Consider the following 72,089-nt stretch of genomic DNA (forward strand, 5'->3'; position numbering starts at 1 on the left):
AAGGCATGGAGAATTTCATAGAGAAACTTTATATTAATCCAGCCAGCAGAGCATTTTTTGGGGAAAGTTGTATTCATTTTTAAACATCGTCAGTGGATTTGTGTGATAATAATTTTTAGTCGTGTAGTAAATCCATTCGCAGATAATGTTAGTGTTAAAGAGAGATTCAATTAAACCCAGGATGAATCTCTCCCTCAGATAACAGCGCTAAAGTGTAGCCGCCTCAACCGCCGTCTGAGCTGTTACGAAATTCGAGGTATAGACTAATCACACTGTTCACAAGGTTGCTGAAAGCTCACAGACAGCCCACCACTGGGTTCGCCCTTTGTGGGACTCACTGAGAAGTCGCAGCCTCTTAAGTTTCCCTAGAACATGTTTCCTACTGCGCTACTGATGTTGTTCACTTACTTGCAAATCAATTTTTTACTTTCAGAGAACATGTTTCCTACTGCGCTACTGATGTTCACTTACTTGCAAATCAATTTTTTGCCTTTCAGCAACCCTAAGGGCAGTGCGTCTTATCAAGACAGTGTCGCCTCAAATGTTGCAGGAACGAAAACAATGACCCTGTTGGTCACCTTCTCTTTAAAAGTACCATAAACGAGGGGTTTGTTCGAAAGTATTTTGATTGCTCCGAACATCAAATTAATTTGCAAATGGACGCATTTCGCCAATCTTGTACAAAGCGATATCTAAGGAGGACATGAAGGTGACCGAAACTTGATGTTCATCTATCTTCGGAGTCCCAATAAAGGTGAAACCGGCCGTGCACTTTCGAGGTGTTCTAAACAGACTTAGGATAAGACCCTGCAGTCGCAATGAAAAACACACTTATCGATCTTTAAGTCGTCATGACAACGTATCGGTATGTGCAGACAATCCGATTGTACCGAATTGGGGAGATTTAAGCATAAGTAAAGTAGGGTTTTTCTCGTAGTTCACATAAAGTTACACCTTACGTGCAGACTTAAGTCCGACTCACTGGCTATGAGACGCATAGAACCCTACTTTCTGCTCACGTTTTTTTTGGTTGGGTAAGCAAAATAACTAATTTGCTTTTGTCTGAGAATAGTATAACTAAGCGTTGACCAGCGATGATTATTTTATAGGAGTTCCCAGAATCCTTTAACGATATTCTCACTCCTGAATGGTTGTTGGTCGGACTATTCAACTCCATTTATTTGCGTAGATTCCCATAGGAGGGTGCAAAATGACTCTAAAGTTAGGGGTGGGGTTTCGTGAAATTTTCTTAGCTTTATCAATCGGTCTCATTAAATTTTATCTCTTGACAAAAGCTGTAACTAGTCCTTTTTGCTGCTCGAACGGGAAGTAAATCTGCCATGAATACTGCGGATTAAAAAAATTGTCCAGAGAAAAACTTTCTCCTGTAAAAGATTTGCCAGAATTATCTTCGAGCACATCCATAGGATTTTATCTAAATTCGTTTTTCTTCAGGTCCCAGGTCAACTGTGGAGTTTTCCAAAGCCTTTTGTGAAAACTCCCAATCGACAAAAAAATCCCATGGGATTTTCTGTTCCATATTGTTCACACTACTGCTATTCACTACCGAGTTTGTCGGACAAAATAATCAATTGGTTATTTCAACCCAGCTGCTTACTTTTACAGAATGAAGATAGACTGGGTTTCATGAAGGCCATCCGGGTACAGCTATTCTTACTACTGAATAAATGCACTGAAAATTATCCATGGATTACGGTGCATTTACCTCATAAGCTAAATGGACCAAGATGTCACACGCGAACGCCTACGGTGGGTCAGTGGGCCGTGGTCCTGCCTGCTTGGAGACGCAGCAGTTCAAACAGTTCCGACGACTCGCTCCAAACTTCCATTTACATTATTAACAAGTACACATTGCCAAACATGCAGATCTCATTAGAATTGACGAGCAACGGCTTTCTCCGTACACAACCCATAGATTGGAATGAGTTGGAGCTCATGTGGGTTATTTGTTGGCTGAAAGTGAGTAAAAAATCAAACACACTCTTTGAAAAATAAATTTGGTTTTGCGGGAGACTCAACTGAACCCAGCTGGACTCTCGTTTATGATGTTTTCAAGCAGCTGAATGTGCTACACCAGTCTGCCTCATATTCCAGTTGGTGCGATATTCGAGATGTCATAAACGAGGGAATCAGCTGGGTTCCAGGTTTGTCTCCCATCAAACCGAATTGGTTTGAAATGAGTTTATTCCGCCAATTTCGTGAAATTTCAGTTCAAGTAGAGCATAAGGTTGACATAAACTCGAGGACTGCGCCTAAACGATGAGCCCCAAGAAGGGCGAAACTGGTTGTGGGCAGTACAAATACTTTCGGCAAACTTATGAGTAGTTTATTACGAGTAAAGAACGTTTCATAAGTCATTCAGCAAAAGCACCAAAACCATGGTACTTGTAAAACTCTTTTTTATAAAAGATAAAACAATTCCATCCTTAGGGGAAGATACCTTGTGGAAAACCAGTTTTTATGCCTTGAGATATATTCCAGTAGTACTCTCTTACAAAAGAAGACAATTTGCTTAACCAACTACTCACGACAGATCTCTTATTGGAATTTTTCCAGAAAAGACAACTATTAGGGCTTGAAAATCTGGCCTGATTCCAAGTCACAACATCGTTTTTAAAATACATTGAATATGCACGAGTGGACATAAACGGGTGATAATGGTCAACCGAATCGATCTGTGGATGCAATGAGAAAATATTGGAAACCAGAGAGATTTTGAACACTTGTTATGAACCAAACAAATAATCAGTTTGTTCGTGATCCACGTAGCCAGTACGAGATGGATAGTTTCTTTGTTTGACTCGCAGTCTTCCGTTTTCTGCCACTTGTCTGCCTCTCGAATCGCCCGGTGTGCTCCAACTACTAGATGACTGAGTATGTAGACTAGTTTTCATCAAACCATGTTGATCTCCTTGATAACTGTCATAGGTTTGCCATATCGTTCTTGATTTGTAGAATTGTTTTCGACGTTCCGGTAGGCTAGGATAAATAGAATGCGGCAGACATATTAATAGGATTTACGCCCTCATGGAGTGTGGGATTGAGGCTGTAGGACAACGCTGTGTTATGAAAGCTAAATTGGGCAACATAACGCCAGCTGAGTTATGAAAACAGTTACTCTCTGAACTCTTCACAGAGTTAGCGAAACAAAATGTCTGCTTTGTTGTGACGATCCACCCACCGAAATCAGCTTTCAGCCTCCTGCTTGCTCTATTAGGACGGAGGATACTCGCCTTAACTTTTTATGGTTGAACCACATTGGTATTTTTACTTCAATCTTAGTAAAGTTTTCCAGAACTTGAACAATTTGGGCGACTAAATGAAATCCTTATGAGAGCAACAACCCACTATATATACTTATATATACTTAAATATACATATCCAAAAGATGGTTTTCATCGGGTACAAACTATGGCTGAAATGGATTGGATTGAAATATAGTAGCTTGTTATCACAACTGTTTGCTTGGTAACTTAGTTGCTGAGCCCATAGTAGAGCCCCCGGCTAAATGTTTCGTTTAAATTGAACAACATCCGACGGCCATTTTATATTAAATTCTGACAAAAGACCTGAGGTTGGCATGAGGCGTTATAATTGTTGCGGATACACTTTCATAACTGAAGTCTGACATATGAAGGGAGCTGTGGCATAATTCTCCGTCTTCTGGTTGCAGTCCCCCGTCTGGCGTTACCAGTAGGTTGTTGTAGTCAGACTGTAATTTTGATGATAACTCTGGACAATTGTTCCAATCAATCTTCTTCCCTATTAGGCGCTATCTTCTGGCCACTCATCTAACCTGGTGCTATTATTTTTCGCGCCACATGGCAGTTTCTTCAAGGTATTCGCATCGACAGATTGAAAAGAGCCTCTTTTTCCCTTAATCTCACTGACGATTCATGCAGTGTATCAGCAGATGCTTATGTGAAATAGGCAAAAAGACAAGAAGAGGCATGCTTCTTTTGATTTGGTTTGGTTTTCTGTGAGAAGTGTAGAGCATTGTTTGTGGAAGAAGGACGCTAAGATCCTGTACAAAGGAGATCCACTAAGCCGAATATTTTTTGTGTCCTAACAAAGTTTCATCCAATGCCTGGGGCAATCATCGGGCAGTTGTAGCTGAAAAGTTCAGTTCAGATTACCTCTCTGTTGGCCATCTAACAAGCGAGAGCTTGTACGCAGGGCGTATGCCAACAATCAAACTCAAGCAAAAACGCGAATATATGGAACCGCGGTTTTCCATTGTTATGGCACTAAACAAGTGCAAATAGATCGAACATATCTATCAACCTATAAGGATGAATGAAATCCAGTACCAGCAAACCTTGAGCTGAACAAGAAATCAGCAAAACCAAAAAGAAGTGACATCAGACGCAGTGTGCAAGTTAGCAGAATAGAAATGTGCAGCTCCAAACATCAGAAGTGAACGGGCCAAAATAATGAAATCTCTGTAGACTGAAATCGTGAAATTCAACACATAAGCCCATAAAGCTGGCGACAATTCGAGGCATACAGCAGTTAAATCGAAGGTAGCTAAGTTCTAAAAATAAACAATATACGATCAACCATCGAAATCTAAGGGAGCTGGAGCTGGGCGCAACAATGATCACAAATGGACAAACCCAGATCCAAGTGGAATGATTGTGAACAGCCAGCCAGTTTAGATCTTGAAGCTGCTCTCTGCAAACTACAAAACCACTCGACTAACAAGAAGAAATAATTCCCAATCGTCTACTTATAGTGTCTTCCCGAATGGCAATGAAACGTGCGCAAGTTAATTCAAAGCTCGCTGGACAGATCAAAAACCACATTACCGGCTACCGCCTATCACACAGTTCGCATTTACCTCAGACGTTTAGCGGTCTTCATACACATCACGGCCCAGCCTAGTTGACTTCCGTGATCTTATATATATATTTTAGTCTGTAAATATATTTTGAAGGCCAACTTCTTTCTAGCACGTTTACCTAGCTGTTCCCTGGGGCTAATTTATACGAAAGATATTCCCTTACATTTCCCTCACATTCTTCTATCTTACCTAAGTTAATCTCAATCACCAAGGCACTACGAAATATCACGTACTAAATAGTACCACTGAATGCATGAAATAAAGGCATGCTCAATCAGTGGAGTAACAACAATGATTAGGGAAATGTTGTTTAATTCTGCTGACAAAAGGACGTCTTGGGCAATTACACAGTTTAATGAAACCCATAAAAACTTGCCCCAGAAACTAGTTTTATGAGGAATAAACATATGTGAAAGTCTGAGATGAATATTTTCTAGTGACATTTGTGAAATAAATAGTGGAATCATTTCCTTTGCTTACGAACATACAACTAAACTGCATACTGCAAAATGTTTTTATGAGTTTAACAGTAACAGAAAACATGGTATTTGTTCACAAGTCTAGCGAACAAAATGGCTCAACACGTCATAAAGTTGTTTGGATGAGCCAGAGGTAATCTTTAACAATCTCAAAGAACATATTATATGGCATTATTCGGAGTATAAACTAATGTAAACCAGCTAAATCGAATATAAAAAGAATTGGCTAATTTGGCTCTGAGCTCACCCAGAATGATTGTACTCAGGTGTGGCACAAGCTGTGTTGCTCGTCCTTGAAATGTTTTCATACATATTTTGAGCATAATCAAACGACTGTTGCCCAGAATGTCTGAATAGCTGGGTCGCCGCTGCCCGTCTAGGTTTCGAATGAAAATCGCACCGCGGCGAGTTTTGGCCTCTACCTCCAATTGGTTCCTTGCGGCTCATTGGAAGAGAAGTTCGCGACCCAAAGTTCTCGGAATAATCATCAACTGAATCGGTGCTTAATTTTTGTAATTGTCGATTCCCTGAAATGTCATTATCGGAAACCGCAGAACGGTTGCTCCTGGATTGAACGGACAGATCAGAAAGGGGCTTCAGATTATATAGAGCTTCTTTAGGCAAAAGACTTCTTGGTCCACATGCTTTGGCGTCGACTTGAACTAATCCCATTTCCTTGATCACCACTTGTTTTTCAAGTTCGTCCCTCTCCTTTCTGATTTGTTCAAGTTCATTTCTATTCACAGAAGAAGATTTGCTTTGGTACAGTTTCATCGTAAATGTAACGTAAAAGTAAATTTGATAGATACGTCAACAAATTTCTACCAACTGCGACAGATTACACTACACCTGCCACTCAGACACTGATGGTTGACCACGCTTCATTGTGAAGTTAAAAATGTATTTTTCTTAGCACGACTCACTTTTGCTCTGTCCGAAAGTTCATACGGTAGGCGCTCCCTAATTTTAGCCTTTTAGCCGAAGGAAGGAATTGTGATACTTCATAAAGCTGGCTGCGGAAATGGTTCTGTTTGCGCATCTTCAAGTCAATAGCTGCGGTGGGTTTCGACAGTCGTCTTTAAACACGGTTTGCATTTTTTTACATACTAAAGAATAAGCAGCTCTTTTAAGTATTTCGTCACTTTACTGGAGACTTTTGTCTCTACTGCCAAGCACGTTGGCAGTATTGGCTACATTGAAAGAACACAAAGCCATACACTGGATTTTCGGTAGTCTTGATGACATTTCCTTCCGCCTAACGGTCCCACTCAATTCCAGCTGTGCCGTACCGTAAATAAATGTGCTGTACGATCAATCGGTAATATTCTTTGAGGACCGGACATGTATGATTAAATTCAAGAAAAGTGAAACCGGCAGTATTTGTTGAAGAGTTTTAGCAGCCTTTTAAGCTGTGTGCTACATCAGAGAGGTAAACTTCAGTGGCTTGACTATGGTACTAAATGATACATCTGAACATCGTCCTAACAGAGACGTTCAGCTGAGATTCATTTGATGCCCCGTTTACACCAACTCCAGTTACAGCTGAGTGTCTCACCTAAATGACTTACAATTGGAAATTCGAGGACTACGACCATTTGGCTAAACGACAACTGGGTTGTCGAAGCTTTTCTATAGCCTAACAATTAGTATGTGCCGTCACGAAAGTATCTAGAATGTTGTACTTTGTACTGATGTCGTGTAGACGTCTATGATAAAACGATCAAACATAAGATCCGAATCATACAGAATAACTCAGCATTTATCGTTCCATTAACTAGAATTCAATTTGCTAAATGGTATACATGTTACAGCTTCTAATGTTAAGGAGACTACGGTCTAACAAAGTCAAATGTTACCTGTTTCTAGTCGATAGAGCTTTGATCGCTTTGATTTCTTCGTCGCTTTACTTGGTGTTACCCATAGTGGTTGAGTAACGATTTCATCCCAGAACTGACTAAAAGCCAATCGTTTGTGCGCGTTTGATGCATTGTTGTATTTGGCTTCTTAGAATGAATCAACGGATTTATGTGACCGCTTGAGAATTAGAGGCACTTTGTCGCAGACTCTGTTTTATTGTTTCCCAAGTGTAATTAAGCGGGCCTCAAATCGGGTGGCTACTCCAATTACTTTGCCAAATTTCTCTTGATTCAATCCACTACTGCCGAATTGTCAGCCTGCACTTAGCCTTTCATATAGTCTTCAGATGCGGTAGAAGGATGCACCACACTTTTGCCTAATGCAATGTTTTCATCAAATGTGCTACAGCTTCTTATTCGCAAGATCCAAGAAATGGCTAAAACAATTTGTACTGATGACCCATTGTGAGTTGTGCATGATAGACTGCATCGTCCGCTTCATGTTACTGAAAATAATCAACATTTTTCTCATTGTTGTCATCGAGAGATAAGAGCGTTGGTGGGTCCCAAATTGTAATAACTTTGGTTTGGTTCGTCCTTACAAGTAGTGCATCAGTTTTTCTGCTGGAATATGTTGTGAGTACACGGACCTGAAAACGATTAACTTGAAATAACAGAACTTACAGTGCGTCACATTCGCGGATGCAGCAGCTATAATGTCCTTATTTATAGCATACTTTGATATGATCTTTGTGAGTATCGCAAAGATATTGCGATTTCGTTAGATCATACGCTGGTTAGTCGACGGTTAACTGAATTTTCGTTTTTGAAACTTGTGGAAGGTTTGAAAAGAGAATCTGCCCACAATCAAAAGCGGTATGACAAGTTTACTCAAGGCATCTATCACGGACATGCAATGCCAAATGCAGTTTCACAACAAGCATTTAACCCTATTCACTCTACACTAAACATTTTTATATCGGGGGTTTTCTTATGTTCTTATCACAGATCGCTTAAAGATCGGTCACGACATGTGTTGATAGATGTCCGAAATTTGAGTTACTGCCTCAGGTTAGCTATAATGTGAATGAATAGCTAATCGCAACGGGTTCAATTTCACAAAACGAAAATATAACCCACTGTTTTTATCAATAATTAATCGATTATATTCGTCCGTGTTTAGCCAAATAGTGCCGAAACTCTGCTGTGAAGTTTGACACGAACATTATCTTGCCTGCTGATCTAAATTTTCATCAGAGTCTGTTCATATTTCCCTGTCATCCAGGCATGTCAAAACCAGAAATCCCGGTTTTTGTATAGACTGAAATGCGGACTACTGATGCAGTCTCACACACAGGCTCGGTAACAAAAAAGGTTCGCTTCTATCCCGATAGTTGGACTACTGATGCAATCTCACACACAGGCTCGGTAACATAAAAATATCGCTTCTATCCCAGATGATTTAAAACATGTATTGATCTTCTACTTTGATCTGTCATTCCTTGACCTTATTGAAAAGTCAAAAAGAAGCTTGAAGCTTAGTTTGATGCCGAAGATGACTCGAGTTATGAAATATAGCACATTCAAAAATTCTGCATGTTCATAAGATGCCCACAATAACTCTAAGCTAACAATCCCCATTAAATGCACTTTGTTTTTTAAAAGTTGTTATACACACGTTTTGGCTTAGATGAACACCCCCTGTCCGCTCTTGTGCGCCCTTATGGATACCACACTTTCAGCGAGCCCGTGGGACACTAACCTGCATTGGATCACCGTTAGACGATTGTCAGTCTGTGAACATTTCCCGAGATTTGAAAATACATCTTGCATCCACAAGGCTAAATAAGGCCTCGTAGTTGATGTGACACTTGAGAGTTTGTTCGCAAAACAAATTGGGTGGCTTGGGAGTATAAATTATAGAAAAGCCTCAAAATACGCTTGGTGAGGTGCGCTCAACGGGCCTTGGTTTTGTGGCCCATTTTCTCCTACACAAATTGGACCAGTTATTTAGCAAGATCTTTACTGATTGGATAATATCGATCAGCTGGGCCTGTTTAGCTCGGTTAGTGGATTTGGCGCGTGGAAAGTGCGCTACTCCACTACCCATTTATTCATCAGTTGGTACTCCGTGTGGCCTTTCACAAAGACCAAAGACTGCATTTCATGGTTGGAAATCAGAACGTAAGAAACCATTCAAACCAATGACTGTGCCTTTAGCCGGATGTGGACCACTGGTGACTTTGGAATAAGCAATGAAAATTGCCGAAAATCATAGGAAATAATAAAGATAAACCACTGTGTTGCAATTTTACTCGTCGTAACTCTGATTTATATGAACAAATTTCTTGGAAAATTAGGTTATGCCCCCAGAGTGACACTTATAACACTCTAAGCGGTCTTCCTACGTATGTTTTGGAGTTTTTCATGTGAAAGCTTCTCTTGAATGATTGATATATTGCCAAAATGATGTACCAAAAACAAAATGCTTCTCATAAATGCAAATGCACAACAGAATCCTCTATAAAAATCTAGCCGCAATTTTGTTCATAGTACCTTTGTACTTATACTACACTCGACATTTAAGCATAAATCCCGAAAGCTTTCGTTTAATTGACTTTCCTCGGCTAGCCCTCTTATTCTTTGACGTTTCGCTCTCACACTACGCGTTCTGTAGGTGAGCACCATCCTGTTGAATCCAAATGTTGGGTTACGCTTCTACAAACGTGAGCAGCAGAAGAGTGCTTGACGTATCTATAACCGGCGAAAAGTGATAACTTTCGCCTGAGTTTAGTCAAGAAAAACACAACTCGATGACTTTTTGTACGCCAGATTAACCCAAAAGATCGGCTTAGCCTTTAGTCCAACGCGGCGAGCCCTGAACCAACTGAGACTCCCGGTTTTGAGAAATTTTGTCGGCCAGGTATAAATTGCTTGTGTTCGTAAATGAGAAAGTAAATGCAACATCTTATTCCGGAGACCAGGTTCAGAAAGTCAGTTATATTATGAAATCGTGTTTCCAGGATTTTTGTTGTCACGCTTCAGAATCTGGTATTCTTTCATAATTAGATGCGTTGGATAACGTTGTATGTGAGGCATTTCCCAACTTGCCTTCGTTGTGGTCTTTGCACCGCCAGAGGGTTAATATTTTGCCACGGTTTCTATAGGATAACACTCACAGACCAAGCGCAAGTGCATCATACCGAAGCTTACCCATATTATATCAAAATGACGCATCCCAAAGACCATTCTCGTAAGTACTTAATAGAGCAGTGTTGCAGAAACGAGATTGCTCTTGCACAATAAAGCTTTCTATACAGTGGTGTGTAAAGTGGGAGAGTCTGAATTTACCATGTCAGCTTGTTTTCCGACAACTAATAACGCAACGGTGGCGTTTCTATTGTGTCACCAGACATCCAGGAAAAACCAGTTAGAACAAGATCAGGCCGAGGGGGGATAGACTGTCCTCGGATAATATGCGCTAAACACTGTGTTTTGACGCTCTAGCCACCCCATCAATTTAATTTTGTAAACCATGGTCCAACGATTGTGCATTATACGTCAGTAAACTTCGAAAAAATGACAAGGCAAAAAACAGCAGCACTATGAAGTATGTAGACTATCCGGACTTTCATTAGAATGGGTGTAAACTTCAAAACTCACTCTGTTATGAGTGAGTTATGAGTGTTATGAGTGTGTGATCCACTTCAGACTGGTAAACGAATATGTGCGAAACACAAGCACACTCTAAAGACACATAAAGTAAGCCACCCAAGAAAGTCTCAAAAGGGCTTCTTAGGTGGAGGTTACGACACTGTCCTGTCCTTCACTGTGATCACTGAGTATGACGTATCTTACAACGCTGGCCCAGGGATTCGATGTACTGGTTCTTTTTGTAGTAAGAATTTCTTAAGAATAAAACAAAGTAATATAAAATTACTCACCGCATTTGAATGTATTGACGCTGATTGATCGCATCTATTGTTTGCGTCCTCTCCAGAAAGACAATGTGCTTGTACACCCACATTATTTCAACCAGAATTGTGTCATTCAAGGGATTCACAAAACCGGAACTTTTGTCCAGTACCTATTGAAGTAGACGGGTGAAACCAATAAGGAAATCATGATTTATAAAGCTCTTAAAAAGGTCACTTTTTATTATGCGGCAATTTGCGGTAAGGAAATCTCCTTTGCTTTACAAGTCTGAAGCTTGGTTTCCAGCGAATACTATTTCCCCTACCTACCTGTGTTAGTTTTGGGGGGTTGTACTTGCTTACGCTAAGTGTATCCATGCCGGGCTAACCAGGCAGTAAAAATACTTGGGACAAGCCATTCTTCCATAGAACATGCCGCGAGATGACAGTACAAATGAGCCTGCAAGTTCTTGTGCACTATGACATCTAAACTTCGATACATGAAAAAAGGAAGTAGCTTCTCGTCTTATGAAAACATGGTTGAGTTATAAATGTGTCTATTTATCAAGGAGAACACAAGAACAATGCAATATGGTGCAATATAACGCAATACAGTAATGCGGTAACTGAGTTAGCAGCAATCAGTTCAGTTAATACTGAAATCAAGGACGTGGCGTTCTATGAATATCACTGGCTTGAAAATATTCCTCACCTGCAATAGATTTGGCTTGGTTGTTTTTGGGAATCTGCCGAATATTTTAACTTGAAACCTATTGTAGGTTTCAGTTAAATAGGGAAGCTAGAATGTCTTCTAGCAGCTACGTTTGGTTGGATGCCTGGCGCGATTCTTTTAGGTAAAACCTGTGACTATTGTTCGAATAGCTTTGTATAGGAAAAGACCAAGTTAATAACGAATGAATCTTCAGTTTTGTCGTCGGTATGTTACTATTGAACCTATCTGTTTTTATTTCAGTAGTGCACAATCGAATATGTATTTGAGTCACCTCGTTACCTGTGTTTGACGATCTAAGAAATTATTGGTTTCCATACGGTGAATTTTTAAGACAGATTTTATGTATGTTTTACCTGTGATGTTACCTCTGTGATTCATGTGAGAAAAGTTAAAAAGACGTGTCTTGTGTCTAAAGATAGTCACGTTTTGCCATTGCATGCTTATTTTCCTTTTCAAACAAAAGTTTTTGTTTCCTCCAATCTATCCAGGCTTATCTGTATTTGTTAGTTTTGCGTTATTTGCTTAGCTTATCTATCTAGCATCGGAGGGAGACGGTGCCAGTCATTATGGAAAACGTCATCAAATCGCTTTTATGCAAGTCCTAATAAATTAAGTCCGAACCTGTAGAAACGTTATAAATATTTGTCGTCCCCAGAGGCATGATACTAAGAGTGATACTGGTCAGTCTGAAGAACACAAAGAGCACTTGTAGCATTTTCATAATGCCACAAAAATACAGCGTAACAAAACCCGGAGTCTCTGGAATTTCAAGCCATAAAACCCCAGGAAGAAAATATTCATTTTTACAGCTGGCAAAGAGTGCATTTAGGTTGCTCGTTTGAATGGTCTAGACTGGAAGTTAGACGATCGCAATCAGCACTAACCATTCTTACTTGGTCTTAGATGGAGAGACTTGTACACCCAAATGTGCTTCAAACCTTTACCAGTTCTGGAATGAGTCATAGCAACTGGCAGTTCCTGATAGCTGAAACGACAATTTGCAACTGAGTGTATTTCGCTGAAACGACAGCAATTTAGTGAAGGTAAAATTTCATGTTTCAAACTTGGTGTTCCTTTTGGCTGCAGCGGCCAAAATGTAAGAAATTATCCACTTGGATTATCTGATTAAGACAACTCACGTTTCGGCATGCACGCTTCGGCCTGCAAAGCGGAAAGTCCTTCTCCAAGATTGGGTAAGCTGGAACACCAACTTCCTGCTTGCGGATGATCCGATTGAGATAACAAACAAAGTTGTTTATCTGAACAGCTGCATCATTCCTTGTGGTCTCGTCGTAACCTCAGTTTACCCGTGGTATTTTGTAAGATATCTGGAGGTGACCGCATTTTATTCCCATGTGAGTCGATCTTACACCCATCAAGTAAATGTCATTTTGATCCTAGTTTTTCTCATCAGAACAGTGTGATCACTCACTCAGATCACCAGAACCACAGAACTACTTAATTGTAGTAGCATTCCAACCGTATTTTACTTCTATGGAAAGTTTAAAGTTAAAAGACGGCCTACTGAAATAAGGTGTTACACTCCGACATTTTAGTTACCATGGGCAACCTTTTTCAAGGATCTCATATGCGGTTGGAAATGTTGTGTTTTCTGTAAACCAATCTTGCAATAGCACCACAAATTTGCGAGTTTCAGTCGCATACAGAATTATGCATCTAAATTGAACGGGCCATATAATTTTTCCGGAATATACGCATAGCGTAACCTAGCAACACCTGACTTGCATTCACTGGCAGCTCACTGACCCCGCAAATACGAGCGTCTTTTTGTCTGATGCGCAAGAATATATTGTGATGATGTAGGGACAACTGCGGCTATTCACACATCACACAGCCCTAATAATAACAGTTTGTGACAAAAAGCTAGCTTGTTACACAAAATTATTTTGAGACAGATGCAAAAAACCTTTAGCTTGACTGATCTTTTCTCAACACCTCTTGCTGCCAGACAAACGCGGGCACCTAATATAATTTGTTCATTGCCAGAATGAATGTTTGCAAGATGAAAGCAGCTGCCATCATATAGAGATCCAGGCTGTTTTTGACCGGAATGTTTTCTTTCTGTGAAAAATTACCCGTGCTCGCAAGGCAAATGCCGCACAATGCGTGACTTCGGACAACATGAAACCCAACGGGTTGTCCGTCGTCAAACGCCGATTACCTGTTGAAACGCAGAATTCAGCGCATTTTTACACGTGATCAAAGTCAGCTAACAGACCACATCTTGCTGGATCTCAATCAAGCTGAGGCGAGCGTTCTGTTAATTGCATGACAGCAGCTTGGAAAATTAACGGTGGTTTGAGATCTCGCTCAGTGTGCTAGGCAGACCATTGAGCAAAACAGAGCTGGTACAAATCAGTCGCACAAGCATTTCATACGACAATGGAGCTGGAACAAGCTTTTGTTCTGGCGCTGTCTGTGTAAGATATGTTGGCCCTATGTTGAGGAGTGAAGAGGAGTGTGCTCACAACGCATGAGCATGCACATCGCTTCAGCGCAACTTCCGTTGGAGTACGGCCCGTAACGGATAGATGGTTTTTTGGAATTGTGAAGAGCTGTCAATGAGCTGGCATCGAAGAGTGAAATGGGCGGACAGGCCACTCACTTTCACTGATTTTTCTGTGTGGAGTTATGAAGAATTTAACGAGAAGGCGGAAAGTGGCAGTGGGGGAATTGCTCAAAATCTCAAAATCTCGGAGTACGCTGTACAGAAGCTAATAAGTTGGCACTGAATTAAGAGACTTACTAGACTACCGTCAGTATAATTTGAAGAGGTAACGTTATTTCCCAATTGCTTTTTTACGTCAATAGAGGTATGGTTTCCCTCGCAGGTTATGGTGGTTGCGGGATTTTGTAGGGTACATACTCACATGACTCTCGTTTAACAGTCGTCCTCTTGTCCTACCACAGTCATTTCGGTGAGTCTACACTAAAGAGGGGAGGCACTGAACTCGAGTTTCACTCCTATTAAAGCTCTTCAACATCATCAAACTAAACTGAACTGGACTGTAATCGCCCTATCCCTACAGCACAATTAGCCTTCCGTGCTTTACGTCTTCGTAAAACTTGCCGTGTTTCCTCCTAAGCTGTCTAAATAACACAGGACGGATGGGATTTTCCCGGATTTCCTCAAGTTTTTGAAACCCGAACACAGCTGGAGTGCTACATAGATTGCATCCTGTATCGTTGGCAGAAATCCAGGATGCCGTGGCACAAAGGCCTGGTTGCAGTGATCTGACTTAACTGAGGGGCCCCGCGCATGACGGCAATCCAACCGACGAACAAGCGTAATCACCATATAATTTGTTGGTGTTTAGGCACTTCAGAGGCGTAATTTTGTACGGCGTGCGCCGTTGCCTTTTTGTAAAAAAACAAGACTTCCTGGACTAACATTAGTTTGGACTAGGAATCAGAATGGTCCTGTCCTTTTTGGTCAAGCGCCCACACGCCCTGTTGACAGACCTTTAGATTAGAGAGATTAGAGAGCTGACACTAACTAAATTTTCAAGGCAAAATATTCTAGAAATAAAGCTTCTCGTATGCCAACTTTCTAGCATGAATGAATATAGTTTTTGAATATATTTAATGATGTAACCAAGATGTACCAATTACAGTTGTGTAAACCAAAAGTGAAAATTTTTGTAAATAATGGATAGTGTGATGTCAGAGGACAGCTGGGCCTATTGGGTCCCATTCGGTCATGGCCATTACCGTTTCTTCCACAACTTCCCTCACCCAAGTCTTCCTGGTTTACTAAGTTGTCGATTACCCATCCTTTGCTCAGTATCTAAGCTCCGGTCCAGTAAAATAAAAAGACATCATAAGCGTGAGATACAGCTGGGTTCCCGATTAGTCCCTTGCAAAACCACATTTGTTTGCAAACTAAACCCTTATTAGATTCAAGGGATTTGTTTCCACGCTATTATTTGTAACGTCCCAACTCGGTGCCACACTGGACAACAGGCCGCTCTTGTCCAGATTTTATGCTGTCTTTATTTATGTACTTTGTGTCCTCGAATCGCCCCCAGATGACCCAGCTCAACCATACACTCCAAACCGGTGAGGGCGAACGCAGATTTCTCACACAAGGTTGGTCAGTTGTCCGTTCGACTGCAAATTCCAACGAACGCTGGTTCTCATGAAAATTAGCAGCTCTCATTAGTGCTTAGGAAACTACACCAGCGACAAGCACTAATGTTTTTAACAATGAATAGCAAACAGTCTTCAAAATTCGTCCTTCATTTCATTCACGGAAACGTTATGAACAATGGGTTTACCACCATAAACAACAGCTCATCTTATCCCAATCAACCCAAACTCTGGAAGAACCCAATGAGCTCGGGTGTAAGGTTGACATCTTTCCGCTATCGGCGACGACAAGCGTGCAATTTCATCGCCTCAGTGCATCAAAATACTTGGTCCGGATTTTTGCATCCCGCATTCTTCAAAGAATTAGGAAAGTTGCCTGTGACCAACCTGAGAAGCCTATACAAAAACATCTCGAATTCTGAATCACTGACCCAATTGAGCATTTGAACCGTAATTTTTATACTTTAAAAGATTGCGACAACATCGTGTAAAGACTGCTGGGGCCTTGGTCTAGCACACCTAGACTCCAAGTTGCACACCAAAATTATTCTGCGCAGACTGATCCGTCATTGGTGGCTTGGGTTTGCCAGAATAAAATTGGTCTTACCCTGACCAGGACTGCATCAATCATGGCTTTACCTTTCGACAAGCGACGCAACTAAGCCACGCGTGCCGCGGACATAGATGATCAACATTCTCGATCTCATATATGCTTTTGGCTCCGGCGGTCTTCAGAAACTGTCGCAGCATCTGACAATGAATGGCGTACGTGCCTATGGCAAATTGTCTCTCGAGTTTCCATATCCAGTGGTGAAAGTTTAATGTTCCTTTGTCCTCCTTCCTCTTTAACTTCGTAATCGGTATGCTGCGTGAATCATCTTTGCCTACCTATGACAAAACGAAGATCGAAATATTTCATGGGTTTCACTCACGGCCATTAAGTATGCCAGCAGTACTGCTTCTTTTACGGCAGACCATTTAGAACCACTAACTACTTCAAATAATTTGAATGGTTTTCCTGCATAATTTGATATTCGATTTGCACCTAGAAATCGCGAAGTGCTAGTGCAAGATTTGCTTGTGCTTTCAGTTGACTTTTGACGTGACAGATAAGCCCGTCTGTCTTGGGAGATAAGTCCGAGCAGTGAACAGAGTTAGAGCATTTAGAACAACTGAGCTTCGGTTCATGGTTTCAGCAAAAAGAAATTGAACTTTATTGAATAACATGCTCATCTTAACAATGCGTTGCATTATTGGCTGTTGATCAGGTGGCTGTTGATCTGATCGCCGAGCATGGCAATTGGCTTGCAAACGTTTTGTCACCGTACGAGGACACACTATCAGTGCACGGTTGGGTGGGTACTTCTTCCTTGCCTGCGTGCGTTTATATAGCTTCGGAGGCTATCTGTTATATTCTGACGTGATTGGCTATTTGAAGTGTTACGAATTTAGTTTGCATGTCCATTGCCAAGCTCGACAAACAGATCAACCGCCACCTGATAAACAACCAATAAACTCACCGAACTACCAAGGCTATTTGAAGTGTTACGAATTTAGTTTGCATGTCCATTGCCAAGCTCGACAAACAGATCAACCGCCACCTGATAAACAACCAATAAACTCACCCGAACTACCAATATTTCAACACACTACCAAGGATTTGCACTATACTTTGCCTTGCTAACCAAAGAAAACCCCAAAACCATTGAACAAAATCGACTACTCCACTTAATCTTCAGCGCGTGTACAACCTGATTTAACTAAAGAAGCACACTTTTCCAATAAGTTCCGACATTACCGTGTTGTTTGGCTTCCCTGAATGCATGAATCAAGTGTATTTGCTTAGTCAGTTCTAATGTTCTAAACATGACCGATGAAATGCAATTTTATTATAATTTCAACAGTCGGACATCCTTGACCAATAAAGAGTAGAAGGTCGACGGCATTTGGTTAATTCTAGTAAAATACGGCAGTTTTTCACAACTATTGCCTGCCAGAATAATTCAGCGAGAGCTCCACGTAGGAAAGAGAGACCAACTCACCTATCTACTCAACCAGAAGAGATTGTAATTTTTCTGGGTCACAGAAAGCTATACACGCATCACTAATCCTGTGACGCGATTCTCTCTCATTTGATTTTACATCTAATAATGGGTGAGAGATATCAAGAGTTGTTAAAATCAAGACATAGTAATTAATGCATGCAAAGGCTCAGATGACGTTTTAGTTGGTTCTTCTTATTTGAAGCTCATCGGTATTAGGCTTACTAAACTATACGTCCCTAGTGTTTGGTAGAGGTGGCCAAATTTACACTCGGTTTGGAGAAAAAACACTGTAGACCCAATGTGCTCAAAAATGAGGTCGTAGCTGAAGAGTAAGCTGAACCTCGCAATTGTTTTGAATGAAAATTCGATGCTGATTCCGTACTTCCTTTTACACATATGGTTATTACTTTTTGACGTAGCGTGGAAGCAGTTATTTTCACATCACTGATGAAGTGTGTTTGTGACAGTCGATTTGAATCAAATGGGTGCTACTTAGTCAGGCGCACGTGAATCGCTTAGCGAAATAAATCCAGCTTCTCCATTCAACAGGTTCACAAACCTCCTACTTGAACCTGATACATGTAATTTAATCTCACTAGGTATGGTTATCCAGCTCTCCGAGGGGCAGCTTCCTATAGTCACGAGCGGGCCTTAAAGTATATCTACTTCTACTACTAGCTTCCACTAGCAGTGCAAACCTTACAAGAGCAGACTTCGAGGAAGGGTAAGTAGCATCAAGCTCATACACCCCTTTCACCTGGACTAGGATTTAGTTGATGAAGTCTTTGTACTAGGTATGCAGGTGTTCTGCTGATATGAGCTGTGACCTTCACTGGTGGTTTTGGAATGCGACCTGTGTTGCAGCCGTGTATATAACCTGCTGACTGTGTAGTCCACCTGTGCCCGTAAAAGAAGCCGTCGATTGGCGTATTTTAGACCAGCCAAGACATTTTTTAGACTTGCGAATACAGGGTGGAAAATAAGCGACACACAATTTTCCATTCAATTATGTTGGAAATTCGATGATGAATCCCTTCGATTAATGATTTACATCACTATGTGTGCATCTGTTTTAAGTGAATGAAAGTTTCATTCATGCGATATTTGTGTTTGATTAGTGCGATGTGCTGTTCGCCTCATTTGGCGGTAATAAGACCAAGTCATATTTTGCTACAGAAATTGACTGGTTTCATCATCCTTACACTTCTGTTAGCATGTCTTTCTGGCCAGAAGTACCAACAGACGAATACTCTACATCTGATTAACAGACTGCAGGGCAACGGAGATGCGCATCGAAATGGTCATCTGCATCGGATTTCCTGTAAACAACCAACTCAGTTTTGAGTTCACTATCAAAGCGCAATGAGCTCTGATAATTGTGCAGGCCATCTGGGGTGGTTGGTACTGTTTGGCAGGTAACTTTTTAAAAATTTACTATGATAGCTAGCTGAAGGCACCAGGGATTAGATACTCATTGTTCCCTTGACTGCCTCAGATGCCATCATGGGCCAGAAATCCCCCTTCATTATTAAATGGAGCTACATGCTTAGAATTGCAGGGTTTGTCAACTGACGCGCTTAGCATGGTATTAAATCTCTGTCTTATTTTGAATGGGGCCAAAGTATAAAACTCTGGATGAAACCTTCGGGAGGAGGGGCAGCTGATAATCTACCTCATGCAGGAAAGTCCCTCCAAATGAGATTACGTATTCATCAGGACGAATGAATCTCACACATTTGATAATGGATCCAGGATCTAGAACCTGAGATCGCTTATCCACCTAGTTGATCCTTCGAGACTTTTGGTTGTAGTTTTAAACCTTTCTACTATCTGATATAATTCGTCTAACAGAATTTATTCTAAAAATATCGATTTCAAACTTACTCGTTGGTGTTTTTGACGCTGTTGATCTGTAAATCATGTCGTAACAAATCAATTCGTTTTTTACCGTAGTTTTTATCACTTCTGAAGTGTTTCTTGGGGGATAACGGTTGGTACCTACAGTGAGCATGGTAGATTTGTGTTCGTTCCTCATTATTGGGTGAACGCTCTTCTAAATGGTTGGATGCCTCATCAGTGTTCCTACTACTGTAATTACTACACTGCAACCGTTGGACCAAAAGTTTGTGGACGCGTAACGCATCCAGACAGTCTCTGTGTGGTCTTCTACTCGCACACTGTTAATTATTTTGTATAAGTTACACACTCAGTACTAACTGGCTATAAATGTTAAAAAGTGCTGAAAGATCCAATTGTTCCACTCAACATTGACACCTGAGTGACACAATCTTGGCTCATTAACATTCCACCGGGTTTCGAATACAGTTAGCACAGAATTGTGTACGTTGTGACAAGATGGCTGAGTTCTATGGACAGTTCACGGTCCGCTGAACATCGGCTTACGCAGATGCATGAGTTCAGTAGATTTCGCTGTAGCCTACACTTAGTGGGATAAAAAACCCATTAGTAATCTCCATTTTTTTAAGTAAAGATAACTCCAGGTCACAAAACCTCATCTCAGATCGTTCTTGGCGTATCGATTCGATCTCCAAAATGAATTAGGACTGAAATAAACCTACCTCAATTTCAAATAAAAAAGTATCCGAAAAAGTAAGGTGACTGAAAGGCCCATGGTGTCAGTTAACATGACCGGACGCGCTCCTTGTACGCAGCTTTAGAGACCTAATCTGGGCAGGCGGTTGGTTTTTGGTACATCTGGTAGTTGCATAAATAAATTGTACAGAAGCTCATCATTAAAAACCAGACAGATTACCATACCGATCCATAGGCAACACACTTTCAGTGGATCAAAATAGTGGCACAAACTTTGTATACAGCCGACAGCAGTATCTACGCCTTTAGGCCCGGACAAAGGTGGCAGCAAGTGTCAAAGACAGTCGGTTAAAAGTGAAAAGGAGTTGTCAGCGTTGGTCAATTGTTCCATTTTTCATGGAAAACAGCCCATAGTAGATAGCACTCACCGATAGCTGGATAGTGAAGTGAGAAGTCACACATGGTACTTCATTCACCAGGCCAATAGACAAGATGCTTCTGTTCCACCGGAGTGTACCCACTTTGAATGTTCTATTCCATCAAGAGAACAAGCACAACTCAGCTGGTTTCTAACAGGCTAAACTACTGAACAATGATTTGGGCTATTCGACAATCCACCATGTGCAAAAAATAACCAAAGCTATATGAGAAATTGTGGCAGGTGCAACATTGAATAAACCATGGGTCTCATTTTTGTCCACTTCCGTACAGACACATTATTTTACCGCCTAAGAGGCAGAGCTAAACGTAAGACGTTTGTATTTTGACTCGTTAGTCGTCGAACAAGTAGTCTTAGATGAAGAACTGAGTCAGCTTCGCTCGTTCAGGGCGCCTTATTTACAGCCACTGTAATTTTGATTTTGGTGCATTTATGTAAGACGTCGAAACTCAAGGGCATAGACCAGCCTAAATGACCGAACAAACAAACACATATTTTGGAGGACTAATGACTGAGGAAATGTTTTCGCTTTTTGCTATGAGTTATCTGAGTGTAGCTGTGATATATATATGGGACCAAAAGGCCTACGTGCCACCCTTCGTCCCAAAATATAAGCGACGAAACGTCTATCCACATTCCACGGAGTGTTAAGTGTAGACAGTGCGTGTGACGTCTCCTCGGTTTGTTCGAGGCTTTTACGCGTGATCAGATATGTATCACTATCGAGACGTGACTGTGCGTCCAATGACTAAAATGCATAAAGCTTGAAAACATAAACAGGGAAAACTAGTTAGTGGATATATAGTACCAAATATAATCAGACAGTCTTCATGTTATGCCTGATTGTTCTCGTTACGACGTCCAGTGCGTGGTCTTTCGTACACGTAGTAAGCGAGTGATGAACGCGAACTTTAGTACCTTTCTAAAGTCAGGTTCAGGCGAAATTCATAAGACTTTTCCGCTGAATTACAATGTCACACAATAAAGTATAGAGTAGTAAAGTTACTCCACATTACTGACCGAATAACCCATTTATGAAAAAATATCCGAATGAGTTATTTGGGTTTTAGCGCATAAGATTCATTCAACCTGTTATTTTTCCTGCACACTCTCTAGACTGGTCAAAAAAACATCAGGAAATAGCTACCAAGTATTCAGATCTCTATGAGTACCGTAGTTACTCCCAAAATTCCAGACAATGAAACGAACATATAGGGGAAGAAAGTCCAAGACTGACCGACTCCCTAGCCTGGTTGAGCTCTCCTAACACAGCATTCACAACCCGATATCGTTAGGAACAAATTTAACCCAGAATATATAAGGTTGAGATTTGTACCTACAGGAGCTGCGAAGCGTGATCGTTTTACAAACGAAGAGTTTACGGCGCACTGTAAATCATCCCGACTAACTAACGTATAGTCTGACCTGTCCAATAAGCTGATGGCAATCGTAAGACAGCTTTGTGACCTTTCGCTGTATCCCTTTCATGTAGTGAAATGCATATTTAAATATGTACGTTCATAAATCTGTAAAGAGGCAGTGAAATGGAACATGAGTACTTTTGTTTGTTTATATCTTATAATGGCCTGGAAATCCGACAGATGTTCGACTCAGTGTTTAACTGAGATTAGTTCAGGTAGTGTATTATCACAGGCAGGTAGGTAAACAAGCACTATTTCTATTGCACCCTGATTGTTTTGTAGGTTAAATCTATTTATGTTTGAAACACGGCTGCACAGGACTTGATAAGTGACATAGCAGATGATTAGCAAGAAATGTTTTGTGGTTTTGATGAACCAGATCTACACAAGACACTCTTCTGTCGATCACAAACCTATTTGGTCAATCGTTCAGCTCACAAAACTGTCAAGTATGATTGTGTTCATTAGTGAAACGTGCGACTTCAGTGATATGGTTACTTAATTTTATGCATATGAAGAACGATGTTGCATTTGCAGACATTTGCAGAAAAACATTTAAAAAATCTGCTGAGATGCGCGGTTTTACTTCAACAAACAAAACTATAAAAATAATATTTTCGACGTCCAGTAGGTGCCACTGAACCTCAGACTCCCATCTGATTTCTCACTCGTCCGTCGAATTAAACTTAGAATGAAGGCTTTTCATGTGCGTTAAAATCAAACTATTCATCCTTGTCAAGAGCTAGTACAGAAATCAAACCCGAGGGAGCGCTGGAGAATTTTCGCTGATAGATACCTTTGGCTTTTAACGTTCAAACTTTTCTTTAGGAACAGTAAAAATTATGACGCTTGACAAGACAACAAATCCTCTTCTCTCAAGGGTAATATTCTTTACGGGATGGCATATTTATGGGACAGAGAGGAAACAAAACAAGCAGCACTTTTTTCAAAGCAGATTATTCAATTCGAATCAATTTATTCTTGAAAAACCACTAGCCCTTAGGAAGAGATCACCTAAAATCACTGTTCAGAATATTTACAGTGCACAGAAAGCAATAAATTTATGGTTCCGAAAACAGCTCACCAATTTTCTAAGACAAAAAAAAACTTTTCAAATTGTAGACGAAAACAGAGCCAACATTTCCAAGACAGTTTAGGTTTGTAATGACTTTACGCAGAAAAGACAAACTCATATATACCATCAATAACTAATGCTCCAGGGTAAAGCGAATCGCCGGGAAAAAGAATGACGTGAACAAGAAAACCGCATCGGTTATTTGAAACAACTCGGATCGGAACCTCTTCTGAGGAGTAGTCTACTAAGTTATCAAATGAAAGTCAGATATATCTGTTAGACGTACCCGCGCCTTAAGAACAGTATTAGGGGATCAGATGGGGAAAACTGTATGAAATCTATTCAAGCTCACATCTGACACTACCAAAAATAAATATGTTGCATTTAGCTTTACGGTCGAGTTAGACAGTTCTTTCTAGTGCTTAGATAGCAACACAAAACGAATGGTAGCGCCCTGTGTAGTGCGCACACTGTCCATAATTTCTTAGACCCAGCCGGTTGTAGGATATAAGAACGATCAATTTAAGATTTTCCACAAAAACCAAGGGTTGACCTCGTTGGTCCTTGCTGATTTTTAGTACATGACAAGACTTTGCTAATGCAAAATTTTATTCAGTCTTATTTGTCCAGCTTTGTTTCCCTTTTGCAAGCAACAACCCATTAACCGTAAGAGCAAAATATCCCACTTTTCGCAATTTAGCCTGTAGTCCTACTATTAATCCATGCTGTTTGCAGAACAGATTATGCTCATTACTCAACACAGCGAATGAATCCACAACCCATAACAACCAAATCTGGCGTCTTTCTGTTCAAATTTGGAGAGAGCACAGAAGAAGGATATGTCAGTAGAGGATTTTGTAGAGGGACAGCTCGTTTATCTAAGCATCAGTAGTGTGTTTTGCATTAGAGAAAAGAAACACAAAACGGACTGGCTTACAAAAAGCAGAATTGAAGATTAAAAGCATTCAAACAAGCTGTAAAGATGATAACATTAGAGAAAATTTACCAATGACTGTAGGGTGTAGAATGCTTTGCCTGACGATTCTAGCCTAAGGAAAAAAAGAACGAAAAAATTCTTTAGGTTGATCACTGGGCTTCCAAAAGACAAGAAAAAGTGACCGAAATTTTCAATCATTTCGCCATATCAGTTGAATCTTGGTTCTTGGTACTTGTCTGTTTTGCGTTTTTCATCTCCCGTTTAATGCATTTTTGAAACTGTGGCTGACTTATCCTCAGTGATAGGGTTCTAAGACTAAACAATCTACTAAGAGTTACAGTTAACTGATAGGTTTCATGTTCAAATCAGGAGGAAACATTCTGCCACCTGGAGAACTACAGGCGACTGGTCCGCTATTGTATCATTCTAGTCGTGCATTTTTTCCGAAAAAATGGAAAAGATGGTTATCAAAAGATACCAAGAAAACATTACAATATAGAGACCAAAAAATGCATATCTTATCTACACAATAACTATTATGGCCTTGATAAACCATGAAAAGGCTATATGGTATCCAGACTTAGATTGAAAATATCTGGTATGTATAAATCCAAATCGGGAAAGTAAATTGTAAAGTTTCACGAACGCCTTGTCACTTTCGTTTATCTAATGTCGATTTTCGCTACATTTGGTTGTCACTGCTTCCTAAGCGAGATGATGTACTGACAAGGAAACTGCCGTATTCGAAATATTTTCACGGCATTAGCAGTACGCACTTTGCTGTTCTATTATTTGTTGTTTTCACTAAATCTGAGAGTAAAACTTATTGGTCTCGTCACATTAATCAACACAGATTACTTTTAAGGTTTTGTGCTGAACTTTTTCTGACTACTTGGTGAAACTTACATCATTTTCAAAGACGTCCAGAGTGTAGTTATGTTATTATAAATAAGGTTTCCTTCAAAAGCTTCTCCTTTTTGACTGCAGTAAAATGAAATTGTACAGAATTAACCAGAATGAAGAAATATTTCTGCTTTTAACTCAGTCCCAGTTTCTAGGATTAAAGGACTTTTTGAGTAAACTCAGTGAATCAGTGGAATCATGGTGAACAAATGCATTGGCTCAAATGAGAAGTCTACCACAGCATGCAAATAAGTTGTTTTCCTTGACAGAGTCTGAGCACCGTTTCCATCTGCCGACGATCATTAGGTTCATCTTCAGGAAATACATAATGTAAAGACTGGTTCATTCCCAGACTGCCGTCGAGGTGATGACTAAAACGTGCCAGAAACCATGGTTGCCAAACCCAGTTACCGACAAAATTTTGAAAAATTTATTTTTTTAAACGTAATGCGAAAAAATCCGTATCTCGTGGGCTGGTTTATGAGTTCCGAATCCATCAAATTTGCTCCTTGGTCGAAAAATACGTGTATGGCAACAATCGAGCCGCTTTTCAGAAAACCTAGCTGGAATAGAGAATAACCCTAAAATGCGGAGTGTGTTTAATCACTTTTTGAACGCGGTAAAAAATACGCTTTGTTTCCAGGTCGACGCATTTGAATGAGAGAAGGTTTGCCTAAACTTCGATTCATGTATCTATTGACTGCAATCAAAAAATTCCTTTCAACATATAAATATGTATTTTTGCCTACTTTTGCTCTAGGAACCTCTATCCTTTTGGTTTAGTATTTCGTATTTATTATCTATGCTTCTGAGAAAAATTGAATAACTCATTCTGTTCGTTCTGGGCTTTTATCAAGAGTTATGGACACCGCCTTCATCCTCCAGATTGCCTGCCGTCTGATCATCGGATTTCTTATGGTGGTATGCAATTTCCCTTGTTCAACGCTACTTTCGCTTCAGTTCATTACATTTAGTTGAGCTGTATTACCTCCAAAATAAACTTTTCACTAAAAAATGCACTTAATCAAGCGGATTTTTTTCTTTTAAATGCTCTGTTGAAGTATTTTAGCATGATCTAAAAAAGACTTGCAGGCAATTTTCAAAGCTAACTCAACCATTGTGCGTGAAATTTACGTCCGTCTTCTCAAGCTATGCTGCAGGCTATATGCTGCTTTTTCTAAGGTTTTCGGAAAAATCAGCAAAATACTCTAGAGTAGTTAACCATACATTCCCAACAATTACGTGCCCTTATTGTATCCGTATCTCACATCCACAGAGTGCTCGACTCGGAGTGTGTGTGTGCAGATTATTTATAATGCGCATGCTTTCTTGTGTAAACTAGCAAGTAAAAATGACGGTTTGTAGGTGAATCGGGTGTTTATAGCCGATGGAATGTTTAGTGGATTTGAATATAGAGACTAATGATTTACTAATCATATGCAAGTACCACCACAAAATGACATCGCAAAGATAGGAAACGTACAGAATTTCTGATTATGTTGTCGCCTTTCACTTACCTTGATTTGCGAGTAATAGGAAAGTCCTAAAAACTGTGCTCATGAACTAAAACTGAGAATTCAGGAGTTTCAGGATAATACGTTTAAAACATTGCATAAATAATTTTACTCAAATATGCCGAGATTCTTTTTTATTTAATGACAAACCAATATGGACTTCTTATGGACCTCGAATTTCTAAGGTTTTCGGAAAAATCAGCAAAATACTCTAGAGTAGTTAACCATACATTCCCAACAATTACGTGCCCTTATTGTATCCGTATCTCACATCCACAGAGTGCTCGACTCGGAGTGTGTGTGTGCAGATTATTTATAATGCGCATGCTTTCTTGTGTAAACTAGCAAGTAAAAATGACGGTTTGTAGGTGAATCGGGTGTTTATAGCCGATGGAATGTTTAGTGGATTTGAATATAGAGACTAATGATTTACTAATCATATGCAAGTACCACCACAAAATGACATCGCAAAGATAGGAAACGTACAGAATTTCTGATTGTGTTGTCGCCTTTCACTTACCTTGATTTGCGAGTAATAGGAAAGTCCTAAAAACTGTGCTCATGAACTAAAACTGAGAATTCAGGAGTTTCAGGATAATACGTTTAAAACATTGCATAAATAATTTTACTCAAATATGCCGAGATTCTTTTTTATTTAATGACAAACCAATATGGACTTTTTATGGACCTCGAAACCATTGATTTGTTTTTCTAGTTTTTTTCTTACAGGACTAATCGCATAGACCGATTCATGAAGTATACATTCAACTGGGAGCCCAATCGGGTTGTCGCCATTATAAGTGTTGTGAGTGCAAGCCTAACACACTCCTGGCAGCCACTCACAGACGAAAGGTTTAGTCTTCAACCAATATCTGATGATAAATTTCCAATGCCGAAAATATCTGTATAATCCTCCTTTGTCTTTTGAAATAAACCACGTTTATTTTCAGGTCAAAATCTTGGCGGAAATAACAAGAGAAATCTTTTCTTTAAGCGTATAGTAATTTTCTTGATGATAAACGAAGGCTATGGCTGCTGTCACGCCGACGAAATCGTCAAAACCGTGCAAATAGATAACGATTATTCCAGAAATGAATAATGATACCGCCTGCCTTCTTTTCGGCACGATCTAAACTAAGTCACATTTCCCGTCACCCATATTCTGAATGCCTGACTTAAAAGCAAGATATCATTGTACACCAGCGTTTCCAAAGTTTGGATACCGACGCTAATATTGAAAACCATTACCAATATAGTTCTTGGGGCAAAAATATTACAAAAAGCTTATGAGTCTATTTCCGGCTGCTATAGAAAATGCAACACTGAAAAACTTTAATTCTCTTTGTTTGCCAAGGACATATGTTTTGAAGAACTTGCATTATTATATGGGCTTCCATTCGATAAAGTTTTAGAAATTCTGGGACCATTTTTATATCAAAGAGATGAAGTTTCCTAGGAAACCACCAAAAGTTGCTCCGAACCAACAGTCTTGAGCAACTAATGTTCACCACGTTTGACTATAGAAAAATTAGCTGCAGCAAAGTTTCACACTATCTCCAACCGTCACTGAGAATGTCTTTTGTCTTCAAAAGACCTACATATGCGTCTCACTGCGGAAGATAATTTCGTCTATTATTAGAAGGTAATTGTCAGCTCAAGTCACTTTTGAGTGACATTAAAAGCATCCTTTTAAAAAGAAAATCGTTTTAACAGACATTTTCGGAATACTTTAGCTCATTACTCTTTTTCCTTGTATTGGTGAGTAATGAGCGAAAATGTATAGGTACCCAGTGTTAAATTCAACTTCCCCTCTCAAAGAGAGATCACCTATAAACAAAGCGCAATTTTGCCCGGTCTCAAAGATTTTCTGTCATACGAGAGACCATTGCGCGCTTCAATGCAGCTGAAAGTGGGGGTTCAAACCTACATAATGAATCCAAAAGTGGGAAATTAATTGGAGAACTCTTGTAAGAATTCTATTTAACATAAATCACAAATTCTTCCCACACAATATTTATCACAGGGTTCAAAATAATATGGAAGCTTATATACTTAAGAAATAAGCTTTGTGTGGTATCAATGTTGACAAAAATCTTTTCAGAGCAAAGTAGATAAATACACTATCCGAAAACAAACGAATAAATTGATAACCTCTACCATTGTACGCTGATCGTGGCCACCATAACAACGCATTTACATTATAAAACAATATGTACTACAAAGCTACCGACGTGGCAACTCAATATCAAGTAACAGTCTGCAATATATCCATCAATATATCCATCCATTAGACATTCTAAACTTTAGTTCGGTGAAATATGAGTCCAATATTTGAACTTTTAATTCATTCTGAATTGATTAATGAGAATCAATAAAGTTAATTCCATCTTTCAAAAATCTCCCCTTTTTGACATTATGTTCGCACGTCTATTGTTCCAGTTTTCCAGCACGGAGCGATGCAGTCGTAAAAAAAGATTTTAGCAGAAAAAATCCACCGGTAACTAGAGAAAAGAATATTTATGGTCTTCAAGCTAGGCTGGCTCGGCCCTATGACGGTTTTCAAGAGGAAACGTAAAGCAAACATATCTGAAAAATAATGGTCCTGACCGTGAGAAGTGAAATCATCTAAGTGGAAATCATAGTCAAATTATAAACTTTTGAAAACTGGTAGCCGGATATTAGGTTTGTTAGCAGGCCATTTCTTGTTCGTGACACATTAAATTACTTACTGAATTGACCAAAACATCAAAATTCAATTAAGAAAGCACAGGCAAACATTTTGCTAATCTTTGTGTTGCCGGATATTCAGGGGTTATCACACGAACAATAATTTATTTGCAAACGCTCTACCCAACTTACCCCAGCTTTAGTTATCCTATACGGTGAGAACAAAAGTCAAGTAATTATCCGAACACTGTTGTCACATATTGCAGTCCTAATTAAACTTAGGCCAACTGTAGCGGTGATTTATCAGCCTGGAACGAATACCTAAACTTCTCCTTTGCACTGTCGAACAAACTTAAGCCTCCCGATTACCGAACTTTGTCTTGTTAAAGTTACAATAATGAGTAACATACCTACCCGCAAATCGAACTTTCCAAGTGATACAGTTTTAAATGATAGGATGGGAATAGGCCCTAAGAGCACACATGGGAATTAGCAAACCAGCGATGACCCAGCAATGCAGTACGCACATTTACCACGAGCTTACCGGTTGCTGACAAAGTAAATCCTACACTAGAATCGCCCTAAATTTTTTCTAAAGCATATGTAGATGAGCAAAGCTGATAGTGTGGTGGATTTTAATTTTGAAGAAGCTAAGCATTAAACATATTAACAGACATATGCCTTGGATAGGTAAACAGGAGGAGTGGTCTGCAATGTATACAACTACTTATTGAAGTACCCACCAGCGACGTTACCTGCATAATGAAGTACAATATCCCCTTTGAAAGAAGTGCTTAACTTACTGGACGTTACCCGGAATGCTAAAAAAGGAAATCTCTGAGACTTCAAATAGTTTCCTCAAGCTTTTTTAGCAGATGAATATCTGCTTAGCTAGTGGACACACCTATTTCGAGAGTTATAAATGGTTCCTACGCTTAACTGGTTTTCGTCATGAGCAGTCGAGTATGGATGTCAAACCACAAAAATTCATGTGCTTGTTATTTCATGATTTTTATTATCATTTGCGAACTTGATTTAGATATACGTTCATTTTTATGTCTTTAGATTTGGTGGTAGTTGCTGTCGTGTGTGATACACCTCTGTCAAATCCTATCCTATTTGTTTAAGTTGGTTGGGTGAATGTTATCCATAATGTCTTAGTTACCCAAATTGAGTACGTGAAATTCACGTTTAAAATAAAGTGTTTCAGTTAGAGATACACGGAAGTTCCTCTGGATTGTAGGAAGCCACGCATAGGAAACAATGTAACTGTGGGGTGTACAATGACACAAGCTTACAAAAACTACCTGGCGAGGTCAGGCTTGGAGGACATTTCAGTGAGGCGTCAAAAACGGTTATAAGGCGTTACAGTTGGTGCGCAACCCAAAATTTGATTTGTTCTTCTGCCCCAAGTTACTTCTTAAGGTACTGACCCTGTCCACTGTTGATTGCATCAGTTTAACGAGTTACATATTATGAAGATTTGCTTAAATGATTGACAAACACCAAGTGAATCGCCTCAGAAAGTGAAATGCAACAAACTTATATGCCTATCAAAATAATACCATTATGACTGTCACACATATACTACTTTCCATATTTATTCGAAGCATTAGCACTATACCCATACTTACTTTGTCTACCGCGATATCCATGACAACGTCATATGTATCTTCCAGAGGCCCTTCATACTCTTCTTGTGAACTCCTCGAATGAGTCTTCTGTTCGTTAGACCTGGTACATCTCTCTGGATCAGATGAACCTCGTGCATAGGCATCCATATATGCGTTGTACCGAATCAGCTCTACAAGGTCCATACCTAAGGGGCAAACTGGAGGGTGCAGCTTCTGCGTGAGTGCATCGATCCTTAATTCCACACCCAAGACACAGGCGATACCTGGAAGATAACACGTATGTGTCTCTGAGGATGTAGGTGTAATGGATCTTTTGTTTGACTGTTGTGATGTTCGGTGGTAAATGGGTTGAAGTTTGATACGTAAAATGCGACCAGTCGTAATGGTGCGAATATACCAAGGCAAATCAAATGGGTCCGTGAGATGCGTTGATCTGGGTTGTTCATCAGTCATCGATATGGGTACCTCCAAAAATGTTAAATATGAAGTTGACAATATTCTTAAACCAACACTGAATGGCGAAGAAATAGTGGAGAGTAGTAACGCAATTGGGGATCCTGAGGTTTTCAGTTTTGCCCCCTGTGGATTCAAGTCCACTGGAGATATGTAACCGACGGATAGTTCGTCATTAGAGTTTACCTCGTATGCGGACCTTTCAAACGTTGTACGGTACGCTTGCATGGGCCAACCCTGTGATCCGATGGAAAACTCCATCACTCCGGTCACGCAGTCACCCGGGAGAGTGGCCACACACTTTAGACGGCAAAAGTTGGTGCAGTGCTTGTTGTGAGTTCTCGGTGTGGAACCCGAGTGGACTCTTGTCCTTGTAGTCTTTCGAACAAGGCATATTTCCACTGCAACTGTTACATCCGCGGGGTCAACAGTGGTGGGACCCTCGGTTGTTTCCAAATGTCCGGGTTCCATGTCCACTGTAACCATCCATGGTGAGTCCGAAAACTCGAAGCTTTCCGTCTCAAAGTGGAGCGATTTGTCAAAGTGAATGACTGACCCATCCATCCGCATTAGTTTAACAGCTCGGTTTTCACACAAGGTGGTTTCAGCTGTACGAGAGAAGTAGCTCGCAGGATCTTGACACTGGTAGGCCCACAAGTGAAGAAAAATATCCGGATTTTTCAGTTCAATTTCGAAAACACACTTCCCATCATCAAACAAAAAGTGTTTTGAGGATAACAGACTCAGATCGATAAAGCGCCTACGACCGTGCTTAGCCTGAGTGGCGCTGAACGTACATCCACGACGTGCAAATAATTCATTTCTAGAAAAATGTTCGGGATTTTTTAATGTGCACTGAAAATCCACTGTTACAGTCCTCCATTGTACATAGCTGTTTGAATTCTCACTCGGACTTTTATGCTTTCGGTTAGTTGATCTATCGGAATTGGTGAGAGCTAATTCCAGAAACACTCCCAAATGTGTCTCACTCTTTCGAAAACTCACAATCCACTGGTGGTCTGCATAGATAAACGGCGCAGACTCAACCTCCTCCAGTGTACTGCACAGCAAATGAGGCAACAGTAGAAACGTGAAAATCTGTGTGTTATGCTGATCATTCATGTGCAGAAATCTTGACAAATGCACATACCGATCATTTCGATGGCTGAAAGTAACTGTGTCTTGGTCATTCATTTAGAAAGAAAGCACAAACTCTAACGGTTCAATGCTCATTGCGTACTGTACAAAGGAGGTTTGAAGGGTAACTCCATTGGTAAATATATGTACCGCATGGCTGAGCACCATGTACACTTTTGATTGGATGCAGAAGGTCGACCACCGATTGGTGGATGTGGACGGAGGATGAATGAATCCACTTTCAAGAAATACAGAGTAAATCCTGGGTGAAATATTGTAATATTACAAAAAGATGTACACAGCTAGTGTACCTTAGGTGCAGTAGTTCCCGAACAAAAGTCACGAAACTTTCTTAAGTTGGCTTGCAGCGTTTCATGAGTGCTTGAAAATATTTCTTTGCAGGACAATCGCGGTGATACGTAAATGCTTACGTTCAGGTAGTGAACCTAGTGCGTTCAAATGCAAATCAGATGTTCAATCTTCGTCTGCCTGGAAGTGTTTACATATAACGGAATGTGCCTAACATACTTTTCAGCTTACTTTCACTGTGAGGTATTTACCTGAAGAAAACAACCTATTAGTTTCAAGTCTCTCAATTTTATTCTATACAACAGCATGCATAAAAGATACGTTATCTAATTTGAATTTTGGATGTGAGCATTTTTACTGAAACGTTGCATGTGGTGAATGTCCATGGGAACTAGAATAATCAAAAACAAGGTATGACGAACTAAAAAGTGAACAGCATTGAAAGCTCAAAGCGATTCTACAGATCCAGCAGAGACGAAATGCAAAGCATTTTGGTATTCAAACAAACTGTCTATCCACGGCACCGTGATGTTTTACCTGAACCAATGCCGATAGGGAAAGCTGATACCGCAGGGTAGTTAAAGCATAAAAAGAAACCTTCAAACTATTTTCACTGTGTCAGTATAGCTGACTAGTTTTGGTTCGAATTGAATGCGCAACTTTAAATGGAGCCGGATTTTTGGAACCAGCAAATTCTCAGAAGAAATTAATAACCTACTCTAGATCATAAATTACTTGAGGCTGCCACTAATGAAACTTGGCTTCATCTCTGGGAACCACTCCCTCAGAATAGACTTTTTTATGAAATCAAGATGTTTAGTCTACATTGACATGCATTCTGCATACCCTAGTACTTGTACAACCTTTCGAAAGAGATAGGGTGAACTGCCAAGGTGCATAGAAAAATTCTTCCCAAGATGAACTAAAAAGCAACCGGTAACCCTTTTGGAGGATAGGATTTAGACAAACGTAAAAGTGCTACAAAGACACCAGCAGCTGAATCGGTAATAGCAAAGCCATTTGAGAGCACTGCTAATTCACTGTCTTACAACCATGTCAACTCACCCTAGTAAAGAGTTGCGAATAAAAGAAGAAAGTGGAAAAAGAATGAGGATCTAGGGCTAGCCTACAAGAAGCATCCTAGATGCCAACACCCCGAACACTCACTCATACAGTTCAGATAGAGACAGAGGGCATTCACGCCAGTGAGATAGGTTAGTTATCGCATCACTCGAAGTCTGCAGCCGGGTACAAGAGGGCTCATCTGGACCTCATTCTAGAATGTGAACAGCATCAACGGCACCTAGACCTTTCGAAGCGTCATTAATTTTTGATTTCGCGTTCTGTCCAACTCTAGACTTTCGGCCCTCCGGAACGCGCAGGGAAGCACCATCCTTCTCGGCATATGTTTACATACATATGTCTATGCTTATCTAAATTCATCGTTCGGGGCTGCGTTGCTGGTAGGGAATCCGGGAACTGCAGATGTTCAGTTGAGCTGATGTTGGAAGTGTCTATCCCAGTAATTCAGGCAAACCGTACCTAATGATGAATACAATTCATCCAGACCCATAAAATTTACCCATATAAGAACACTTCCTACCAAAATGTTTGCATCATTTGATCACAAATCACAGGGAGACTGCTGTGGCCCTGTAAAAATATCAATGCATAAACAAGCAGAGTCAGTAGAGCAGATCTAAAACCATCTACTAGTGGTACGGTAGTCAATCATTCAATTACCGTTTTCTCGTCAGCGATCGGGGCCTTACTCAGCACGGTTCAACTGAAGTTCTACTTAGTGCGAGAATTAGAATTTAAAGGCATCCTTTGACGTGCATTATGGCGTTTGAATTGTCAGGTGGGTTGAGTGATATCAACGTTCCACCTAAATATTTTATAGGTTTTTACTTCTCTTGTCCCTGGCACTATCATGGCACAGTGGTCCACTCAGCACACAAGATGGGGATGAAATTTACTCCGTCTGGCGTTCTAGCTTCATAATGAATACGTAATCCGTATGTGCGCACGAAGCGGCGAAACACCATACCTCCGGTTGATCGGATGTGTAAAATTTAAGTGTTGAAAAGTGCATTGCTGTTATGGTGCCCATATATATTGAATGGGAGTTCAGTCGTGAATCTATCTATCTATCTATCTATCTATCTATCTATCTATCTATCTATCTATCTATCTATCTATCTATCTATCTATCTATCTATCTATCTATCTATCTATCTATCTATCTATCTATCTATCTATCTATCTATCTATCTATCTATCTATCTATCTATCTATCTATCTATCTATCTATCTATCTATCTATCTATCTATCTATCTATCTATCTATCTATCTATCTATCTATCTATCTATCTATCTATCTATCTATCTATCTATCTATCTATCTATCTATCTATCTATCTATCTATCTATCTATCTATCCATCCATCCATTCGTGTAGCGGTTGTGGAACTGTTAATTCATTACAGATCCCGAAGTTCATATCGACTCAGGACAACATGTTCACAAGATAGCAAAACCACGTCCGATCGCAGTGTCAAAGAGCAGGTTTTGTTAAGGCCAAAAACCAGAAAGATGGTACAGTTGCAAAACCGAAACAGCAAAAAAGAAGAGTCGCATTGTACAAAAACGAAAAGGAGAAAAAAAGTTAACCTTTTGTAAATACAAGTACAAACTCTCGGTGGTCGCACAGCCCTCTAACGTCGTCAGAAGTGTCCCATAAACACGAACGGTCTGGTTTCCACTGAGTAATCTATCTACAGCTTCAATCATAGTCCAACGGGACTATCTTGTTTTTGAATTTTGATCCGCAATCATCTCTCATACAAAGAATTAAAGAATTCCCTAATTGTGTTGCATAAACACAGTACAGAAAGTAATAGATGTTGAGCTGCCGTCCGGATTTTCTGTCGACGTTTTTCCAAATAGTAATCTCGTCCTAGTTTAGCGGGGTCTGACATACTATTAGTCGGAACTCAAAGTAAGGATGAAAGCTAGCTAGTCAAATTTGGCTTTAAGTATGCTCTCAGGACAGATTTTCCTTGCTGTCGGCGAGACAGCAAACCAAATTTCGTTTGCATTTTATTGGGACGAATCAGCTGTTCAGTTAGTCAGTTGTTCGATCTAAGTCAAGTTCCGGTAGACCGATCACTTAATTGGTCCATCAGTTGCTCATAGCAGCAGCATGTCTAGGAAATAGAAGGAATCGTTATTTTCCTCGACGGATGTGAACTATATTTGTAGTAATCTTCGGTAGCTCTGAGAGTCTGTCTTTACGAGGGCTTGCCAGCCGCATCGGTCAAACTGTGACTGACGACTACCTAGATAATCTTAAGGCAAGCTACCGGTCCATGCGGAAAGCATAGTATTTTATCACTTTGCTTGCTACTGTGGACAGACGTAACGTGCGGTCGCACTTGGCTTAGCAAAAACATCGGCCTTGTGAACCACCAGCCTGTTCGTTAGTTCAGTGTCTAACTTGCAACTGTTGTAATTTTTTTCCATTCTGCATTGAGTAGCTGCATAACACTTTCAACTTAAGAATGACAGTATATGTATATGTATATATATATATATATATATATATATATATATCGTGTCATGAACATATATGGAGCACCTATCACATTCCCTATACCTGGCTGACGAAACTCCCTGTACCTCTATATTTTTGTAAACAAGTGGAAAGTAGTGTGATGACAATGGTTACATTAACCGCAGTGCCTAAAAATTCAACGGCCCTGAACAGGTGAAATTGAGACATACTGGTGAATCAGCAAGATTGGCCACCATGCATGGTGCCAGAGAGTTGAACCTTTAGTCCTGAACCGGAGAGCCATGCTCCAATAGTAACTACTAACGTAGTGATCACCAAAACTCGATAGCCATTGAGAGGTTTTCATTAGTCAGCTTCAATAGCTTGGCCACACTTTCCAGCCGTGTTGTATATTGCTACTCTAGTGAGCGAGTGAGTAAACTAAACCACATTATGTCCATTAGAACTGGAGACTCAACAGGACAACTTAGTGGTATGAAGGACATCTGCTCTCTCCTATCACATCTGTTTTATGATCCCATGTAAATAGGAAGGAATAGAGCTATCAGGGCGACTCTTCTCGGGGATTAAAGATACCCTTTTCTTAACTTGAGGTTGTTATCTGTCCATATGTGAATGAATATGTCTGGCCAGTGATAGATAGGTGGAAAGTCGGTGTTTTAGGTTTTATCATCAAAAAGCGGTGTTTTTGTTTATACCCGCTCCTGGGCAAAGTACTCTGAAGGGTGCTTATGATTCTTCCCATGCCTAGAACAAATATGGCTTGAAGATTGATCTATAATATTTTCTAAAAGAAAGAAGAGGATATACACGGATCAGTTAGTCATGAAATTAAACGAGTGACGTCACAGGTGGAGAAGTGGATAGCGCTGGTTTATTCATAGACCATAAACTTTTCTAACATTTACCCCATCCTTCTGAATTCAGGCCCTGAGAACTCTAGCGTCTACTTTTTGGACAATACATATCCATTAATTTCTCATATGATTTGCACATGTTTTCTGAGACCAGAAAGCTGAGACACTCCGTCTGGTCCAAGGTGACCATTTATTGGAAATTATCTACCGCCTTCTAACTGTACGTTTTCTGTTTGAAAGAGGTCAGGTTCCTCCCGGGAGCATAGTCAAACATACGCATTAAAAGAACAATATGGTTGGCCTTAAATAGTTGATAAGGCAATCTTGATCCACCATGTTCAATCTCCAGGAAATTACCTCGACCTACTCACCAAATCCATCCCAAAAACTGCTTATTTTGCTGCTTAACAGGCGCTCTAAACCAGGAGGCACGTGTACACGGAAGTTTTCCTGGCAAAACTTCTGCTTTCCGTGCAGTGATGAAACTCTTACAAACAAACAGCTCTGAAGGGTGTGTCTAAATGTGTAAAGGTCTAATGAGAGAACTTTTCGAAAATTTCCCGCTTCTGCCGAGCAGAATGTAGGTTACGAATCCCAAATCCCTCTACTTGTAAACTTACTGGTGCCTGGAACGAGCACTTGACTAAATATGTAATGTAGATACGTAACACATGCACAAGCATTGTCGTCGCAATGACCCTACACTCCGGGTTTTGTGGTCCATCGTATAGTCTCCCGTAAATCGGAATGCTGTCATGCCCATCCAAGCGTATGATCAAACAGATTAGCTGACACGAAGCTTGTTCTAACTTCGCCCGAGTGAACCTCCATTGTGTAGGCAACGCAGAACACGATTATACCCGATTGAGTTGAGTTTTCTGACGAGGTTTGATCTTAATTCATTTCCAGGAAGGAATTTAAAAAAGATCGAGACTAGCTACATGCGGTATGATACACCGGGTTGGAGGTTTCTAAATAAGGCGTGGAGCATAATTAGATGAACTGATATGTGTGAGATACGAGACACCTAGTAGTGATATGGCGGATAGATGTGGTGAAGGGTGCTTGATTCCATCAAAGCTTATAAGGCGGAGGCAGGTGAATCAACTAAGCGAGGTTTTTAGCAAGACTCCCCACTGCACACCATACTTTAGCGACCTGGTCAGCAAGCATAGATCGGTCTGTGGGGGCGTAAAGATAAATTGGACATCATAAAAAGGCCCGAATGGGGTTGAAAGTGTGAGTATGATGTCACTCGTCATGGTGCCTACTTCAGCGGTGAAAACAGACGAATTAACAACAACAAGCACCAATTATTTCCAAATGTGATGCATGATAAACGTTTGTTTGATTAATTTGCTGCTACTGTGACGCAGTTAGTAAAAACGAAAGACCTGAAAGGTGCGCAGTGGGTTTACATTGGAGCACCTCTGGTAGATTTAGTGAGTAAGGGTGAAACGTCTCCGGAAAGCCTTGAGTTGGATGATCGTCGGTGCAGTCGGCTGCATTCGGATGTCACTGAGCCTGTGCTAGATATTGCAAAAAAATGCATCGAAAGCTCCACAGTAGTGTTTAGTTCACTAATAGGAGCTATCTATTTCAATGGCCTTGTATGTCTATTCAGATAGTACGGTTTTCGAGCGTTTTGGATATCTCTCCCATTTTCTATAGAACCATTGGACGAAGTGATCATAGGAGTGGTAAAAAAGCACTTTGTAAATAAAATTGGGCAGCTACAATGAGTGATCCATTGTAGATGTAGTCTGTACTCACTATGTACTCTCTGTACATATAGAAAGTTACTGTTAACGGAGCTCCAAACAAAATAAGGACAGTTGCGCGACGATCAAGCCCTGGTTGTACTACAAAGCAAAACAGATACAAAAAATGGAGATCACGTAAAAATCTGAATGATAACTGAATGCGTTTTCTGCAATGCCAACTTACCGCAATTAGTAAAGTGCTTCTATCCATTTATTAGCCGGTGTTTCGGTTCCTTCAAGACCAATTATTCAAACTTGCTTTGATATCTCTTCCTTCTTATCCCCTATTATCCAATTTGGTGATAACACTAAACCTTTGCTAGTTGGCAAGCCTCGATGTTACAAATGGTGATGATCGTGATATGTTCGCCAGCGTGATGACGTCAGGCGTTTTCGGTAGGCGTGATTCCCCTGTGGTTTTGTCTATATACTTTGCAACTTAAAAATATTCGCAAAACATTGCATAAAACCGAAGACGTTAGGAGTACTACGAAGTAACCTTTTGATTTCTACAGTCGGGCGTGTTGTATCACAAAGCATATGGTAGCTGCAGAGAATTTGAATAACATGCATAGTATATTAGATGATAGTTCAATACAACACTCGGTTGCTCGTACACTTAGGTTGTCGAGATGGAAAGTACTGCCCACGTCGAAGAGATTGACTGAAACCAGGCGTAACGTAAATTTACCAGCGCATATCAGCATCATTGTCAGCTGTAAGAACCGCGTACTTGTCGTACGGTGGTTGTAGCGGCCACGGTTTCGTTAACCGATGTTTTGGAAAGGGGAATAGGTAGCTGCGCATTGGAGGCGGGGGTTGATAAATTGGTGCGTAAATACAGGACTGTTAAGTAGCGGAACTGGGAAGGAGGCTGTGCATAGAAGGCAATAGGTCGGATGCACGAGCGCCACTGAGGGGGCGACAAATTGCTTGCCCGTTCGGAATAAGGGATTTTGGAGTGCGCAGTAAGAGGCAATGACTGATGCGGGTTATCAGTTGTTGCAAGCAGCAGGAGATGCAGCAAAATACACTTAGGTGCGCATCAATTTGGTTTTGACCGGAGACTTAAATGTGTGAAAATCGCGTCCAATTTAAGTTCAAACAGAACTTCAGATTGATGGATACTCGGAAACCGTGCCACCTGATGAGCCCCAAAATCGATAAAGCTGCTGGTGGGCCGTCGAAGATTTTGCAGTGATCTTGTTAGTTGCGTGTTTCAACTAGAATTGTGAAGCCTGTTTTTGTTATAACATTAAAATCAATGAACCAAATTTAGTTCTAATGAATGAAGTGTTTCTGTTAAACCCCTAGGCACATATTCACTACAAAACTGTAGTGACGAACTCCACTAAATGTGAGTTTATGCATGTGTTTCTTGTCACTGTATAAACGTCACTGAAGATAATAGGTTCTACAATAGATCTACCATTAGAATTTATTCCACAGTGAGGCGTAAAAATTCTGGGAATCGCTGCATCATTTTGGACAACTCATTTGAACAACTCAAGCGGAATTATGTTAGGAAAACCACGTTATAACTGATGTTATCCTCATCTGCGTAGTAACCGACATGATTCTCTTTCACAGCGACCATACTCTGCGTGGAGGACGAGTTAATTTATGAACTGTTGATAAAAAAACATATTTAAACATCGGACGAGTACAACATGAGAAACTTCAGGAAACAGTGTGATTGGTGATTGCTGTATCACAACTAATCAACAGAGTAGGATATAGCCAGTTATTTTTATGTCGATCGTGAATGGTCCTTGAAAAAAGATTTGGGATTTGGCGCGTCTGAACGGCTAACATGCACAGCAACCCGAATAGCAACAGAAACGATTTGCAAGTATTCCGGAACTCAGCGGGTTTAAGCACGCAGCAGTTGGGCACAAGAACCCGTCCGCTTGAATTATCTCTCTAGTTTAAAGCTGGCTTTTCATTTTCAAACTTTATAGTCAGATCTAGTTTCCGTTGGTAAAAATACATTGTTCGTCAAATCCATTTTACGCTCTAATCCGCAAAGATGATGAAGCTGTCATAAGTAAGTACTGACATGACGTATTTTGTAGAATTTTCCTGAGTATTCTGGCGAGAATTGTGTTTGACCAAAAAACTGCTGAGGACTAGGACTATGAGAGGACTAGGCCTCTCGTATATATTTATGAATATATATCCACTGGAGTTTGTTGCGAAGTCCCCATAGCACATTGATATTTCCACATATTGTCTTTAAGCCCTCAGTTAACTGAAGTTTACTTACATATTTTTCCCAGAGCGGTTCTGAGAACAGGCAAGAAATTATATTCAGCGATATAATAAATCTAATTAATCCTATCTTATTCATGATGACTTGTCTTGAAACAATCCTGAGAACACATAATCCCACGCGTTTGTCAATATTTTTAGGATGGACACCAAACGTTCTATTTATGGCAACTCCACTTCCAAAAGTGGGAGGAAACTTGTTTACGAATTACAACAAAGTGGAAATAAACGCTAGACTGAAAAACTACTTTTTAGATAGTAGGACAAAAGGAAGTAAAATGTTTTCAGACAAGCATTGTGCATGCCTTCTTATCCTCCAATATAGTCTGTACAATCTGTAAAGTCTGTGAGCACTTTCGTCCACACAACCAATATCTTTCAAACTCTATGGTCGGGGCTAAAATTACCAGTAGTGATGAAACCATAGAGGTCAGCTACATACAAGCCTTCATGACCGAATCTCATTTGACTGGACCTAAAAATCAGTCTCCTTTCTACGCACTGAAAACCTGAGATACTTTAATCATGCATGGTGAACTTCATAAATGGTCGGCCCTTTTTTTCGAAATCGTCAAGATTCGACTTTTAACGCAAAATATCGACAGTGAATTGGTCACAAAGTGTAGAATTACGCCGTAGGCTGTGCGGACTCACCGAAAGCGGGACCATAGAGGAACTGGTGATACTGAGGATTGCGACATGCATAATTGCCAGGATCTGTCTGCTATGACGTCATAAGGAACAGAAAACAATCCAAAAGTTCATCGCAACTTCTTAGGACGTAGGTTGCACACCCTGAGCATTGTTTAAACATGATGAACGTCATCAAATAATTTCAATAAACTCTTCATCTTGGCACGAAACCGGGAGTGACGATCAGTTACCGTAATTCCCCAATCCCGTCATATTTGATTCACATAGTAAGGTTGCTCTATTCGCCTCGGAGGTGTGTGCTTTCCGAAAAAATCTAATTTGCGCTCACACGCAACTGAAAGCAGTGGAATACAGGAGGAGTGATTCAATGATTCACTTTACTTAATTTACGTTGAAAGTTAGTCCGGGAGCACGGCGGATGAAACACGACTCAGGGTAGTGCAGGACTGAAAAGTGCGGTCAATGGCCAAATCAGTCAACCGTAATATCCGCTTTGTACTGACTATACTTACCACATACTTCCCACGTTGTTGTTTGAAACTGGACCATGCCACTTCTGGTTTGAATGCAGTTTGACTGAACTTTTGGAAAGGTAACGATAAGTTCAAGTGTGCGTGCACTTGCGTGAGTGAGAATTGGCTCTTGTGGACTGCTTTTCTAATGGAGATTAGTTTGGAGTGGTTGGTTGAAATCGAATAAAAATCAACTGAAGCTGAACACAAGCACACTGAAATAGTACCCTTGAGCCCTATTGAGTGGATCAGTGGTGAAACCGAAATGAGGGACACGAGCTTAATTTTGAATTTGGTTTATTTGTTCCCCAACAATTAAGGATCAACATAGGTACCTTAGCTAGGTTTGCCAGGACACTTGAATGATATAATATAGCTCCAGATCGGAAATTAATCATTTCACTTTTGACCACTCTGTAATATGCAGCTTTTGAATGGCTTTCAAATTATCGTACCCTATGGCGACACAATTGTCTCCCTCCCGTAAAACCGGTGTTTACTTTTTCACGATACGATGGTTGTGGCACTACATAACCACATAAGACGAGTAGTCAAAAGACTTCGTAATTTCGGCGTTTCACCAAAGCTAGAAAATTAGACGGCCAGTAGATCAGGTTCCCATAGCAAGAGAGGGCAAACGTTTTCATGAAAAATCGTCCTAATCGGGAATACACCATATTTACTATTTCGTAAAACCACATTTTAAGGGCATCCCTGTCCAGGAAATCTGACAATTTTCCGTATCATTGTCTGCAGTTCCTACCTCACTGTTCCAAACATCTTTAAAAAATTGAATAGCCTCCAAATTGCGTGGACTCAGCCTGCCATAATTAGTCGTTTTAGGTCTCTCCTACCTCCGTCATCGAGCTTATTTTTCCCTTAGAAGCAACTGATATCATTGCGCAGACGTAATACACTACTCATGAGGTTGCTGAGAATTCTTCACGGCTGAGCTTCTAATTCATAGGTAACAATCTGGTCCGAATAAATAACTCCTCGGTTGGATTTTCTGCACAGTTGCTACATCCAAATCATTCCTCTCACATCTTCGGTAATAGACGTCCATTAGGAGGTCGGAAATAGACTTCCTGTTGCATCCGTGGTTTTTGGAAACTTTTCTCCGAAACCAGTGATTCCGCTAAGATGAGCGCTACTTGAAAAAATACCGTCCAGTAGGTCCATTCTCAACCTTTAACTTATTTAACCTCTGCGATTTTTCTGCAAGAAATTACGAGACTTGGTTATTATTTTGACAATGGATTAATGACAAAATATCAGTCATCGGTATTTCAGATCTTGCAAAATCACTGGACATTTGGATCCCATATTGTCCATGTATTTGATTTGGTGCGATTAAAAACAATTTTGAGGACACTGAACTGCAGCAACAATTTTGCTTGCGTCGAACGTAACAGTTCAAGCAGTCTTCTGGTAAGAGGCTGAATCAAATGAGGCCCCTTGTGTCTTCTTTTAAGTGCAGCATGGCCTCCCTAGGGAATGCAGTACATCTTCGGAGGATCACTGTGGCTTCATCAGTTCTTAGCATTGGCAAGCGTCATATTTTTAGTCGTGTGAGTTATTTTTATTTTTAACACCTAACGCGGATGTGTTTTTGATAAGAAAGATTCTTCTGTAGGTTTCCTTGTAGGCTTTCCCACCAACTCAACACTTGTTCAAACAATCTAACACAATAAACTCCCTCGACCGTCACCCAACAGAGATTTAGCCTGACTTAGCTGATTGGTTCTCCTTCCGCCTTGAATCTCCACCAACCTCGGAACCTAGTCGCTTGGCCTGACGAAGCCTTTGTGTCAAAAGCGAAACGTTGCCCAGCAATAAATCTACCGATTGTCATCAAACTTCATCGAAAAGATTTCTATGTTCTTTGTTCATTTCCATATTACATCGCACACTTTGAACCACTTGCTCTTCGAAGCTTTCCGGAGACCCAGGACAGTCCCCGTCCTTAGAAATGCCAAAAAAGTTTTAGGACCAATGTTCATCGCTGTGTTTAATCTCGTCATCATAATAGTTTTTTGAGGCCCCGGAAACAGATGGCGACTTTTTTACGTTCTGCTAACGTAATGCGTCACAATATAAAAGGCGAGGTAGCCAAACAGAACAAGTGATCGTCAGACCGTGTTTTTAATAAAATCACTTATATGAAACTACGGTGTTTCAGTGAATTATTGCCAGCATGATATCAGATACCAGAACGAAATAGTGGTTGTGTAATCCAGAGTGAGCCATCATGTTGTCAAGCCGAAACGATCGTATTCTGTCAGATGTTTTGCCATCAGCGTCAGGTGAAATGGTGATGGTGGTCACGAAAACTATTAGCAATAAACGTTCAGGTCATGACCCACGAAGACCATGATGTTCTCTAGGAAGCAGAAGAAAAAATTGAGGTACACTTACGGAAGACTGCTAAAACAGAGCAACGTCTAGCAGTATGCAATAAAAGCCGATGGATAACCTGAACAAATGGCTTCTGCCCCCGCTCTTGCTCTCTTATTAACCGGTGAATCTAATTTACATTTGCGTAGCGAGATTTCCTCTACTGGGTACTGAGCCACATGAAAGTCACGTAATTAAATTCCATTCCGTCGCAAATATGAGTTTGAGTTGACTGTTCAAGTATCGCGACAGCTGTGTGAATGTAGAAATTTCCTTCTTGATGATCATCTCTTGGGCATCTGCCGCAACACCAGGAAGCTCCAGATTTGGCGAGGCGGAACAACCTAACCAATTATATATGGTTTCAACACTTTCGTGCTCTGCACTCTATATTTATTTGTTTGTTCAATTTTCCTTTCCCCTTCCACTCCGTTCCCTTTCAATCCCAGTTGTTCTGACATTATTATTTTTTATCATCTCCAGCTCAGCTGAGACATTCAACTTCAACGCATGTCAATCTGCGCGACTTCGGATAAACTTGTGGTCAGTTTTCACTTCGCATGCAGAACCATTAAATTACTTGCTGAAATAAAGTAAAAACCTATTAAGAGTGGTAAACAAACTTTGGGAATTATCAGGGCGTCGTTACTTTGTGCAACTTTTAGCATTATGTTATTGACCTGATCTGTTGTACCAACTGTTTCGCCTTCGCTGTAGGTTCAAGCGTGCATGAGCGGCGACTGACTATCTGATAAGTATGTTTTTTGCGCTTGATGGTGTTAGGCTCCATGCTATAGACTTACGGCTGACAGTTGTCTCACCGTGAGCTTCAGGTACTTTGTTGTGTGTTCAGCAGAGGTCCGTTGTATTATTGTGTATTGATTCATCCATCTGCAACTGCATATGAACGGATCGGTTCACCAAGGCTGACTCATTTAAATTTTCAGAGCGGGAATAAACTGGATTACTCTTGTTTTGCCCTCGATCCACGACACCAGATAGTAGTATAATATCTGCTGACATGGTGTACCTCTTAAAAAATAACAACAAGAAGACCTATTTCATTTCGGCACTTGCGGGACAGACCACTTTGTACATATACTAACCTACTTGATACGTGCAATGGGACAGCGGCCAAACGAATGTCACCCCATAACCCGGAACCCTGCGTCTTGGAACGAAGAAGCATAGTTCATTTCGTTTAACCCAGAAAGTCGCCAGTTTCTCTGTCACGCAGTCAGACAACTGGCATTTTGGCGTTCCGCAAGGTCATGCTGGCTAGGGTAACAGTCAGAAGTATAATGGAAAGATGTATTTATTTGAAATATCTGCCTGCTATGGTACTACTCTTGGATCAGTATTTGTTCCCTTCGAATTATTTTACGGGTTTTTATTGTTCCCACCACGGCGTAGACCTATAGCTACGAGTTTCATGTGGATGGTCGCTAATATTAGAATAAAATTTTAACGTTCGGTCAGTTGCATCTTATGATGGAGCTTCTCGACTGGATCAGTGAGAAAATGTTTCGAATTTTCAGAAAAAATTACACATTCGAATTGCAGTCTGTGTAGAACAAAGTTTTTTCCAGTCATCCTCCCTAAATTTCGTGGTACTGAGAAGTGATTTGCTAATGTTCAATTGAGATTTCGTCCGGTCAGTGAAGCCAGTCTATTATGAATATCCGAGAAAGACTTCAAAGCCGCTTCATCATTTTCATAAATTCTTCCACAGCTCACGACCGGTTTCGCCCTTCTTGGGGCTCATCAGGTAGACGCAGCCCCCGAGTTCACGTCAACCTTATGTTCTCATTGAAACCAAATAGCACTAGCGAAATAGGCTCATTTGGAAACATATTTGTTTTCTCGACAGACCCGCCTGGAAGTCAGCTGAATCTCGTGTTTATGGTGTTTTTAAGCAACTGAATGTGCTGCACAAGGACGCATCATGTTTCAATTGTCACGACATTCGAAATATTGCGATATATGTATGGACGTAATACACTACTCATGAGGTTGCTGAAAATTCTTCGACAGCCCACGACAGCCCCTTCTTGGGGCTCATTAGATAGACGCAGTCCCAGAGTTTTCGTCAACCTTATGTTCTGCTTGAACCCAACTTGTACTGTTTTCGAGAACTACACTCATTTGCAGCATATATCATAAACGAGATATTCAGTTGAGTCCATTGTAAAAACCAAATTGATCTGCTTCATCCTTGTTGGTAATCATCAGCAATGTACATCTAACATCTACTTGGATATTGGCTGGATAGCTGTTTACTGATATGTTACATAACAAAACCAAGTTTCCGCGCTGCTTAGGAGGATTCTTCAGATCAGATTGATCATTGTTTTAGTGGGAGATTTTTTACAACCTGAGCAATGCCTCAAAAGATATCCGCGTTCCTTCCTCTGTGACAAAATAATTCGGAACTGTTGGTAGTGTGCAATCTTGCAATAGCTCATTCATTACACTTTGAAGCGCGTGATGTACCTTTTATATCATAACTTAATTCATTTTCTGAGTCTCACAAGATGTACAGACTTGCCCAATGAGTTCCACCATAAAATAAGTTTAAATTTCATTGCCAGTTTAAGATATGTGCCTGTCTATGAGAAGAGTGGTACTGCAACGCTGATAAATACAGGGGTAAAAACTTGGAGGAGCTGTCCGATTTTTTGTGCTATTTTGGCAGAATTCTACTTACTATTTGCGCAAACCTAAGGGGTTGTCCTTCTAAAAAAATTCGACAAATCGAGAAATGCAGGACTGATTTGAAGTGCAGCGTTCCGAGATTGATGGGAAAACGGTGGTTTCGGATTGTGAAATTGTAAACTTAATTCAGAAGCAGGTATGTGGCCAGTGGAAGGCAGGATTAACTGAAAAGAAAGCACAAAGTCTTGTTATAAACGGAGACGCTAGTGTTCTAAGACTTCATACCTTTATAGCTATCCGCCCATCTGAATGTTTCGTATCACTACACGTAGAAGGGCAAAGTATTAAACTCTTTACTCATGCGTTTTCTGTCCAGACATTTAGCAGTCCAATATGGGGCTAATTACCACTCATTTAGCAGGAGCTGGAAACAAAAAAACGTCTCCTGCCAAACAAGCTGAATAGTTGGCAAGAAAAGGATAACTACGCTAAAGAAGCTTTGAAGACATCCAAGCAAGCAGTAGGACAGACGTTTTCACTGAATGACTCATCATAGGATTCTAGAACACAATGGTGTGCGAAGAAAGAAAATCCAGATAAGTGATGTATTTTCACCCGAAATTGTGTGATATCCTGACAACAGCACTGTGTTCAGCTATGCGGAAACGTCACCAATGATTTTTTCCTTCCCTCATGACATTAGGGGCTTAAGAATCCATGACATTTCAAGTAACAGATCCCTGTCCGGTTTAAATAAAATCCCAGAAAACCACATATGTATAAGTCCTACAGACGCTCTACAGAACTCAGTCTTGCAACTCACAATTTTACTCCAAATGCGATTCATTGAATGATGTAACTAGTGCCTTAGACAGGAGTAGGTCATTTCATAAGCCAGAAAATCGAACATGCGCGTCAGAAAATCGCAAGTAGTTTGTACATTATTCATCTTGAGGAGGCCCTGTGGTTGAACATTTTCTTTGGATTTAAAATCTTTAGATATCCCTCATTCTCGTTTGATATCGTACGAAAATGGCTTTGGATTACACGCTGCAAATTCCAAATTTGCATAAGCCGTTCATTTTTTTCTCCACAAGCTATAACGAAGTGAGTTGCCCATGGTTTAAAATAACCATCATTGTCAAAACAAAATCCAGGATAGGCCGAAACTGTCAGTAAATCTTTGTTCTGGAGCATTCATTAATCCATTTTTACCACAATTCTGACCTACCATCGTCAAAACGTTTGGTGTCCCGTTAAGACCGATGAAACAGATGTAGAGTAATGAGAAGTCACCCTACAGTGATCGTTTGTCAACACCAAAATTTTACCGAATTTATTACGCCAACACAATTTAGAGGCAAATGGTGGTTGCTAAAGAGGAAGTTCAACAAATATCACCACAACTCTGTAGGAGCATATCTATAGTACAAATTTGATTTACCTGCATTCGGCGGGCAAATAAGGTGAATTAAAACAGTCCATGACTTTTGAAGAATAAATGAATAATGTTCTGGATAGGCAAACTCACCATCACATGAAATCTTGCCGAACTTGGACCTATGCCTTTCATGCAATAACAAACGAAGTTTCTGGTAGAGACACGCCCACACAAAAAGCTACAAGGATTGGAGTGACTGGTTGGCATCCACAATAATGTTGCGCGCGCAATCTCCTTTTGACTACCGAACGGGGAAATGCAGATCGTTGGTAATCGGGGGAACAGTATGCGAAATTATATATACAACTTTAGTTGATTAAAACGGGAGACCCAGATGGATATCAACTGGATTTCCGCCGTAATAGGTAGGTGTGAAGCATCTTTTCGTGACATTTTCGATGGAAGATTCTTGTGACACAACTGAGTCTCCCGTGCACACCAATTTTAGTTGTAGCCGATGGCTTAGCTCCACTTCAGTGCAAGTTCATATTCATGGTGTAAAATGAGATTAACGGAAACTTAGGAAAGAGTGCAAAGGACGATATACCATCACAGAGTTTTCGCCAACATTACGTAAGTAATGTTTGGCCAAGAGCAAAACGTCCTCTCAAAATCAAAACTGCCAGGTACTTTCAATCATCGTAAGAGCTCGAGTATACTTTCAGCAGTGAATCCGTTGTAGTGGATCATCTGTAAAGGTATCACTATGATTTTGTCGTTTAATCTCTGACCATCTACACATCTATCCAACAGACAAATCGCGGTGACAAGCGCATCAACTTTGCAGACAGTATTGGGTTTACAAACCGCCTTCCAGATTCCAAAGGAACTACTGTCTGAGATAGCGTCGGTTTTTGTTGAGCTGGACCAGGTTTGAGATATTTCAGTGAACCCTACAGAACCTTTCTCTGTAGTCTAAGCTAAAGACTGACAATAAAATACGTCTGAAAATACGATTTGTGTCGACCGGTATATTTTTTCCCAGTCTTGAAATATTTTCTCCCCCCAAATCAGGGATGCAGCATCTAGACATGTACTTTTTCACCAAAAGCCATTTGCTACACAAAGCAAACATCCACCAACATGCCCACGAGGTGTTCCTTAGTGAACGTTTACCCAATTGCCAATGCGATCATTTTGGATCCACTAGTACTACACTTCCACAAATTTTGCACATTTTGTTCTGCTCACTTGCGACGGCCAATACATATGTAAATGTGAGCACATTTTAACGTATGCACAATCACGCGAGCAATCTCAAACCTAATTAAAGCGCACGGCTACATTAGAAGCACAAACCCAATGGCGTATAACAGCCTTGTTTCTCCCTGTTTCATTAACGTCGTGATAAAGAACTCTGATTATCTGCTAGTTTTGGGCGGTTCAGACCTTCCCCGTGACTCCATAGAATTTCACAAACTGAGCTTCCTTATGATCGGTTTTAGTTTGCTTATTTTTTATTTTCAAAGTTGAAGTATTGTTGCTTAAGTTTGATCGTAGTCCTAATGTGTAAGCAAAGTAAAAACGCAAGAACGTGAATAAAAGGACCACATTTATGCGGTTTCTTCAAATTAGGATGAAAATCCTTAAATAACAGATGTGAAATATTAATAGAATGAATAGCCAAAACGAACCCGATTAGAACAGTACAAAAAACGGAAGACACTTTCAAAGTTTGATTCGCCTCCACCAATATCAGAGGCCACTGACGGCATCAGACCGGCTCTCTTCAGTGCACTAATGATTGGCGTTGAAAAATCTGCGAGTCGCAGAAAGCTTCCACAACTAGCATCTCCACAAACATGATTCCTGTCATTTCACTTAGCACTATTCACGACTTGGTGCGTCTCTGCTTGAACAGTCTCCAGCCTAGTAGCACCTTCTGGTTATTCCTAATATATCTCAGTCCTCAGTCGGATGCCATTCCCAATTCAATGCACGAGGTACAACCATTTGGAAGTAATTACTATATAGGCGAATATAATCGAGCTCCAGCTATCAAATCAATTCCCGCTGCCTTTGTTGTCTTGTTAGCTGTCATGACAAGGTACGTTCACAGTGAATTAAGATTTGAGACAGATTTTGGAATTTATTTCAAAGTTGAAAGTTGACATGAGTTATTATTATTAGTTTGCAAAGAACGCGGACGTAGTTGATTTAACGAAAACAAAAAATCCATTATTTTTTCTGTGAGATTCAGTCAGACTTACTTGCCTGCATGTCTAAATTTGTTTGGAAGGGATTTTTGTGCGATGGCTAAATTTAAAGCACAAATAGATGCATAGTACTTGGTCCACAGATGCCCTCTGAAAAGAAGACATCAAAATCAGTCCTCCAAACACTTTTTCGATTGGTTTCTTTGAGAATTTTTTCTTCAGAAACACTGAATCCAAACTCTGCTGAGAGTTTACCATCCAATTTTTGAAACGATAATTTTGCTGTTCACAAGCGGCCATGGTCATTACAACGGAGGACAGGTACATCTATTGCATCGTTTTAAGTTGGGGAGCAGAGTTGCTGGAAATGCAGTCGACATACTAAGTTGTGGTCTGATACTCTAGGAATGTGTGCAGACACTGCTGAGTAGTAGTAGTACTCTCTTCTTCGTACAACACACCACTTCAAAATCGTCCATTCAGAGGACAGTTCTGCATTCAGCCGCATTGTACTTTTGCTTTGTATGGCAGATGGGCAGGTAAGAAGATTGGAAAAGAAAACCTAAATCACTTACGCACATATATATTTCGTAGTCGTTTTTCATGGTGAACCGTAGTGTTCTTGGTGCAATTCATTTATGAACTGCTGCCGATGTTTCACCTTAATGATAACAAATTCGGCGCGGCAACTCTGCTGGCTTACTTCAAACAGCTGTCAATGCTGGTGTTCAGGTGGTGTTATCTAGCCATCACTATCATCCAAATGCATTGTCTTGGGAATTGATTCTCGGGCCCAGTTGCATGGTACTGGATTGTGGGGCATTCAGCGTAAGACAATTTTCGTTCCTTATCTTACCAGAAAAATTTCACAAAACATTCGCTACCTAGAAATGGGGAGTTTTTTGGAAGAATACAGCAGTCGCATAATGAGATTGCTTCAAGGTAGGACGCGCGACAACATAAGCGCGTCTCACTTACTGTCCTCTGAATGCTTTGTACAGTCGCGGGAAGTATCTGAAAAATGTTTGAAATCTTTTTGAAATCTGTGGGAATTTCTCCGAAAACCACAAGCCACATGTTAAGAAACCACTTTGTATTTTAGCTTGCAAACTGAAGTGCAAAGACTTAGTTTTGAGCACCTCATCTCAGACGGGTAACTCAAAATTGCCCTCAGCGTAACCGTGAGGAAGGCAAGTCTGGAACGTCTCCGGCCCTACTCACCACTAAAGAAGAAAGCTTGAAAAACGAACTGTCCACATAATGCACTGGTGTAAAATTTTATCAGGGAAAAAAGTTTTAATACACCGTTACAATGATTAACTTAGCGGATGAATTCTAATCATGAAAGCCATCGGTGATTCTGAGTCCACTTTCAGGTGGAAGAAACTGCACACAAGATATCTGAGGAGTCAAAATTCCCCTGAGTTTTAGTTTTGCATGCTCGGCCTTATTCATTATCTGGAATAATTTAACGTAAGTGTCAGGACAACATCACACAGAGCTGGCAAAATCCCTAATAGTTTCAAATTAACATGTGTCCGGGGTTTGTCTAAATAATTTTATCATGACCAGAGTCTCATCAGACGAAGGCAGCTAAACCCAGCAATACAAAATTAGCCCTACAAAATATGCACCACTAACGCATCTTATGGTGTATCCTACTGCTCGATGTTTGAGACCATAGTTGCCATTATCAGAGTGGGACACTACCTCAACAAACGCACAATAGATTCGCGTTTTCTCAGAGGGGGAGAAGGACCCTGACAGTGACGCTGAAGCACCAGAATGATCCTCTGTTCTCGAGGCAGCGGCCATTTCTTCCGAGGGGAGATGGAAGGAAACTGGATGAACAAACAAGTATTATCAGAGGGACAAGCCTGGTTTGTCTCTACACTTCTAGAGAGAACCGCACAACTTATCCGAACGTCTTGATTTCCTTGGGTCGCAACGGCTATGCTTGTAAGGCGTGGAGACTCCTACTGTCCGTAGATTACGGTCAAACTAAGGCCATCACGAGATAGAATTCTTTCTCTAGGATTAACAAATTTTTTATTTCACACGGTCGGTGAAGCCTACAAGTGCAGAACTTTTGCATGTAAGATTCTCAAGACAAAATATTCAAGAGAAGCATAGAAGAATCCGCACCCTTCATCCAGAGTATTTAAGGGTTTTAATCAAGGTTTTCTGCCTCTTGTGAACTTTCTACTTAATTCCTTGTACGTACTAATTGCACAGTGTACATAGACGATGACGTAATAGATATTATCGATTTATTTCAAAGTTCTCAAGGTTCTGGCTGGTCAGCCTTCTGTTGCATTCGAAACCGACAAGCCGGGAGGATCGCATTAATACATATACTTGTACATTTTAGGACTGACTGAAAAATCGTGCGTGTTTCTGTGTCTGTTTCACGTCAAATCCCGTCAGCAACTTAGTCTGAAATACTTTCAATGCGTTTATCTTTAGACTCAGCGGAATTTGACAATTCTGCTTACAAATAGGTTGCTACGACTTCAAGCAAAATCAGAGTCTCCTGAAAGGATCATGAATTAAAATTGGGTCCTCCAGACAAACCTTCTCTAATTTATCACGGCTTCAATTCGATACATGTGATCCATTAATGTGTCTGCATATTCTTTCATGCTGTAAGCCAGATGGACGTTTTTGTTTGTTTGTCCTGGTGAAATTAGAAAACACTTCAGGGCAGAAATGAACTGCAGGCTTTCAGACCGGTGAAAAACCTTAAGTTTGTTTTTTGGGGGAAAATGAACTTTCTTAATCTATCTAGCACCTTGCTTGGTATACGCGTATTTTCAACAGATGTTGTTACCGAAATGAATCAAAGTGCCCTTGCCCTATGAAGCATCTGGAAAGCGAAAGACTACGAAGTTCACTATCCCCACAAAGGACATTCTCGCCAATGGTAGCCTGGGTGTTTACATTTTGTTTGCACTTAATATGCCCCAGTTAGTAGGCTCCACAAGATGGATGAGATTCTTCAGTGACCTTTTACAAAGCAGACATAAGCAGCTGACTGGCAGCCGAATCAAGTATGTTGGTCATCAGTGGTCAAACCACCGGGAGCTCGTGCACAGTAGAAGAGCCGCATCGAATTCGATGCTGCACCAAAGCCTTTAGCGCCGATGTAAATCTGAGGGACCTAAAGTGTCAGGGCAATATTTTGAATCACTAGTCAACCTAAACATGATGGCTCACCAGTGGGTGCCGATACCATTTACTTGTTTATCATTCAGGTTTTACCGTCATCAGTAGGTTACGTTATGTTTCAGCGTACCATCACATTTCCCCCGGTATAACACAACGCAGCTAGTTCCGAGGGTCGCCTCGTAACACATCGAAAGTGTGGCAACGACAAAGTGACGATATTTCACTGTCACTGTGAAGAACCATCCCATCATCCTTAGAACGATAGTGTCAGGTTGTTAGCCATTAAAGTATGGAACCCAATAACTTCAGCTTGAGGTGATTCAGTTTAACCGCTAAACCCACGAATAGGCTGGTAACTCACAAGTGAAGTGTGTCTGCATGTTACGTGAGTCCACGCATTCGAGGCTGGATTTGGAGGTAGAGCCCTTTCGAAAGGCTCAGTTGTCCTTATGATTTTCTCGAAACTTCTCACGTATGCTTGAATAATCATTCTGTAAGTCGTCTTACCAGGTCCCCATGACACAAGGTGAAAGTTGCGCTCTTTCAAACTTGCCTGAGGTCTGTCATCATTCTGTAAGTCGTCTTACCAGGTCCCCCCATGACACAAGGTGAAAGTTGCGTTCTTTCAAACTTGCCTGAGGTTTGTCAATATCGGAATTTTTACGATCCCTAGTTTCGGACTCCTTTCTTTAGCCGGTCGTATATTAATCACTTTGAGATATGCACTTCAGCGACTGTTTTTAGTAGCGTAATCAGCGCATCTGGCTGTATCCAAATCCAACATTGTTTGTGTTCTTATTGACTGGTTTTGGCACATGATTATCCCATATAATCCAAAGGTTTTCGCGCTGACATGGGGAAGAACATGCAGTAGGAGTGGCGTCCATGTCCTCTACCTTACAGTGGTAGAGGCAACACAACAAAAATATTTCTCTTTGAATACAATCAGGAAGGGCTGGAGACCATGAACCTAGGAATTATCCGAGATAAAATCGTAGAAGATAGGCCTGAAGTGCAACTGTGTTCGCTGCAATCGGTTTCAAACTCTACAGCCTAGACACCGTTACGATTAGCGAGACCCGGCTGGTCGATCAAGGAGACCTACGAGAAACTGGTTCTTTTCATACCCTCTTCTAAAGTGGAACAGCACAAGAAGTCCGACATTTCTGATCTGCCTTTGCAAAGAATAATGGATGAGCCGAACTTTATTGACTTAAGAATGACAATCATTCGATTCCTGTTGTGAGGGTATGGTTTTTCACATTCAAAAAACACCTTTATTCCGAAAATCTTACAATTAGATGCAGAAGGAAACAAACTCTACAATCAGATGCCGGATCTGATTGGATATGCACCTTCCATAGATTCCCCTTCCTGTTGACCAATTTCAATGCTCGGTTTGGCCAGAATTGGAAAATATGTTCATTTTGAATTGGGTCAATGGAAGAAAACAGTGGGAGACCGATAATAATGTGTGCAGTATTTGAACTCATTAGAACGAACGTGCGGTTCATTTTAAGGCGGATCTTTCTTGCCGCGTGTACTGTTTCAGAAAGTTGGCAGAACAACCAGCCGACTGTATCACTACGATGCAGAAATCTCGGTAATGCACATCAGAAAAATTATGCATGGATCCGAACGTAATAAGGACCAGACTTGGCTGTGCGCCGAAGTGTATATCGCAGTTGCAGGACTTCTACTTCATGGACTAGGTAGAAACACATTCATTTTGAATGCAGTAAAACTGGAGGATGAGAAAAATACATCAGATTTGTTCGGAGGTCTAAAGCAGACTAATTTCACCCAAATTAAGTGGACACCTAGAATCCACTGGGCTCGAATACGAACGCATACCAGAGTGACTGGTGTGAATACAGTTAAACCAAAAACAAGAAAGTAAGATTGGTTTGGTGTGAATGACTCATCGATGTTCGGCTTGATTCAAGAGAATTTGGTGTACAGACACAAAAGAAGCTCGGAAGCCCCTAAGCGAAGCAGCCGCAGATCGCCGCTGTTACAGAAATTCTCCTCCTTGACTAAAAACGATCCTGCACTGGAAAGTCAATATCCTCTTTTGTAGGAAGCTTACAATTCAGGGAAAAACAGCCGTCCAGATGAAATTCTAACAGCTTAGTTAAGCACATTTTGTCACTCCACAACTTGTCCTGAAGTAATTAGAACTGTGTGGCTCACCCGCCCCAACAGAAATCTCATGGCTACGTCGCTGACTTGCCTAATGCTTCTAAACTTCTGATGGCGATAAGGCAACTGCAAAATGAGCGAGAGAAACAGTTGTGGACGACTTTCCCACGGGGCTGTTGAAGATGAGACGACCAGTGCTGCGGAACGAATTTATGTAATTTCTACGACCGATTTGGGGGAGAGCCCCGTTTTGTTATGTGTTTAAATTAAGGAATGATATCAAAAAGTTAGTGTGTTTTATTATTTTGCGGGTGGAGCTCTGTTGCAAGTCTGCGACTAACCAGGAGTGTTGGTGTCTATATGGAAACCACACAATCAGACTTTGAACACAGTTCATTGGTGGATGAACACGTCACAATTTAGTGATAGTTTACGCCTCACGGAGCAAACGGATACTGGTCCATATAGTCAGTATCCTTTTTTATTCCTCAATAAAACATCATGCAGTGTTTTTCATAGACAATGTACCTTTTTCACAAATAACAGGTCCAAAATATTTGCCCTAAAGAGAAAAGAAATGATAAAATTAATCGGAGTCTGGTGCATAAAGAAACTTATTGTTGCCCAGAGCGAAACAGTTGTGTCCCACGGTTAGCCATCTGTTCTGAATTTGGTTTCGTATCTAGTGCAATGGCAATCAAATAGGCAATCGTGCAGCTGACGAAGAAATCTGATGAGTGGAAGAAAGGTTCCCACTGTCTGCTTACAGCACATTGGATTTGGCAGACGGACGAAAATTGAGATATTAAAAAAAATCACAGCTTACTTGAAAGCAGACAACAGAGAAGAAATAATACTGTTTGAATTTGAAATACTTAAAACAGCAAAAAGAGGATTTCTTTTCATAAAGAAAACTGCTCATTAACGAAAGAGTAAAACAGATGTAGTCGCGCTCTAATGTATTGGTCTGTCAAAAGTAATCGATCTGGCATTTCCCATCAGGTAGTTTTTTATGGCGGCTTCGCTTTAAAAAATATCACCCTAAATGTGGCAGGTTCCTTCATACTTTATTAATTTGTTCTAAGCAAGGAAACTGCTCACAAGATTGCTGAACACTCTTCTTTGCCTTTCTTGGGACTCAACAGTTAGGCGCAATCCCCGAGTTTCCGTCAACCTAAGGTTCTAAATGAATTCATATTGGACTGATTTCGAAACATGAGGAGGCAGCACATTCAGTTGAAGAACATCATAAAGGACAGATTCAATTGGGTCGCTTGTGAAAACCAAATTGATTTGCAAATGAGTGCATTTGTCGAAAAGAGGGTTTTTTTGAGTAAACGACTTGCTGTAAACAACTTGTGAGCAACGAACTTATTGAAGTGACAGTGGTGGTTCACTGCTGATAGGATGTCCTTATTTTGGACACAACAACCGGACGTTTTGCTCTCATTTAGACAAATGAGCTTGCTTTCTATAATCCTTTGTTTGATTTGAACACGACAGAGTAGGATCAGCACCAAACTACATGTGATTGTACAAACAACACAAATGGTATTCTGGTTCAAACGCACATCGGAATAGTTCAGGTTCGAATATCCATCAACAATAATGACAACAATATAATAATAGTAATATGCGGTTGTGAATCCCAACAGGAACAAAGCAGCTGTGCAGTCTGTTCGATCTCATTAAATGGTTTGGTTCAATAGGAAGTTTGGACGTGAAATGAAAGCTTGTAGACCGCGAAATGTCCACGAAAGCAGTATGTCGTGTTGCGTGCATTTCGAGTTTGTCAATTTGCGACTGCTTTTCCACCGCAGCCAAATGTATTCCAGTGGGAACATCAGAGGAAGTAGCTTCAGTAGTTTTCACACTAAAATAATCTGAACAAAAATTTTTAACGAATTAACATGAAAACATTGCCTAAAGTTTTTCTTCAGTCGAAGGTGTGTCCTGTCACTGAAGAAAAGGCAAAGAAAATCAATAAAGTCTGTATTATTCGCTGCATTACTGACGTCTCTTGACTTGGTTCAAGGAAACCGTCAATCAAGTGAAACGTTGGGGCCATTTTTAGAACAGTGAAGATTTTGAGTTACGAAATGTCTTCATCCTCTGCCATTTATAGGTGTTATTTGGTTGAAATTGTAATTGAGATTGTTTTTGCGGACCTTTTATTAGACAGCTTCCATTTTCTTCGGAATCCTGCGAATCCGTTAACGTATCAACAGTTGTAGCATTATATGTATCCGGGAAAAAGTTTGCTCTGAGTTGAATTTACAGCTTTCTTTGCACCATGAAGAATTAACAAATTTAAGCATCGTGTAAGCACGGGATTGATATTTTATTGAGGAAGCATTACTCATAAGATTTCTGAAAATTCGTCAACCGTTCCGGATCGGTTTCACCGTTCTTTCTAGGTCGCTTCACCGTACGGAGTGAAATATGGGACGACTATTGTGCATCACATAGGGTTGGAGAATATCGCGAACAAAATCTTTAGCTGAGTTTCATTTGAAACTTTTGTTAAGAGCAGATTAGCTTGTAGGTGAATGAAGTTTGCGAATGAAACAGGGGATTAACCTGTCTGAGGATTCGTTGTTAAATGTGAGCTGTTAGATGCCGTAGTTCAGTTATTTCTGATAGTTTCCAACCTATGTATCCCGTAAGTTTGTGAAGCATGGGCTTTACAATAGATCCACCGTCAGCTTTCTCAAGATGATGTCAAATGTTGAAATTCACTCAAAATTCTGGAGTTGCGGGTTTTCGTTTCAAAAAATAACATCCGAGATTCATGTACGTAACTGATTATTGTATTTTCGGTCGATTTCACGATCCTAATCGTTACACTGGTCTAAATCACTCACAGTTAACCAACCGCAAGTTGGGTAACCAACGAAAGAGTAAAACAGCTTGAGTCGCGCTCTAAGGTGTTGGTTTGTCAAAAGTCAACGATCTGACACTTCCCGTCAGATGGTTTTTTATGACAGCCTTGCTTTAAAAATATCATCTCTTTATTTTGGAAGGTTCCTTCAGTTGTTAATAATTTTTTCCAAGTAAATTGTCTCAACTCAAATGCTTTTCAATGATCGTGAAAAGTTACAAACCAGCTATTGTAACCTTCTTCGTCTCAAATTGTTTTCATACTTTTTATAGGGTTTTCATATTGTGTAATCACCGTAATTCCATCTTCATAAGATACACAGTATTGCTGGGACTTTTTCTGACAACACAGTTCCTGTTTTCACTGATAACGCTCTCAATAATTTTTATTCTGTTGTGGGGTGCATCTTTCGAAACCTTCAAAGTCACTTCAGAATTTCATCGTTTAAGTAAGTCTCTCCTTCTAGTAATATACGGTTTCACTTGTTTCACTTTTAGCCGCAAAGTCCACTGGGAACAAATTACTGATGAACTAAGAGGGATTTGTACTGTACCATTGAGAAATACATTCAGTTCTACTATGAATTTCCACTGTTACATAATGTTCTGAAATTTCAGGATTCAGATATTTCTACAATCAGGTAAATCATTGACTTCTCATCAACCTTAAATTCTCCCGTTAGCCGCTCTGACATTCCGAGTTTTCCCTTGATTGAGTAATCCAGATATCCGTCAAAATTAACTATGAATACTCTCCAAACTTTAAGTCCATATTCTTAAAGTGCTGCCCCGAGATTCTGAAAAGTACGTGTACTTATGTACTCAGAGGCTCTTATCCTCATTGCAACTTAGGTTGTTGGGGGAGGATAAATCACGTGATCCTTCCTGATGCGTACCTGGATCCCGGGATTGAAGAAAAGTTGATCACTTTTGAATCACTTAGGCCAATATGACAGAAGTATATTATGTTGACCACACAAGTGTCATACTCCGAATTCGCCTTAAAAATATGGTAAATCGCAGTCAAAGTGGCTGTTCAAAAATATATGTTGATAAACCTGGTTTGTAATCATTTCACATGGTGACAACAGTCGAACCGCCAGTAGAGCAGTCTCAAGTTTGAGGCTTTGGACAGTAACTGGTTTTAGAGGAGCTAATCTTGTTGTTTTTCATTACAGAGCCTCAATGTGTCCACCACGCTGCTTAACTGATTCATGAAGCATGAAAAAATGCGACGGCTGAATTTCGTTCAGGTTTGACATATCTGAGAGTCGCCAACGACTGGAATATTTGAACGTCGTTTCTCCATTTTCTCCCAGCTTCTTGAATGCCTTTACTAACTGTTCCACTTGAACGACATTTCGGTGGGTAAAAGTGTAACAATGCTGGTCTAAATTACGTCGAAGAATCGTATTAGGTGACTGCATAGTTTACAATAACTCACTTGGCCACCGGGCGCTTCGCTGCGGTTGTTTTAAACATGATAATCTAGTCTTAACATCCCACTAGAATCCTAGTATATTACGCATGCGATGTAATGCATAAAAAACACGTAACTGTTGTTCGCTTAGATAGGGGCGCTATTGCCTATCCTTTTATGTAGACGAAAGCCATGTCCCCTGGAAAGCTGGATGAACAATTTAAGTCGTTTCAGGAACAGAATCCACATGAACCAAGCAATTACTAAAGTAGAATTCTTTCTCATGACTCTAGAGGCTCGCAGTTGTCATAAACTCTGTTTAAACGTACAGCAGGGCGTGGATAGCTCTAAATTAGTGTTCATTAAACTCGTAGAACGCTTGGATTTGCTCTGGGTTACCAAAAGCTTACCACAGAAAACGTAGTAGAATCTCATCTCCAAAGCTTCAAAAATGTCCTTCCAATGCAACATCGTTGAGAGGAAACGTTAGAAACCGTCCATTGATATCGTTTGTAAAATCTTACCGTGAACACAAGCAGTTGTTCAGCGAGTTTCCAATATTCCATCACACAGTCAGATATTACTTTCTTCTTGCATGTTTTGCAAGAATTAAATAGAGGGTGATACTGGATGAATCGGCACCCTCAGTTTATTCAGTTTTCAATCCCCATTCTTGTTCTGATATGATGTTTACGTATCGCCGAGATTTGCGTTTCCTAACATGTAGAACACATTTTAGTTGAGTTTCGTCTGTTAGCCATGGAAGTAGAACTTGGTACTAACCGCACGAAAAGTCTAATGATTGGTTGGCTTGATTAAGCACTCGTCCGTTCTCAATCGACATAGGTTTCACTCTTTAAATTTTTGTCCAACTCTGATACAACCCCTCTTATTGTATTCTAAGAGTTTTTGCAATTGATTGAGCTCGATTTGATCCTATTGAAGTCGACTCAATCAAAAACTGTCAATGATGCAATCCCTTCAGATACGCTGTTTGATCATTTAAAGTATACTCGCTGTATTTTCAAGTACGATTTGAGAAAGCAAGATGTATCAAAGATGGAACCAAACATTTGGGATGAAAATACCGCCTTCATTAAGGACGATTGATCAATAGCACGTGATGTTTTTAAATTCGCTTAATGATTCTTGTTCAGGGAGCCGATCGCTGAACTGGAAGTTGTATTTCAATTTCATGCGTCGTTATTCAAGTTGAATTTCATTTCTGTTGGGGTGTTCTTCAAGTCAGATGGATTGGCTATTTTAAGTGGTACTGAATTCGAGTCTAATTCACCATCAGAAAGAGCAATGTCACTAGTAACAAAAAGCCGGACCCTAAATAGGCCTATGGAATTTCCACAAAATTCGAGTTCACATTAGGAGCCTACGTAGAGTGCCAGTGTGCAGCATACAATGGCGTCAATTTTTACATCCCGGTTCTTAAGCGGTATAGGGCTTCAACTTATCACATTTGTAACTACCGATAGGTTCGTTTCAAGAAAGTGAATCATTTGGAATAAGGTTGGTTATTTCAGTTCTTGTGTGAAATTATCAGCTATCTTATGTCCAGCCTAGGAAGCACCGTAACGATTGACTTTAGGTCCGCTGAACAATTCAGATCGGTGATAAAGCACATATGCGTGAAAAATCTTACTGTTATTTATTCTCCAGCATCAGCGCCCCAGCACCTATGTCGCCTCCGATGAATATATTGTTCATGAAACTTTCAGCTATGTTATGGAGACATCTGAATCCTTTATGAGGTATATATACGATATAGGGGAAGCCGTAGTCCCACGGTAGCACCATACGGTCCTTTACAGCTACCCTGGCCTTATAATTACAATTACTTCAGCCGCTAAGCGTTCGCAAATTTATCATGAAATACTTTTGGTAATATATTTAAATATTGGTAGCTAAGGTCCGCTAATTAATTTTAGGTCGGTTTGCTGGTTCTACGTTCACCTAGCTTAGTATTTTACTTGGAAACATTTCATCACCATACTAGGGGCACCACCAGTGTGCGTTTTGGTGGTTTTTCATAAGCTTTCACAACTTTCCCCGAGTTTTGTCAAACGTGAACATTTCAATTTCCATATTCGATGAAATCATACTGGTCATAAGCGAACTCATGGATCTTTTGTCACTGGGAGATGTGTCCTTTGGTGTATCAGCCCACTGCTTAGATGTGCTACCTCCCGCTTTTAGTTTGCCTTTCGATGAGTTGTTCCAGCAAACTCTTGGGTGCAAAGGAACAAATCCTTTGCCTTCTGACACAAACGTCCTTTTGCTTTCCTTTTGCAAGATGAAAATAAAAAAGGATGGTCGGAAACAAAAGGATCGTTCAAAACTTCCACCAGGGAGATTCAATGGTTTTGAGATTGGACCACTGATTTCTGGGATCATAATTCTGGACGACAGTGGAAATATCATATCTGAGTACTACAGAATAATCTGCGTATTCTCAGGAGCTTTAGCGAATGTCACGCGGAATCATAAGTGGTCTTGCGATCTATCCATAAACCGCTGGACTACGTATAGCAAAATACATGGATGAAAACCGTAAATTCTGCAGTCGTAATGGCTGCATAAATTTTGAGAACCCATAAGAAAACCTTAGTATTTCATACAACACTGTAGAAATGGTACACCCGAGAAAAAATCATTCAGCTGTAGCACCCTTTCAATGCTCAGCTACCATGCCACACGAAGGAGGCACGAGGGCTGGAATACTACCAGGTTGCTCAGGCCTAGACAGGGGAAGTCGAGAGGCATAGGTCGGGTTCGAACCACAGACCTTCCAGTCAGTAAATTCGCGCTCTAACCACTCGGTCCATCTCCCCCGAGAAAAAACAGCAACTGAATATGTTTTAACTACCAGCGTGTATTTACAAGGTGCTGTAGAGCATGCGGTTAAAGGGTGCGCGCAATAAGTTCGCAAAAATTGGTTGGATATATCATGGCTTAAAATGTTATGAGATTGTGGGTTTTATTTGGACACGTGAAATAGCTTGAATGAGCGCGTTTGCATAAGCGGATTGTTTCCGAACACTAGTATTGTGGAGGTTCCCGAGAGTCACGCGTAGGTTTGACGATCCCGAACATCATGAAGAAAAATCGGGTTCGGAAGCCCACGGTGCTATTTACACAGCAGTGGGCAAAGTTACACAACAAACGTAAATTTTCAACGTTCGTGTCTTCAACGAGTGCCACCTACCGGTGCAGTGCAGCGGCAAGGTCCGCAGGATGTGGGCTCGGTAGTGTGGTTTGTGGTCGTCCTTTAGAGTCCGGTTTCGTGACTTTGATTAGCTGTGTGATTACAGAGAACTCACCATGGAGCATGTTAGAGCAGGCCGAGCAAACGAGGCACAAGCACGTACTGATAAGTGGGTCAATGGCACACGTACATGCTAACTTGTCAGTCCCGGACGACGCGTTCGCCTGCGTCTAGGTGAACAGCGGCTATGGGGGAAGCAAAAAGGTGGAGATCAATGGGTATACAAAGAGTACGCGAGTGGGCGAATCAATGAGGAATCATCACGATGTCAATTTATGTTCAATAGGTATGTTGACCAAACGCAAATCGGGTTTATCTAGTTAGGTTTTAACGACACGAGCCTACAAACAGCTAACACTAATTTGTATCTTTGATGTACTTTTACATAGAAGACCAAAAATAGTTGACAAAATTCAGCTGTTCAAGGATGGTGTTCCATACAACTGGTGAAGGGTCAAACGACCAAGCCAAGTGATAGAAATTTGCCCAGTTGAAATGCAAGACAAGACTGTTGTATTGAGTAAAATCTGGCTCTCTAGAATGTTACCTAGTTTTATACTTTTGGTTCCAGTAAAACACTTTACCTTGCTATATCAATTTTTCCAGTCCTGGAAAGTACGTGGTAGATGTGCACTTGACCTTTGGATTACTTAGAATGCATAGGGGAAGTGAAGATAACGCTTTCCCCATGCTTCTTCAAACCCGGCAATTTATAAATGCCAGTTGTTCTGCGAAAGTATTATCCTCCCACCAGGATGCTGAAAACACGCCATTAGAAATCCATATTCTTTACTCTTGGGTGTCCTCTATTTCAGCGGGGTTGTTCTGTTAATCCTCACTGGCGGAAGAAGGCACTGGACCTTATTTCCGGTACCATTAGCAGTGTGCGTCCTGGGCCGGGCCCAACACTTAATACATGGAACAGAACAAGCGTGTTACTACTACACAATCAATGGGTGCAACATTCGCTTGAGTTTTCAAGCCCGAATGAACGGATTTGCGGACAGTAAATCGATCTTTTTGGCTGAACGGACTCCTTGAACAACCATGTAAAAATCGCGTACTCATAAAGATCGATTGTTCCGCGGCCACGTCACACTAGAGTGTAAAGTAGACTCAACCGACCGCTCTCAAGTTCCGCCCTATAGGAACGAAGCTTTCTTCAATTCGTTAACTAGTATTTAAGGACCTTGTTGATGTGGACTAGGAAAGTGATTCGCCCAGTCATCTTTGCATCTGTTGAATCTGGAAATCCAACTGAGTCCCTTTACATCTAGATAACCGCAACCCGAGACTGGAACGTTCTCCGTTGACTTGCATCGTTAAAGAACTGTCCAAATGCTCTACCCTCCAACTATGGTTGAACCAACTTCCAGATTGAAGCTGATAAAACAAACATTCTCACCTAATACAGTGTATTCACTCCTATTACAGCATGTTTCAACATGACCGATAGCTTCGAATCCTTTTCAAGGAGTAAAAATGGCTGGATAAGAAGATAACTCACCAATTCACGTGAACTTATTTAGTGATATTTCCATGGTCGAGACGGTAGCGTGAATCACTTGCCTGAAGCAATCCATCACATGAATGCTACAATGGACCCGCGGTGTGTTGCTGTTAGCCTTCAAGCCACACAAGTGTTTCAAAATGGCTTTCATCAGAAGTCATCCTTGTTCTCAGTACCCCATTTAATAACCGCATATTTGTCGGAAGTGGTTCAACACGAAAAAGTTACTGATGTGAGCATTTACGGTGAATGTATCCAAAGTGCAGACCATCACAAGTGTAGCAAACTATGCTTATTTTAGACCGACTTTTCTGTATATAACAAGCCACTTAAACGAGGGCGTTTCGCCCAAATGGCTAAAACTGTCGAAGGAAGCCGAGTGTGCAAAAAAGAAATCACTCTGTCCTTATCACTCTTAACAAACTTATCTTGCACCACACAGAAATTTCATATCTGTTATAGCAAACACATCTTTGGAGTCTGCGCTGTTGACAACACACCTTACAAATGAACCTTTGCTTCGTTACTACGTGATTGTGCGGGATCACTATATCTGAGCGGCAAGGATGAACCAAATGCAAACTTTTGGGGTGCAGTTACCACCCAAAATTCTCACTTGAACGCACTATGGAGTTCCGTTTCCAGTGTACAGAAAATACGTGCGAGGACGCAAGTGTCCCGACAAGTGATGGCATCTACTACAGAGATAGGCGAACACCTATACAAAGGCTGTTAAAATAAACGGAGTCACTTTTATTTTCATTGTGATGTCATGCATGTGCGTGACATCTAATTCAGGTTGTGGCTGTGTCATGCCTGAGAATTCCGCTGTGAAAGCTCGCAAATTTTCCCAGCATCTAGAATTGTTGAAGCATTAACTGAAAAGGACGTGAATGGTCAGCGGATCCACTGGGTGTGAGAATGCAAAAGTCGCGTGAACGGTGGCCCACACGGCACCTAAAAGGGTAAGAGCTGTAAAACTGACACCGACATGTATATATATTTTAGTGTGGCTAGATTAGCCTGATTAGCTTCTCCACAGCAGTCATTACTGTCGGTGTAGCAAGTACTTGACCCATATTTTTGGTTATGAATACGTCTGCATAACCATCGACAAGTGATAGGATGTAGAGTTCTCCAAAGTCCTGGTTAGAAAAATCGAATCAATAACTACAGACCTCACAGTCCACGGTACGTTTCATGCTTTGTCATATCGCACACTAGCCATGTCAGGTTCACCGAGCTGTGGTAGAAGTGAGCTCCGAAGACCACATGTAAAGCCGAACCTAGTTTTAAACTCTTACAGATCAACAAAGCTGATTATGAACCGACTGCCATGGAAGAAATTATTGAAATCTGCCGATTTGTGGGGAAGATGATACCTGTTGAGAAGTGGTGGGTTCGGGACTGTTCAAATTTTCAACCTCCTTGGGGTTTTGGCATTTTCGCATAAAAAGTTCGTGGGATCCGGGTAAGGCAGTCCATTTGGAGAGGAATGAATTAAGGAGAGGGGACTGTATTTTTATATTTAATGAACGCTTCCAGTGTTTCTGATAGGAAAGCATGCGAACACGTAAAATACTTGAGAAAATTGGGCGGTTTTGTATTTTGTTTACTTGGAAATTTTGGCATGTGTTGTTGACGTCTGTCTTGTGTTGCTCATTTGTTCTATCGTGATTATTCTGTTTAAGCTCCAGGAAACTGGGGAAATGTAGACTAGAGTTTCGCTGTTGACTGGTCTCCTAAGGAATGTTGATCCAAAGCAATACTTAGAACAGCACCTGTGTCAACCGATACATAGGGCGAGCGTGTAAGTACCATCGCTCAGGGTGCACCAGACTTATTGCGACTTACCAGAAAAGCACACTTTTATTGCAATAGCGCGTGATTCTGCAGGATACCTGTAAGAAGGAGTTTGCCTACTTAACGATCCAACTTTCAGTGGTATTCACCTAAATTATGTCAGAATTACCTCATTCCATTTACTGTTACTGCCAAAATTTGTCATAGTTATTAGCAGGCGAATGGAAGGCCCCAGTGTCCTAAAGAAAGCCGACCGGAGCTGCAGGGAACCAAATATACAATAAGTTTTGACCATGGCATTAGACTTTATAACTTTTGTACTCAAGTACACGACTTTTTTTTGTGCTCATCCTTCCCGAAAAATTTTGCGTTCTGTTCTTTTTTTCAGACTTGAACGTGGTAGTGGGATGATGAGGAGCTAGAAATTTTTAAGTAGCTGCTTGGTATTGCCGAAATTATACTCAGTTTGTCAAGCGATCAATCAATCATTTTCCTTATAGAATTGTCTTCTCGTTAATTTATTCACTGGCTTCCGTTTTATTGTCAATTTTGTCTGTTTCACCTATTATTCACCTGTTCTTGTGCCTCGGTTTTTCATCCTTTTCGTTCACATATGGTGCACACTATTTTCTGCGTTCAGATTGCAGAAGTTCCAGATGTTCATATATTTTAGCAATGTTTTTAGTAATGATACTCTTATTCAAATGCTTGGCTGACAACATCAGTTGTACCAGACTGCACGAAAATTCCCAATCAGTCCAGTGCGACAAGGGAGAGTGCAAGCCAGATAATAACTAATGCACATTCCCCAACATCAGTGTGGCTCACCTGCGAGTCGGAGAATTTGAGAGAACGCCCAGAGCAGACAGAGCTTAAAAGTGTCTTTTTTCAAATACATTTTTCCAAAACATTCTTCCTGTTCAGTTTCATTATGCACAGTTTGAGAAATGTTAAGTTTACGGAAAAGCTTGGCGAATCAATCATTTCAAGGTATGATTTACTAACCGAGGCTCCTACTTAAATATAAGCAGGAGTGCTTTCCAACAATGGAGCTTTCAGTAAGTAACTCCAAGTTTAAAAGCAATACAGATTTTTTTAATTTCTGGAAATAGTTTAATACACTCTGGATTCCAGGTAGTCACTGTTCCAACCCCCTACATGGTAAAATCTGAAATCTTTCGTTGCCATTAGATTTCAGTCAAATTACGAGCTTCGTGTTTACTGGGGATGTAAAATAGCAGACTGAATACACTGATTTCCTGAAACGGCTGTTTCAAATGGTTGTTCTGTACTGAAACTCGTAGATTTTCAGCACAATCAAACTCCCTCTGTCAAGAGACACCGTGGATTATTTGTATCATGTTTTGAGGCAATGACAGTCTCTTTGGACAGTTCTGGCTAGTTTATGCCAAATGTGCTCTGTACTCTGGCGGACTGTGAGTCGCTCAATAACTTCAACATTATAAAGTAAACAAACAAACCGAACACATTAGCAAAATACACTCATTTTCAAGCCAATTTGGATCTGTGGGAGACGGAAACCCAGCTGAATCTCTTGTTTATAACGTCTCTAAGCAACTGAATGTGCTGCACCAGGTCGCCTTATGCTTCACTTGATGAGATATTCGAGATATCGCGATACATTTATAGAAGTAATACGCTAATCATAAGGTTACTGGAAATTCCTCAACAATCCACGACCGGTTTCGCCCTTTTGGGGGCTCATCAGGTAAGCGCGATTCCCGAAATTCCATCAACCTACATCATAAAAGAGAGATTAGGCTTGGTTTCAAGTGAGTTTCCCACAATATCAATTTTTTTTGCAAATGAGTGTAGTTCGTTTATTTCCTAGATTTGAGGGTTTAGGACGGACATGGATCAGATGACCATACGTGTGTCGTCGCCAAATTAAAACTTTTCCTTTTGGAAACCTAATAGCGACTGCCTCCGCTTGAAACGTATTTGTTAAAAAACAGGTACAAATTTTCAGTCATTGTAAGATGTCTTACAGGAACTCGAAGTGTACAATTCTGCTAAACAATGCCATCTTCACAGACTTGATAAAATGAGAAGCACATTGCCATTTAAAGTATCTATGGTCCTTCGTTATGCTAAACGTGTTTCAACCTCCCGATATTTGTTAAGTTATTTCCTCTATACGGAGTTGTAAGAACCCGTGCATCTGCTTGACGTTGCACCTGTTTATTGTCTTTATCCGTCAGTGTGTTTCCAACAGATGCAATTTAGTTCGAAACACATTCTCTTAGATTATCAGCATGAGCCCAGTGGTGTCATATGATTCACGCTCAGCTGAGCATATGTGAAGTGGGAGGTAATGCTGTTCTCGAATGCGCACATAAACTAAATCGGAGTACTCGAAAACGGACACTGCTGACTCTGAGCAAAAAATGTGGATCATCAAAATACCCCTTTCTGTAGCAATGTTCTTGTGGAAATCTGCAAACCATGGAAGTGCGAAATATCCCAAGTGGCAAGGACTCACCAACTGCCTCCAAATCTAAACACGTTATGGCAGAAATGTTATTTCGTAGTCGAAATTTCCTTCCTTAAATGTCGGACAGGTAAAAGTTAGGACACGAAAGATGCTGCAATTTTTAGGGAACGCCTGAATTGAAATGAATTCTAAAGAATATTCAAAATGTAGGTGAGCTTTTATGAAGTCAAATGATTAATGAAACTTACTGCGTTTTTGGAATCTGGACCACAAGAGACCATTTGTAATATCTAGATTCCATCAAACAGTACGAGAAGGGGAACAATGGTAGCTAGAACCCCTCTTTACAGAGAAACATTTTTGACTGAATTTCGTAACTATCGCGAATGATGTGCCGAAGAAGTTGACATTCTATGGGATATATCTTGATAATAGGTTAATCGTACAGACCTTATATACAGTAATCATTATTGATGATTGTGTAGCGCCTCGGTTCTAGATCAAGAGGCTGTTGATTTGTCCCTTGAACTTGGCACTTTGCTTACAGATGTGCCGTCAGCAATCGTGTGAACATCATCAGTGCGCTGCGAGGGGCTATATTTTGGACTATTTCGTATTTATTACTTACCATAGCAACTGGTATCATTTCTGGAATAAAGTGATTCGGTAGTTGGGTTTTTGTCTCCTGCTAGTCACTTCAAGCAACAGCTTTTACCTCACACAATAAAGAACAGGAATATCGTCACTTCAAAAATCTTCACGGTTACACGTTTCGTCCTCCATAAGCAAACTGCTGTTGAACACTGTTTTGTAGAAGGCTAACTCTTCTGTGTCGAATATATCGCTAGGTCAATAGGACTTAATCAGATGTGGCAGGCGATGGTTCCAGCAAGTGACAGATGCTGAAGCTAATGCATTGGTCTCTCCCGGCAGTAGGCTTGAGTGAATAAAATGATGCTTTTTTGCGGAATTAGTATTGATGAAACCTCCATGATGTCACAGGATCACAGTGGAAATAACAATTGACCGAGATCGTAGGATGCTGATAGCAACTGCTCTGCTCTGTCTGATGGTTTCTGACGTTCACCTTGGTATTCTGATTTCGGAATCGTCAGGCTGGATGCCAAGAAATACAGGATCCGTAGTGCGTGGATGTAACGTGTGGTCTTGTACACTTCGACAACCTGTACCACCCATTGTATACAGTACGTGGTCTAGTATACTAGGAATAAATATTTGAATTATCTTTCATGGCACATAGAATCGTGATTTTTGGGAAATGGTTTTACGTTTTCTCCAGAGAGGTGTCCTCTGTTCAAAGGCACTTCAGTTAAGAGCAACACTACTCAGCGAATTACCTGACTGTATTTAGGATGCTTTCTCTGACAATCTTGGCCCTACTGTGCGGTGATGTCGAACACTTAAGTTTGATGAGCTCAAATCCGTGCACTCCATTGGCCAACACAGATCCAAAATTTCCGCGTGCCTTGTGCCTTTCTCGTGTAATCTTCAACCTTCGTTAGTGTGCGCCTTATCGTATTCTCATATTTCAATAAACTTCGTACGTTCACTTTGCTACACTCGTCGATGAAGTGTGATGCCAGTGTGCCGCATCCAAATCAGTGATCTCTCCTTGGAGGACGTATGTTCGAAGGGTTGCTGTATCGTTCAAAGTAAAAATGGGTGAGAACTGTGTTTGGAAATGTCAAAATCACTAGGAATAAATTTGTGTGTACTGCGGGAAATCATGCCTGAACATTGTGAAGACGTAGGCGACAAATTCGCTTCTTCATTTTCGTTAGAAGAGGAGGCTGTTCCTCGGTTTGGAGCGATTTGTCCATTTTAAGCCAAAGCCCATTGAACTGAAGTGAGATGAAATTAATTGGTGAGTAACCCCTCTTGAGAGGGGTGTATCTGCAGGAAGACGGAATAGTCATATACATATATATATATACATATGTACATCAAAGGCAACTCATGAAAGTAATTTGTTCGTGAGACGGACTTCTGCCTTCTTCGCCAGACCAACCGACGAGTGCCTCAGAGGCAGAGTGACGTAGCTCGGGACATCTAAAACACATGAAGAAAAGCAAGTTCACTGAATAGG

At 40.6% G+C, this 72,089-nt stretch overlaps 1 protein-coding gene across 1 annotated transcript; it reads right to left on the reverse strand.

Annotated features, from left to right (window-relative positions):
• Window positions 1–2,608: 2,608 nt before the first annotated feature.
• T265_09936 (hypothetical protein) lies at window positions 2,609–32,789 on the reverse strand (the record flags this gene model as incomplete). The annotated part of the gene is made up of 4 exons (XM_009176161.1): window positions 2,609–3,000; window positions 5,591–6,079; window positions 11,144–11,286; window positions 31,145–32,789. The coding sequence occupies 4 exons, from the start codon at window positions 32,717–32,719 to the stop codon at window positions 2,748–2,750; spliced, it is 2,460 nt and encodes an 819-aa protein (XP_009174425.1).
• Window positions 32,790–72,089: the final 39,300 nt, after the last annotated feature.

The sequence above is a fragment of the Opisthorchis viverrini genome (assembly GCF_000715545.1).
Source record: "Opisthorchis viverrini unplaced genomic scaffold opera_v5_319, whole genome shotgun sequence".
Taxonomy (NCBI): Eukaryota; Metazoa; Platyhelminthes; class Trematoda; order Opisthorchiida; family Opisthorchiidae; genus Opisthorchis; species Opisthorchis viverrini.